This window comes from Hippopotamus amphibius, chromosome 12 (genome assembly GCF_030028045.1).
Source record: "Hippopotamus amphibius kiboko isolate mHipAmp2 chromosome 12, mHipAmp2.hap2, whole genome shotgun sequence".
Taxonomy (NCBI): Eukaryota; Metazoa; Chordata; class Mammalia; order Artiodactyla; family Hippopotamidae; genus Hippopotamus; species Hippopotamus amphibius.
Genome location: NC_080197.1, coordinates 87,126,092 through 87,195,698, shown reverse-complemented (window position 1 = coordinate 87,195,698; position 69,607 = coordinate 87,126,092). Strand labels below are relative to the sequence as shown.

The 69,607-nt window shown below is 48.9% G+C and overlaps 2 protein-coding genes across 3 annotated transcripts; both read left to right on the top strand.

Annotated features, from left to right (window-relative positions):
* The first annotated feature begins 45,542 nt into the window (after positions 1 to 45,542).
* Positions 45,543 to 66,485, top strand: LOC130832887 (aquaporin-2). 2 transcript variants are annotated; one of them, XM_057701918.1, is made up of 5 exons: positions 45,637 to 45,996; positions 49,114 to 49,278; positions 49,652 to 49,732; positions 50,350 to 50,588; positions 66,350 to 66,485. In XM_057701918.1, exons 1-4 carry the CDS (start codon positions 45,637 to 45,639, stop codon positions 50,557 to 50,559), a joined length of 816 nt encoding a protein of 271 aa, XP_057557901.1. In that variant the 3' UTR covers positions 50,560 to 50,588; positions 66,350 to 66,485. The 2 variants fall into 2 exon arrangements, with proteins under 2 accessions (XP_057557900.1, XP_057557901.1); XM_057701917.1 differs by lacking the exon at positions 66,350 to 66,485 and having other exon boundaries at positions 45,543 to 45,996; positions 50,350 to 51,053.
* AQP5 (aquaporin 5) lies at positions 64,097 to 68,455 on the top strand. The gene is made up of 4 exons (XM_057701916.1): positions 64,097 to 65,283; positions 66,350 to 66,514; positions 66,904 to 66,987; positions 67,733 to 68,455. Exons 1-4 carry the CDS (start codon positions 64,540 to 64,542, stop codon positions 67,916 to 67,918), a joined length of 1,179 nt encoding a protein of 392 aa, XP_057557899.1. The 5' UTR covers positions 64,097 to 64,539; the 3' UTR covers positions 67,919 to 68,455.
* Positions 68,456 to 69,607: the final 1,152 nt, after the last annotated feature.

The window sequence follows — 69,607 nt, the reverse complement described above, 5'->3', positions numbered from 1 at the left end:
GGGTCCGCGCGGGCGGTAGGAGGCACCGGGTCTCCGCGACAGCCGAGCAGCTGATGCTGCCTGTCTGTAACTGGATCTGGGTTTCAGGGCCTATCTCTCCACCATCTCTGCTGACAGGCTCCGTCGTTTCCCCTCCCCCTCTGGATGCGGCCCCGGTTTCTATCTCCATCTCCACCTCTCCTCTCATCATCTCTATTTCGTCATTCATGCCGGAGTGGGAAAAGTCTCCGATGTCTTGTCTACCCTACCTGGCTTCTAACAGGCCCCCTGGGCCCCAATTGCCTGTGGGCCTTTGGACAAGCCATGTGGGCACCTCTTCTTGACTCCCTTTCCTCACCTGTGAAATGGGAGCAAGAGGCCCCTCCCTACCTTGTCACAGAGACATGGGGTGTGGGAGGATACAGCTTCTATTTTTTTCAATCCTGCTGGGATGTGTACCCGATCTTTCTGGAGAGGCCTCTAGTGCTCCAACCCTTACACTGCTGCCTTTTTGCCTCCATTCTCAGCCTCCACCACCCCGTCTCCATCTCCTCTTCATCGCAGAGCAGGTGACACCCCCTTTCCCAGTCTCGTCCTCGGGACTCAGCCACCGCCAGGCCCTGTTTTCTGCAGTTGCTGCAGTGTCACTGTGGGAGCTGCAATCTCAGGAGCTGGGCTCCAGTCCCAGTTTAGTCACCCAGTGACCGTGTGACTTTGACAAAGCCTGAACCTCTCTGAACTGCAGCATCTCCTAGGGAACGGAGGATAACAGCAAATCTCTATCCATCCTAGATTTACTGTGAGACACAGGGGTTATGGTGGTGGAAGTACATTGAAGACCACAAAGGGCTGTGAGTATTTGAGTTATTATTATTTGAGGAATCTCCTTCCAGAGTGTCTGGAGCTGCCCCAGAGATCAGCCTAAAAGAAGGATCTGAACTTTGTAGGATGGGATGAGAAACCAAGATCTGGTGCAGGTGGGGGTGGCCCCCTACCTTCTGCTTCCCTGCCACCTCCCGGCTCAACCTACCTAATGACCGGTGAGATAGCAGGGCCCTGGGAAATTGCTGAAGTCTTCTTACCACCTCTACTCACCTGGTGTCTCCTACTCCATAACTACCAACTTCCCACACTTGCTTAAACCTGGGCCTCCCTGTCCAGGGGCTCTGTTGGTCCCCACAGACCCAAGCCCCTCCACACCCGCCTCCCTAGCCCATCCCTTTCCTCCCAAGCCCTTCTCCTGGACCCCTTCCTCCAGCAAGCTGCTCCCTGGCCCTGGCACTACTGCAGAAGCTCTGCGTGGCATTCCAGGTTCTGGCCTCCCTCCCCCTCCGCATGTGTGTTCTGGAGCATTTTCCTTCTCCTGTTTGGCAGCTCAAGTGCCATCTCCTCCAGGAAGCCTCCTTGGCCCCTAGTCTGGGTTAGATGAGCTCTTCTTTACTTTCATAGTGCCCTGACATAGTACCCATCACGTGGCACTGCGGAGTTTGTCTGTTTCCCTGTTAGACTCTAAGAGATCCTGTCTGTAGCATTTTTTGTGTTGGCAGAACTGTGCCAAGCATGTGGAATGCATGAATCCTATTACTGTTACCCAGGCTGCAGTGCTGCACAGAGCCTGAATTTGTGGAGGCCTTGGCGTTTTCCTGTGTTTGTGACTCTTATCTGCTCCTTCTCTCCCCATTCTGTCTGCTCCAGCCACGAGGCCTCTTGGCTGTTGCCAGACTAGGCCAAGCATAGCTCAGGGCCTTTGCACTTGCTGTGTCCTCTGCCTGGGATATCTGCATGTCGCTGCATGGCTCGCTTCCCCACTTACTTCACTGCTCTGCCCAGACATCACCTTATTGGGGGGTCTTCCTGATCCTATACAAGTAGCAATGCCACCAATGTACCCCCACCTAGCTCACTGGATGGTCCCTTTTTCCTGACTCAGCTTTATTTTTTCCCATGGCAATTATCACCTCTGACATATATTTGTTGTTTAGTTTTTTGGTCTCTCTCGCTCTCTCCACCCCCATCAACTATATGAGAGGACACATTTTTGCACTACACCCTTGGGTTAAAATAGTGCCTTGCATGGAAGTAGTAGGTGCTTAATAAATGTTTGGCTGAGTAAAGTGCAACATTGTGCATAATCCTTATACTCCTCAGACATTTTGACATTGTCAGTGCTATAATGTTTGTCAGATGTTGAACTCTATGATCTTGACATTGCTTATATGTCTGGTTCTGTAGTCTTCCAACATCACCCAGATGTTGGAATGTTTGTCTGGTGATCAAGAGCACGGACTTCAGAGTCAGGTAGCCTCAGTGCTGATGCCAGCTTCTCTACTTGAAGGCTGTATGACTCCAGACAAGTTAGTTCCCCTCTCATTCATTCGATTTCCTCACTTGTAAAATGGGGATGGTGATAGTACTGACTTCACAGGCCGGTAGAGTGGCTTAAATGATAATATAGGGACTTCCCTGGTGGTCCCGTGACTCAGACTCCATGCTTCTAATGCAGGGGGCCTGGGTTTGATCCTTAGTTGGGGAGCTAGATCCTGCCTGCTTCAACTAAGAGTCTGCATGCCACAACTAAGACCCCACACAGCCACAATAAATGAATAAAAATAAATAAATTTTTAAAAAATGATAATATGTGTAAAAGGCTTCACACAGTGCCCAGTACATAATAAGCCCTTAGTGTAAGTAAGCTATTAACCTTAAGGGTTCCACAAATGTTGTTTAATGAAATAATTAATTTCCACCCTCAAAAGCAGCTCAGTTCCACTGTTATTCGTTCATCATGTGTGTCGTGCCTACCTCTGTGTGACACACTGAGGTAGATGCTTTGGTGGTTCAAAGAGGAATCAGACCTGCAGCCTTGCCTCAAGGAAGAACGATCCATCACACACTCAGAACTCACCCCTGGGCAATGCCAGGGCCGGAGTTGATGCCGTCAGAGAGGTTAGAGGACAGGGTGCCTGAGGGGAGCCGGGAACAGTGAGGGGCTCCCAGGGGAGCTGGGAGATTGTTGGGGTCACATCCTTGATTCCCTAGCTCAGGGAATGGGCTTTATTCCGTTAGCTTGAAGTTAGGAAATGGGGCTGGGGGAGAGAGGCAGATTTCAAGGTCTTTTGAGCCAGGCATGTTCCAGAAAGACCACACTGCTGGAGTCATTTTTGTCATTAAAGTGTTTTATTAAAGAAGACGGGCAGAAGGATGCATCTGTGAGCAACACGTGGGAGGGACCGAATGAGGGAGACACTGGAGGCGTGGAGACAAGCAAGAAGACTTAGGGAGAGTCCTCGTGATGGGGGCTCAGAGCCCAGACTTGAGAGCAGGCTGCCTGGGCCCACGTCTGGGCCCTGGGCAAGAGGCTTCACTTCTCTGTGCCTTAGTTTCCTCTTCTATGAAATGAAGGTTGTGAGTTAGTATTGGTAAAGCACTCAGAACAGGGCCAGGTATGTAACAAATGCTCCTTACCTGCGGTAACTTTAAAGTGAGACAAATGATCCAGGGGCAGAAAAAACAGAGAGAGGCAGACGGCTCGGGGCAGGATTGACAGGACTTGGGAAGAGGCTGGACATAGATAAGGGGTGAGGGGGCATCAGAAGAGATGAGGGCTTGGAGGCTGAGTCCCTGGGCGAGTTGTGAGAAGGGAGGAAGGTGCTAATGTGCCCAGGTGGGGTCAGGTTGAGTTTGTGGTGCCCGTGGGACATCCAGATGGAGAAGTCCCATAGGCAGTCAGCTAGAGATCCAGGCAGGGCCTTACGTGGCTCATGGGGCACGAGGCATTGGATTCTAGGGGAACGCCAGTGCCCTGGGGCCTCACAGAGTCGAGCAGTGTGGTCGTCGGGGACTGGGTGGCCACTGGTCATTAGCGTGTGGACAGTGGCTGAATCACAGCGTATGTGAGGACATCCCTGGAGAGTAGGTCCTGGAGGGAAGGAGGGGGGCGAGCAGGCCTGGAGCAGCACCTGGGGGGCGGGGGAGATGGAAGGAAGTTCTTTCCCGCCTCCAGAATCCCCTCACCATCTTGAACCAGCAGGCTGAGGTGGGAGTGGAGAGATTCGAAGACCAGGCATTGGTGTCTTCAGGGCTGCTCCCGGGCAGGAGAGCTTATGGGCCCCAGCTGTTTCCTCTCCCCTCCTTTCAGGCTCACACTGTGGCAGCCCATCCCAATCCTTGTTCTACTTTGGTTGCCAGCCGGCTCCATGTGGCGCAGGTGCCACAGTGGGGAGGAGGCCGAAGGTGCGGACAGAGGCGTCCCTTCTCATTTAACAGCTGTAGAAGCAAAAGGCCAAAGAGGGTGAGTGACTAACGCAAAGTTACATGACACGTTGGGGGCCGAGCCGAGGTAGGAAGAGCGAATGTGACCCCAGCTCAGGAGCCATCAGCCTCGGAGTGATTCAGTGACAACACTTGGACTGGGTGTGGGAGACCAGTTGGGGGGTTCCTAGGTGGGCAGAATCAGAGCCATCCAGTCACCTCTCCCCAGATCCTCACCCATACCCCCCGTACGCTCAAGCCTGCACACCCAGCCTGCAGCAGCACCTGCCCCCAAGGGTGAAGAGAGAGCTGCAGAGGTAGGGTCCAGAGCCAGGGGGCTCACCGTAGGCAGATTTCAGGCTGGGCTGCAAGAGGAGATGGTCCAGGCCAGCTCTGGGGTACCAGTGCTCCCCCTGGGTATACCTGGGCCTCACCTGTGGCTGCCTCCCACAGATTTTGAAGCCTGTCGTTGCCCTGCAGGTCTCCGGCCCCCTATCCCTCTCACTGCTATCCTCACAGGCCCTTTCTACCCCATCCTATCCCCCACCCACCCACCCACGCCCTGCCCAGCAGCTCTACAGCAAAGAACCCGACACCATGTCCTGGCCAGTCATAGGCTGGTTGTACAACCCCTCTGTGCTGGGGTGTCCATTCCTGCCTCCCCCTCTCCTCACTCCAGGACACACTACCTCCCCAGACACGGTCTCCAAAGCACAGGGACACGAAGTCTTTGGCAAGCACCAACACCCTGAATCACCCTTCTTCGCAGCTGCGGGGGTTGCTTATGGTGTGAAACTGCATTCTTGCTGTTCTCGGCAGTGCCGGGGCCCTTGAGAAGTCATTTCCTTCCCCTGGGTCTTGGTGTGGGCACCTGCCCTGCCTGATTCCTGGGATGGTCACAGATTGTTACAATCACTTGTATTCTGTGTGCTGTACATGTGCATTTCTGCTTCTTCTCCAGATGGAAGTTAAAGGTAGGACAGTGTATCTTGATCCTTTCAGTCCCCGCCCCATCTCTTCCACCTGCTGGAGTTCAGTGGTGAAGAACACAGGTTTTGGATCCAGGTCCATCTGGGTGCAAATTTTGACCTTGCCACTTATTACATGAATGACCTTAGGCAAGTCATTAAACCTGAGTTTAGTAGTGGATATCTGTTAATTAATTCACTCATCCAACCAATATTTAGTGAGGGCTTACTACAGCTCAAGCACTGATGTATATATAGCAGTGAACACAAAAGATGCAGTTCTCAGCCCTGTTGGGTTTACTTCTTAGTGGGGAATATTAGTGCTTGTCCCATAGGGTGATTGTGAGGACTCGAGCTGCCCTATGGAAAAGGCTCAGCACAGTGCCTGACATGGTAGGCATGACACACAGGAGCTACTGTTGTGAACATCTGTTCAGGACCACCTGTCAAGAACTTACTAGGTGCCAGCTCTGTGCTGGGTATCAGGGAGACATAGGCGCAGAACACCCATCTATGCCGTCCAGGAACTCACAGTCTAACACACCTACTATATAACAATGGGCACCATCTCCATCATCCTTCAGAAGCCTGTTGCCAAGGACTAAAGGAAACAATCCGTGTAACCAGCACCAGCTTGTACTGCATACACAAAAAACCATAAATTTCTAGAATGTCAGGTATAGCAGAGACTGCCGTTTGTCCCCCAATATCCTTCAGACAAAGCTGTACATGATTGATGGTTATCAACACTATGGTGTCGGGAGGTTCAGAAAGAGGGGTGGTTATATTTGCTTGAGAGATCAGAAGGAATTGGGGGAGGTGGCTTTTGAACTGCATCTGGAACAAAAGAGTAAAATTTAACAGAGTTGATGGTGGCAGAAATAGGAACGGAGGTCCTTTGGCAGACGACAATGGCACACAAAGGCATGGAGAAAGGAAAATGTGAGGCACCAGTTTTGTGCTAACCCCAAAATGGCCTAGCCTAGCGTGAGGTTGGAGGCTGATCCAGGGGAGGCAGCTGTATTCACAGGCACAGGGACAAGTGCCCAAGAGGTAGGGTTTGGAGGACCCCTTTCCCAGCCCTCTACCCTTGGCCAAGACAACACCAGGATCGAGATTCCACCATTAGAAATCCATTTCTTTGGGTAAGCATTCAACCCCCAGGAGGTTGCTAGTAGGGGGCAAATCATCCCCACAGGAATAACATGGAAGGGTGGTTCTGGGCTATGAGAGGAATGGTAGGAAAAAGAGACCTGGGAACAGTGGAGAGCAGGGGGATGTGACTGGGGGAGTAGCGATCATATAATAGCTAACACTTACTGAGCGCTTAAAAGCTAGGCACTGAGCTAAGTGGGCTGCATGGATTGTTTCATTTAGTCCTTGACAACAGAGGTCGGTCCTCTTACCTCCATTTTACAGATGAAGAAACTGACTCTTGGAGAGGTGAAGTGACTTGCCCAACGTCTCCCACAGCTGGCAGTCAGACCGCAGAGACCAGCTCTCAACCACGTGGGGTCCTGCCTCAGAGACGGTTTTCTAACCAGTTAAATGGGGTTGATGGCAGCTCCTCCACTGAGCCGTGAGGCTTCAGTGATGAAAGTGAAAGTCCCTGAGTGGTGTGACATGCTATATAGGTCTTCATACGTACCATGTCTCTTCCTTTCTCCTGAGTGGAAAGCTCTGTTTCGTGAGCCAGGAGCCTCATAAATATTTCAGTGGTGTCTGTGTGGTCGAGGCTGTGCAGCCTGTTCTCTGCAGCACTGGTGACAGTGAGGTTTGGGAGATGTCCCAGGCTTGTTTGATCAGCCTCAGTTAAATTTAAAAAAAAAAAGACCTTTTCCTGGAACAGTTGACAATCAAACTAGCACAAGACAGATCTGCAGACTTTTTCTGGAGAGAGGCCAGAGCATGAGCTGGCCCAGGGTCCCGCTTCTAAGCAAGGCCACAGCCAAGCCCGACAGCCATCCATGGGATCCTCCTTCCAGCGCGGACACTGTGCTGAGGGCTCTGTCCCACCTGGGGCAAAGGCTGCAGGGAGCCCAGGAAAGAAAACAAGGGGCAGATCTGCGCCCCTACAGCAGGGGCGGAAGATAGCATTGAGGGTGGGTTGACCTGGGTTGGTACCTCTGGAGCATTTTGACTTTTTTTTTTTTTTTAAATGCTTTGTCGTGGTAAGAACAGTTAACATGACATCTACCTTCTTAACAAATGTTTAAGGGCACAATCCAGTGTTGTTAACTATAGGCACAATATTATATAGCAGATGCCTAGAGCTTATTCCTCTTGCATAACTGAAACTTGATACTCATTGGATAGCACCTCTCCACTTCCCCCTCCCCCCAGCTCCCAGCAGCCACTACTGGACTCTCTGCTTCCAAGAGTTTGACTTTTAGATACCTCACAAAAGGGACACATGGCATTTCTCCTTCTGTAATTGGCTTATTTCATTTAACACAATGTCCCCAAGTTTCATCCATGTTGTCACATATAGCAGAATTTCCTTCTTAAGGCTGAATAATGCTGTACCATATATATACACACACACATATTTTCTCTATCTATTCATGCACCGCTGGACATTTAGGTTGTTTCCACATCTTGGCTGTTGTGAATAATGCTGTAATGAATGTGGGAGTCTATCTCTTTGAGATCCTAATTTCAGTTCTTTTGGATGAACACCCAGAAGTGGGATTGCTGGATCATATGGTAGTTCTAGTTTTAATTTTTTGAGGAATTGCTATGCTGTTTCCATAGTGGCCGCACCATTTTACACTCCTCCCAGCCGTGTGCAAGGGTTCCAAGTTCTCAACATCCTCACTAACGTTTGTTATCGTTTTTTTTTTTAATAACAGCCCTCCTAACAGATGTGTTTTTGATTTGCATTTCCCTGATGATTAGTGCTGTTGAGTATGTTTTCATATACCTGTTGTCCATTTGTATGTCATCTTTGGAGAAATGTCTATTCAAGTCCTTTGTCTATTTAAAAAAAATTTTTATTGAAGTATAGTTGATTTACAATGTTGTGTTACTTTCTGCTGTACAGCAAAGTAAATCAGTTATACATACACATATATCCACTCTTTTTTAGATTCTTTTCCCATATAGGCCATTACAGAATACTGAGCAGAGTTCCCTGTGCTATACAGTAGGTCCTTATTAGTTACCTATTTTATATAGAGTAGTGTGTGTATGTCAATTCCAATCTCCCAATTTATCCCTCTCCCCTTTTCCTCCCTACTTTTGCCTACTTTTTAATCAAGGTTATCTGGGGCTTTTTTGCTATTGAGGCATTATGAAAAGTGAATGTAAAATCTTATTCATAAATTTCTATATTGACTACATGTTAAAGTGATAATATTTTGGGTATATTGGGTTAAATAAAAATTGAAGTTAATTCTACATGCTCTTTTTGCTTTTTTCATGTGGCTATTAAAACAATTTAAGTTACAAACGTGCATCTGTGCCACTTATTTCTTTCTATTGAACTGTGCTGATCTAGACAGAACCATTTCGCGCTGCCCACTCTCCTGACGGAAAACCCATGGGGAGATGTTATGGGGGAGACTCAGACGGAGAGGGATCGTGACATGCTGAGATAAGATCCATCCAGACTAGGCTGGAGATGGGGAGGGATGTGCTGGAGGATAGCTGTGCTGATTAGGCTCCGGGAAGAGGGGATTTCGGAGAAGGTATTTTCTCTTTCACACTCATATTTCTCTGTTCATATGTCTACTCCCTAGAAGACTATGAGCTCCCTGAGATCAACAGGACTTTGTTTCATTCGACTTGTATCCTCAGTGCCAAGCACATTGCCTGCCATAGAGTCAGCACTTGAAAACAGGCACTGCATTAAGGAATGAAGCAAGGGATAGGATGGGGAGAGGATCCAGACAGCAGAGGATGGTGCTGAGAGGCTGCCAGGCTCTCCTGGGTGGCTACAGCACTTGGAATATTTGGAGATTTTAATCCTCAAATATTTTAACTTATAATCTCCAGAGAACAGTCAGGCCGAACTCCTTGGGAGCTGAAGACAACTGGGAACAGGCAGGGAGGACACCCCGAGGTCATTGCATCCAGCCTCCTGCCCCTGGGCTCCCTTCAAAGGAGCAGATTCCTTCCCCTCCTTCAGTCAGCCCTCTAGCTCTGGCCTGGTCCTTCCCCAGGGATGCACACACATCTGGGCGAGAGATCGGCGGGTCTCCCCACACTCGGACCAGGGTGGCAAAGGCTGCTACTGCAGCCCGGGGAAGGTGGAAATGTTCGGCCACTCCTGCCTGGCACAGCGCTGCCTCCATTTCAAGCCAGGGCTCCACCCTTGGCCAATTCATCAGCAGTTCTCTGGAGCACTTTTCTCACACACCTCAAGTCTCGAGGTGCGGTCCAGCGCGAAGTTTCCCACAGTCCCCGTGCTCGGCGAGCTTCTTCTGCCCAGTAGCAGGCAAGGTAGGGAGGCAGCAGGATCAGTGAGGGCTTGAGGACACAGAAAGGACCCCAGAGGAGCTCAGAGGGATGGATGATTTCTGTGGTGTGTTGAGAGCTGCCTATGGTGGAATTTAAGCATCAGGGCTCTGAAGCTGGAACGCCTAGGTTTAAATCTCAGCTTCTCCGCTTGCTGTGTGTGACCTGGGACAAGTTAGCTAACCTCTTTCGATCTTAGCTTCCTCATCTCGAAAATGGGCACAATACAGGTCCCCTGCCCATAACGTGGTTCAGAGATTCCATGACTGAATAAAAATCAAGGACTTAGAACTGTGCCGGGCACATGGTTAACACTCAATGTTAGAAGTAGTCTAGCTCCCTCACTTCACATTAGGGGAAATGAGGCTCAAAGAGGAGTAATAACTAGGCACAGTTATCAAGACAAAATGGTTTTGTATCGTTCAGTTTTTTCTTTTAGTTTTTATTACGGAAATTTTTAACATACAAAAATGAAGGAGTAATACGATGAACCCATTATGAAGTAGGGTACTCATTACCCTATTTCAACGATTATCGGGCCCACTGAGTTTCATCTATACCCCCACCATACCCCTGTTTGTTGTTGTTGTTGTGCTGTGTTTCGGTTTGGCTTTTTTTGGCGCCCGTGCGCGGCATGCAGAATCTTAGTTCCCCAACCAGGGATCAAACCCGAGCCCCCTGCCGTGGAAGCGTGGAGTCTTTTTTTTTTTTTTTTTTTAATTTTATTTATTATTTTTGGGGGGTACACCAAGTTCAATCATCTGTTTTTATACACATATCCCCGTATTCCCTCCCTCCCTCGTGGGAGCGTGGAGTCTTAACCACTGGACCGCCAGGGAAGTCCACACCTGGGTTCTTCTGAAGCAAACCTTGGCCATTATATCTTTTCATCTGTAAATATTTCAGTACGTGTCTCTAAAAGAAAAGACCTTAAAAATAGCCATACTACCATTATTACTAAAATAGTAACAATAATATGTTAAGGTCATCAAATATCCAATTGTTGTTCAAATTCTCTAATTGTCTCGTGTCTAAAAAAGTTTGTTTAAATCAGAGTCCAAATAAAGTCTATATATAGCAAATGATCACTGTCTCTTTTAAACTAGAGTTTCCCCCCTTTTCTCTTTTTTTCCACCTCTTACCATACATTTGTTGGAGAAACCAGGACATTTGTTCTGTAGAGTTTCCCACAGTCTGGAATTTAGTTGCACCCCTCTGTCTAGAGCCTTGATATGATTCAGGTTCAACATATGAGACGATAACCCCACAGTGTGTTCTTCCATCAGCAGATACAACCTGAGCAGCTGCCGCTGGCCAATTCTTCGCTCCATTATTTCATTAGGGGTTACAGAAGAGTGATATTCCATCATTCCTCTGCATTTTAATAGCGAAAATTCTTTTACTAAGAGAAACTTGCCTCCCTCAACTCTTCAGTTAACCTGAGTTAACTTTTATAAACTATACAGGAAAAGCAGATCAGTGCTTGACTCTTTTCCCTTTATTTACAGTTTCCAAAATAATGAGTTATTTCCTTAGCATCCCAGAAGTGATCGATTTTTAAAAAAATCATGAACTCTTGAATTTAAATACATTTGAAGTGTTTCAAATCATTGCCAGTATAGTTAAAGATATATTTAAAAACTTGTCTTCTGGCTTAAATGTGCTGAACAAGGGTAATAAAAATTAAAGCAACCATGGGGAATCTGAGAGAACTCCGATTTTGGAATCAAACAACCCGTGGGTAGAATCCTGGCTTGATCACTTACAAGCTTGGTGACCTTTGTCGAGTTACTTAATTTCTCCTTCTTTCTATTTCCTCATGCCCCAAAGAGGGAAATGGTTAAGAATAACTAACACTTATTGAGTGTTTACCATATTCCAAGTGTTGTGCCAAATGCTTTAAAGACATAGTGACACGTAATCCTCATAAGAGCTTCGTGAGCTAGGAGCTATTATCACCCCCATTTTAGGGATGAGGAAGAAACTAAAATATGAACTGGTTGAGCAATTTGTCAAGGTTACACACCTAGGAAGAGGTGGGACAGGAACTTGAACCCAGGGCAGTCTGGCTCCAAAGTGCACACTCTTAGCCGATACCCTGTTTTCATGGTGCTGGCCTGTGGTTGGTGCCTAATTAGTGAGAATTGTTGGTGGCTGTAGAAGTAACCACCAGGGGAGTGAGAGACGGCGCGAGGAACTAACCAGGAAAAGGGCAGGCTCTGGCAGGTGGTAAAAGCAGGACAAGCAGGGCTATGGTTGGCCCTTAGCACTTTCGCTCAGAAGTGGAGGACAGTCAGGTCTGGCACGTGGGGGAGGGCGCAAAACTCCTGTTGCAGCTGTGCTCTTTTCCTCCCCAGGCTCCCCTCACCTCTTGCCTAAGGACGTGGCTGTTTCTGTTGGGTTCTACGTCCACTGCTGTTTTGGTTCTCATCCTCATTGCTTTGTTAATCAGTAAGGGTAGGAAAGTTCCCTCTGCTCCCCTAGAGAGGCCTGGGCGGCCCTCCAGTAGTCTTAGAGGACAGTCCAGGGCCTACCTGACTGGTGGGGAGGGCAGAGCTCCTGGGTGCAGCTGGGAGGAGGAGGGTATCGATAAGAACACCAAGAGCAGCATTTCCTGAGCACCTGCTGTGTGCCAGGCAGAGGCCACACCCTAAGTTACCTTCACAATGTCCAGAAAAGGTGTGTCTTTTTTTTTGTTTGTTTTTTTGGCTACATCACACAGCTTGTGGAATCTTAGTTCCCCTACCAGGGATCAAACCGGCGGCCCCTGCATTGGAAGCGCAGTGTCTTAACCACTGGACTGCCAGGCAAGCCCCAGGTAGGTCTAATTTTTTTTTTTTTTTGCAGACTATCTTCTTCTTCTTCTTTTTTTTTTATGGAAAGGCATTTTATTTTAAATATAGCAGCGTGTACATGTCCAGGTGGGTCTTCTTAATATCTCCATTTTGCAGCTGAGGAAACTGACGCTAGGAGAGGTTAAGCAACTTCGTCTGAGGCAGGTGGCGGATCCAGGAATCTAATCCAGGCTGTCCAACTCCACATTGGGTACAGATAGATGATGAAGCAGGGTATTGCAGAGGCTGGCGATGCTGAAGTTCTCCAGGTAGGAAGGGAGGGAGCAGGGCATTCCCAGCAGGAGGAAGGGTTTATGCAAAGGTGTGGAGGCCTGAAAGGGTATGGCCTATTCAGGCTGGTGATTAACTCTGTGGCTAGAGTGAAGGGTGTGTAGGGAGGAGTGGCAGCAAGTGGAGTGAGGGGGCTGCTGGGGCCAAAGTAGAAACCTCAGATCCTAGGCCAAGAAGCTGGAATTTTGTCCTTGGAGGTGGGGAAGGTGTGGGGCCATGGGAGGCATTAAGTAAGAAGACCGATGACAGGGTTACCTTGCGTTTGCATGGTGATCTGTGGTTAACAAGGAGCTTCTCAAGGTACGCTATCAGGTGGAAGCCTTGTGTCAATCCTAAGAGCTACCCATTCTGCAGATTAGCAAACAGACTCAAGAATAGTTATGAGACGTGCTCAGGCCACAAAGCAATTAGCAACTTCATACCAAGATTATGACAGCAAGTAGTAAGAACAAATATTCACTGAGCTCCAACTGTGTGCTAGGTTTGGGATATGTCACACAAAATATAAGTAAAATGTCCAGTGGAGGTGCTGTGGAGAAAGCCAGACAGAGGACAAAGGCAGTAGATACTCTCTCTAACAACGAATATTCTGAACGGAGGGTTCCCGGTGCTGGACTAGGAGGTACCCCAGATCTGCCTGAAGAAGAAAAAAAGGCCCCAGTAGGGGAGAGTTTGGGGATTGCTGGCTCAGACCCTGACTTTGCTGTGGCCTTGAGCAAGGCAGGCCCTCCGTAAACCCATTGCTAAGTGAGGGGACTGCACCGGAGAAGGGGTTTTCAAAGTCAGAAGCCTCGAGGAGCATTTGAAGCTGACTCAAGAGGTCCAGGGAAGGGAGTCTGGTTGGGGTATTTTAACAAGCCTCATGGGAAACTCTGAAAGCACACCTGATTAGAAACAACTAGATTATCAAGGTCCCTTCCAAATCCAGTTCAATAAATTCGATACGACACATGTTTATTGAGTACCCCCTATGCCAGGCACTGCCCTGCAGGTTTGAGATAAATCAGTGAGCTAAATACAAGATAAATAAGTAAAAGATTCTAGTGGTTAGAGCAGCACCAGCCAAGTATGATGAGGAGTGCTGGTTTGGGGAGAAGCTGGAGGATTCGGTAGTACGAGCAAGGTGACTTGAAGGAGGCGAGGCAGTTAGCTGAGTCCATATCTGGGGAAGATGCTCTGAGCAGTCAGCAGCTAGAGCAAAGGCCCTGGCACAGCAGTGGGCTTGCAAGGTGGCCACTGTGACGGGAGCCGAGTGGGCGAGAGTTAGGGGTGGGGTGAGAGGAAGGGGATGGCCATGGAATGTTGTTCCAGCGTGCTAAGACATATTCAGCACTTCCCTGAGTATCTTGACTCTGATCTTGACCCTGAACCTGCCTCTGCCCTGACCTCTCTCCCACTAAACTTTCATTTTAGGGACCACCCATCACCGTAAATGCCAGAACTGCTAACGCCAAAACAGTGTTACTTGTATAGGTACGCATTTTGTATTTTCCCTCCTTCATCCTAAGTGTCTGTAGCCTCGCCTAGTCTTCTGTCCCACCCAAGTATCTGTCCTTCCCTTCCTGACTGCTTCCAGGGTCCCCAGGTGTGTGTGGCCTGGAGCAAAGGGAACAGGGCAGGTGGAGAGCACGTGGCCGGTGTCATCCTCGTTGTCCCGGGGAAGCAGTGGCTTAGGGTGTAGCATCCAGGAAGGAGAGGACCCCCATGAATAACTGTCCCTGGAATTACTTGCTCTGAGCTTCTAGCTGGGAATCCCAAGGTAAATAAGACTGCACCTGCCTGGGGGTTCTAGCCTGAGGTGATGGGGTTGGAGGAGAGGAGCTGGGTAGGAAAGGAGACAAAGAGCTGCAGAAAATTCTAATGTATATACAATATGTTGTTTTAGATTCTCAAACAAGAGAGGTAAGTGACCCCCTCCCCCGGACACAGTGTTCAACCGGTCATTGTCTACCAGTGGGGGACCCTGTGTAAATCAGTTAACCTCTCCTCTCAGGCCTTGAAAAGTATCAGGCTCAATACATATTTTTAAATAAGTGTGCTTCAGTTTCCTTGCATGTACAATGGGAGTAATAATAATTTATCGTTGGCTGAGGGCTCCCCAGAGCCAGCCTCCACCCACTTCCAAGCTCATTCTCCGGTCTTGCCTCTGACCCTGCCCTCAGCAGCACTTGTACATCACTCCACTGAGGTGTCAAGTGTGCTACCAGGCCATATCTGTTGAGAGGAAGGTCATACCAACTCGTGGATTTGACCTTGACTGCAGAGGCCAGCACACAGCTGATGCAACAGTCATTAAAGTGTCCTACTGGCTGATCAATGGCGACGGCTGCCAACTTTAGCACTTAAAAGTCCAGGACACCCAGTTAAATTTGAATTTCAGATAAACAACGAACAAATCATTTTTTATTGTAGGTATGTCCCACACGTTATTTGGGACTGTAGGGGAGGCAAAAATTTACCTCTATCCTCTTAGAGTTTTTCGGCTGGGCCTGAGAATTAAACCGCCATTCGACAGATTAACAGGAGGAAAGCATACACATTTCTGTAAGTTCGATTTCTATAAGACCCAAAGAAATGGTGAAAACTACATGCTTTTATATTGGATTGAACAAAGAGGGACAATTGTGGAAAAGTAACCAAACTATATGGTGAGGCTAAAGGAAGATAAAAGTTACTTTAACAAGGTCTGTTTGTATAAAGAAGTCTCTTGGCTTTGACAAACCTTAGGAGAATGTTTCTTTTTTTCCTGGGACAGGGAGGGCGTCTTTCACAGGGGAGTTTTTATCTCCTGTTTTCAGCAAGAAAGGAGGAGATTAGAATGCCCTTCTTGAATCTGCTCTTCTTCAAGAGCCTTTAGCTCAAAATAATCTTTATGTCAAAATGGTCTATTTGGGGATGATGTATTCTGCCACCCTTCAGTACGTATTTATAATACAAAAATATTATTCATTGTTTATCTGAAATTCAAATTTATTTGTGCATCCTGAATTTTATCTGGAAACCTTATTGGTGACAGTTTATTGACTGGCTAGGATAACAGGGATGTGGGGCCAGGAAATGGCTCTGCAAAGACTTTCCAGAACTGAACTGAACTGAACTGAACTGAATGTGAGAACGAGCGTCAAGACGCCCACCGGGGCCGTGGAATTGTTGCTGTGTCATCGTCAGGCTTTATTTGTTAAAAATAAAGGCTGAGTCTCCCAGTCAGTCTCTCTTCCCTCCAGGTCTGGGCACCTTGTCCTCCCGGGACCTGCCTGGATGTGCCCTCAGTGAGCCTGGGAGCTACACTGTGTGATAATATTGATACACTTACTGCATGCCCACTGGGGGCCTGGAGCCATGCTGTGGGCTCTAGAGGTGTGAGCTCACAAAGCTGCGTGGCTGGCCTAACCCCCAAACCCAGCTTTCTTTACGTTGTGCCGTGCTACGATCTGTTCAAAGACTCAAGCATCCAGGATGGTGAGGGAAGGAACAGGAGTGGACATGGCATATCCTGAATTGGCCTCCCACTGTGTCCCAGGAACTGCTTTAGAACTCACTGAGTTGTCAGAAAAATCTTATAAAGTTCATTCTCTAGGAGACTCTGGTAGTTAAGTATCATGCCCAAGGTCACACAGATTAAGTGGTGGGACGGGGATTTGAACCCAGGTCTGCCTCATCTCAGAGCATAAGTAGTTGTGCCCTCCTTTGCGCATATGCGTTGTGGATGTGTGTGCGCGCGGATGCTCATCGTGGACGCTCCTAGTCACTTCCAACCTTCAGAGCAGGGCTTTCCAGTCCGCTCCTGGCCTGCCCCTCTTGGGAAGGTCTAGGCTCTTGGAGTGGGCCCCCAGGGTTGTTCGCCCAGGGCTGGCTTTCTCAGGAGTCTGTGCCCTCTGTCCTCCGATCTTCAATCAGCAGCTTCTCTTGCATCTTTGCCAGAGCCGGTGTCTCTCAGGATGGCAGGCAGTCGGTTCCCAAGCCCTTAGGCTTTGGGCAGAGCAGAGGGGGTGTGGACGGTGAGGGGGGTAGGGTTGGCTCTGGGGGACTGACGAGCACCGTGGACGCCTCCATCTCCGGTTCTGGCTCACTTTCTCACGCACACACTTTCTCTGTAATCTCCAGACTCAAACAGTATGAAAGCTGGATGGGTCCTTAGAAACCATCCAGTCTTAACTCCCCATCTTATAGAGAACGGAGGCCCATAAAGCAGGAGTGACTTAAGATCACTCATCAAAGTGATATTATATGGTATTTGTCTTTCTCTGTCTGACTTAGTTCACTCCGTATGACAATCTCTAGGTTCATCCATGTTGCTGCAAATGGCATTATTTCATTCTTTTTCTGTGGCTGAGTAATATTCCATTGTATACTTTTACCACATCTTTATCCATTCCTCCGTTGATGGACATTTGGGTTGCTTTCATATCTTGGCTATTGTAAATAAGGCTGCGATGACCATTGCGGGTGTATGCATCTATTTGAATTATGGCTTTCTCCAGATATACGCCCAGGAGTGGGATTACTGGATCATATGGTAGTACTCCAATAAAAATTTTTTAATTGAGAAAAAAAAAAGGTCACTTATCAGGTACAGGGTTTAGAACCCAGTTGCCTACCTCCTGACCAAGTGCCCGCCACTACTCCACATCCAAGCCTTATGTCCTCCAAGGGGTTGGCACCCATCCTGACGTGCTAGCACCAAAAGGAAACTTAGATTAGGGAAAGGGCTGGAAATGCTAGTGAAAGGTTTAAGAATGTTCACTCAAATCAACATGAAAATGAGAATATTCAATAAATGGTGTTGGGGTGCCTGGATTGTTTGGGGGATAATAAAGGTAGGGCCAAAACAAATTCTATTAAGATCATAGATTTAAGTGTAATAAATAAAACTGTAGAAGTTCTATAAGAAAGTACAGGTGAATTGACTTATAATTTTGGTGTGGGAAGGCTTTTTTAATCAGGATGGAAAACCCAGAAGTCATAAAGGAAAAGGTTGATACATTTGACCACACAACAATTTTTTAAAACAATTCTATATCTAAAACTACCATAAAAATGTTTTTACAATAATGAAAATCATACGATAAAGGAATTATTCCTTAATTTACAAGGAAACACATAAATTAATTTTAATTCTAATCATCATAAAAGCTAATACTTAATGATCATTTACTATGTACTAGACACTACTTTAAGCACATAGATTTTTTAATTTAAATCTCACAGTAAGTAGCCCTATCAGATTGATACTATTATTATCTCTGCTTTATAGATGAGGACATGGAAACAGTTTTTAAAAATAGTCAAAGAATATAGACAGACAGTTTATAGAACAAGAAACAATCAATAAACATGTAGATATATTTACTTAATATAAACAAAGCCAAAAAACATTTAGAAAGATGCATGATACTCATAATTGAAGAAATACAAAGTAAAACTAGAATTTATACATCACTTTTTCACTCTTCTGCTTGGCCAAAAAAAAAAAAAAAAAACCGTTTGTCAATACCCAAGCTGTGATCATGTGGGGAAACAACCTTCTCTATAACTATTCCTGTGCATATTCTGAGTTCTATCTTGGTGTCAGTTCATATCACCAGAAAACTATACATTTGAGCCACATTAGCTTAGCTCTCCATGCAGAAAGGCCTTCAGCCTAGTTCCATTTTAATGTTACATTCTTGGCATCTGTTAATGTTTGGCAGAAGAAATGACCACGTTAAAAACACTGTATTATTTTTGTCCCAGAAAAACTACTACTAAAGGGATTGTCTCCTCTGGTAATCTATGTTACTGGAAGGAAGGACCCACGTAGTAAATTATCTTTAGTATTTACCACCAGGAAAAAAATTCCCTCACCTAAAGACCTGATATGTTTTATTTTACCAGATAATGGTAACTATATGACCATTCTCTTTTTGCATTGGCTGCCAGGAAGCTCGGAGCCATATTTAATGGACTATTACAGCAACAACATAACTAGGATAACTGACATCTGACTTCTTAACCCAATTTGACTTCATTTTACCTCTCTTTTTCCCTCTCGCTTTCAATCGGTTTCTCTCCTTCCACTTGCTTTTTAATTTTCTAATTCTGGTTTAACAAAATTACTGTAAAGTGTGTTTAATTAGAAGTTATCTCAAAATCTTTTGGAAGCAGATTGGATATAAATAATAAATAGACAGTCAAGCCCCCTCATTTTATAAATGATAAAACTGAAGTCCTCTAGAGATTACACGACTTACTTCAATCACTGTTCATTAGCACTTACCTCTGTGCACAGGTGACTCTGATACTCTACTGTAAGCTCCTTAGAATCGTATTTGCCTCTGAGACCTGGTGGCCAGCTTTGAGTCAGGTATATGGTAGGAATTCAATAAATGCATATTGGTTGAAAACATTGTAGGTATTGTGAGGAAAAGAACCACTTTTGCATGGAACAAGATCTGGCCGGTAGTAGGTACTCATGAGAACTGAATTAGCAACAGGGCATGGCCTCAGTCTCTGGCCTCACCCTGTCACATGCTTGGGCCTCTATCACTTAGGACGCTAAGGGCTGGGGCCCAGAGTAATCAATCTGCCTCACATCTCCACTCTGCCTTTATCTCCACCCTTCCACCCGAGCCCTTCTGTCTGGTCCAATCAGCTCCCATATCTTTTGATTGCCATCCTGGGTGAAGACAGCCTTCCAGGTCTCCTGGCCCTGAGATGCCTGGGGGTAGGAAATGGCAGCACCTTTTGAACCCTGGGCAACACCTAATGTGAGCTGCTTCTCAGTGGCAACTGGTGATGTGCAGAAGGAGAAAGAGGTGATGTCTCTCTCTGTCCTTGTAACCCTCAACTGATTGTGTCCTCATACCCCTGGTTGAACAGAGAGAACATCAGAGGTTGACAGAGTTGCTCTTTCTCCACTTTACCATCCTTCCTTCCATGCCAAGAGGCAAAAGAGTGAGATGTAGACAGGGAGGTCAAGCTGGAGCACACAGATGAGGTGAGGGGATGGGGCTTCCTCTGCCTTGCCGCAGACACTGAGCTGGCTTCCCTTGGGCTGCCACCCCCTACCCTCACCCCCAGCTCCCCTCCTGGCTCTCTTCCTGAGAAGCCTCTGTGGAGATGCACAGAAAGAGAGCTGAGGTCTGGGCAAGGCCTTCTGACCCATTTTTCCTGGACTGACGGACAACCTGTCCCGAGAAATTGTGTCCAGGTGAGCTGAGCTTGAGTAGCCAGATCTGCCAAGCCACAGTGAACTCAAGCCTGGAGCCTTGAGACCCAGCCTCCTGCAAGGACCATCTTGCCCAAGGAGAGGCTCTGCCCTTCATTCTCACCCAGGACTTCAGACTCATCTTTGCAGCCCACGTGGGGGTGCTAGGGGATGGGAGGAGGGGGTCTTCCTGTCCTGGTCTCTGCCAAGAGGCTCCCCGTGGAGGACGCCGACTTTTCACATGGCTCAGGCAAGTTCAGGGCCATGACAAAGGCCGTGGGCACCATGATTCACGCTGAGGCAGGAGTCCATGTCTTCCACTCCCCTTTGGTAGCAGAACTATCAGCTCGAGTGAAAAGTGCTGATGTGGGATCTGAACATTCTGGAAATTCTTGCCCAGTTCTGTGAGAAATGATGACCCAGTCCACAGCACCAGACCTGCCCTTAACTTGTACAGGACCCAGGCAAGGTCCTCATACCACAGTCAAGCTAAGTGTCAAATAAAATAGGTCCTACCACCTGCCTTGATGACATACTCCCATAATTACAACATTTTATAAATGTGTAAAGCTATGGCTATTAATTGGCTAAAAGTTGACAAAACATCAAAAGATTAAATTTATTATTGCACTTGCTTGGGTGTACTGTTGATGGGTTGGCAATGCTTGGTTGAGTAATAAATGTATACATAATTATACATAATTCATAAATGATTACATGTTCATTCAATAAAATTTGTTTTTATTGTGTCTGTCATAGGAAAGTCACCAATTATATGGTTATAATAAAGACTTGCATGTAATAAAGATAAATGGAGTATAATCTTTAAAAATTGTGTATCACTATATTGTACACCTGAAACTTACATAGTATTGTAAATCAACTATACCTCAATTAAAAAAAATAAATAGAAAAAAGATTTTCACATAATTTGTGTTCTGTTGACAATCACACCAAATTAGACAGCCTTCCTTGAGCCATTATAGTTGTTAGTTTTTTATTGACTTCAATCTGGAGAAACTTCATGAGGCTGGAAATTATCAATATAATTCTCAAAGCAATACTTGGATTCTGAATGAAAGCACACATTTTACGTATCATGTACAAACAAAATAATGGGATGCCATATGGTACATTACCACTGTCACAAAAAATTGCAATATGTTTTTATTTCATCAGATAAATTGCTGTTCCTTATACCTTGAAAATTTCTTAAAGCACCATCTGGATCTGTAAAATAGCATTTCTCAAACACATTTATGTCAGAACTCCTTTACACTCTTAAAAATTATTGAGGAAAAAAATAAAAAAAATTAAAAAAAAATTATTGAGGACTCCAAAGAGCTCTTATTTATGTAAATTGTTAACTATCAACAGTTGTCATATTAGAAATTAACTTTGTTTAAAAATTTTTTCCTTTCATCACTTTATTTTACTTCATTTATTTATGTATTTATGTATTTATTTTTGGCTATGTCCGTTCTTAGTTGCGGCACGCGGGATATTGTGTTGCAGTGCGTGGGGTCTTTGCTGCGGCACTCGGGCTTCTCTCTAGTTGTGGAGTGCAGATTTTCTCTCTCCAGTTGCGGTGCGCGGGTTCCGGAGCATGTGGGCTCTGTAGTTTGCAGCACACAGGCTCTCTAATAGGGGCACGGCTCAGTATTTGAGGTCGCGCAGGCTTAATTGCCCTGTGGCATGACAGATCTTAGCTCCCCCACCAGGGATCGAACCCACGTCCCCTGCATTGGAAGGCGGATTCTATACCACTGGACCACCAGGGAAGTCCCTAAACTGATAACTTTTAAAACACAACACACAAGCACATGTTCCATTAGCTGTCAGAGTGATGATGACATCCACACAAAGCAGCCTCTGGAAAACACTGTACACGCGTGAGAGAATTAGCGTGAAAAAGGCAAAAAAAGTTTTGTGGGATCTTAGTTCCCTGGGCAGGGACTGAACCCAGGCCCTCAGCAGTCAAAGCTCGGAGTCCTAACCACTGCACCACCAGGGAATTCCTGTCCTCAGGCCACATTGTGAGAAGTGCTTCTGGGGAACAATGTAAAGAATTGGTATCATGCTCCCTACACACTACGCCTAGACTTATGAATATACAAGTAAGAGTTTTAAGAATTAGTCCTACAAAACATTCCTCGACTGCTGCATGCAACTTTTGTGAACACTGCGCTAATTCATGAGTCCATGCAGAACCACAAATTGGAACATGAAGAGAAGCAAGAAGTGGACCTGCTTCTATGTGCTTTGTCGTGTGTAAAACTCAGAAATGCCTCTCACCGTCTCAGAGCTTCAGTTTCTTCTTCTGTGGCATGAGGACGATACCCACCGGTGCTTCCACATCGATTCTGTGCATTGCTTGAGGGTGGGTCCTGCCCCAGTCCCCAGAGTGTCCCCAGCGCAGTCCCTGGCTCAGAGCAGATGCTCACTCAGCATCGTCAGGGTGACTACTCGCCTCACGGCTCTGCTGACCAAAGCTGCTGTTACGTGCACTTTGGAGTCAGGCAAGTTTGCTTGGAGGGCTTTTCTCCTAAGGTGGAAGGTCCACCACTTCCGAACCATGAAACCTGGGAAGGTTGCTAACCTCAAGGGCTCAGTTTCATCATCTATAAGAGGGAGTAACAACACTAGTAGCTACCTTGTGGGGGAGAGGTGTCAATGGGATAATCTATGTGGAGCACTTAGCACCTGACACATAGAAAGCGCTTGATAAATGTTAACTATTCACTCTATCAGGCAGGCAATTTCAATATGGGGCAGATAGGTTTATTATAAAGCAACTCCCAGCTTGGCGAGGGCAAGGACTGGGTCTCATGTACAGGTGAATTCTAGAACTTTGCCCCGTGCCAAATACACAGCAGGTGCTCACCTAACAGCTGAGTGAATGAACGAACGAAGGGATGAACATATGAACGGAAGTTCTTTCTTATGGCTAAAGGGTTATGCCTTCTGCCCACTGGCAGTGTGGAAGCGCCTAGCTCCTTTAACTGCTAAACACTGTGAATCACATTCTTGCCTTCATCCTCTGTCCTCTGAGCTCCCAGCTCCTCACTGTTGCTGAAAGTAAAGAGCAAATCACTTTTGAATCATTAGTTGCCTCACTGATATTGTCTCCTGCTGCCCCTGGGTTCACTGAATTCTCCCATGAATAATCAGAAAATTGGCAAAATAAGATTTTTCTCTCTACCACTTAATGTAAATTAATATTTATCTTTATTCTTTTGATTAGGTAATACATGCTCATCATAGAAAAATAATTTTTAAACAGAAAACACAAGACTAAGAAAGTCAAGCTAATTCCACCAAACAGAGAACTACTAGTAGGATTTTAGTCTATCTGTCTCCATTCATATGTAAAGAGGTGGGTTATGAGTAAGTTTTTTTTTTTTAACAAAACCAAGCTCTTATTGTGAGTGCTTTTTTTTTTTTCACTTAAGGTATCTTGAACATCTTTCCATGTGACATTCTCTCCCGCAACTACAGGGACACTAGTGCTGGACACTTGTGTGGTTTCCATTTTCTCTCCACTGTAAATAACACTGCCGTCCTCATTTGTTGGTTACTATACACTGTGAACACTTGCAGGTTGATGGTAAATGAAATGAACACATTTTCAGTATTTGGTGGGATGGTGATCATTAGTGGAAACTACTTCTTGCCCAGATTCTTTCATGGCCTCCTAACTGGGGCCAGTCTGGTCTCCCCAGAACTCTTCCTGGCTCCTCCTTGTCCTGCATGTGGTCTAAACTGGCATTCGGGCCCTCTGAAGGTCTGCACCAGTCACCCTGGCCACTGGCTACACTCACCCCTCTCTTTCCCACCTCCTTTGCTGATGGGTCCTCCAGCCTGTGACAGTCTCCAGGTGAGAGTTTGGGGGACACTTTTTCTTCTTTTTTAAAATATTTGTTTCCACACTTACTATGATAAACATGAACTACTTTTTAAATTAGCATATAATTCATATAACATAAAATTGACTCTTTTAAAAAAACGTACAATTCAGTAGTTTTTAGTATATTCGCAAGCCTGTACCACCATCACCACCATCTAACTATAGAACACTTTCATCACCCCCAAAAGAAATCCCATACCCATGAGCAGTCACTCCCCATTCTCTCTCTCCCTGGCCCCAGCAACCACTAATCTACTTACTATCTCTGTGGATTTGCCTATTCAGGATATTTCATACATGTGGAACCATAAAATAGGTGGCATTTTGTGATTGCCTTATTTCACTTAGCATAAAGACTTCAAGGTTCATTCATGTTGTAGCATGTGTCAGAATTTCCTGACTCTTTTTTTTTGTAAACTTATTTATTTATTGGATTTATTTATTTATTTTCATTGGCTGTGTTGGGTCTTCGTTGCTGCACATGGGCTTTCTCAAGTTGCGGTGAGCGGGGGCTACTCTTCATTGTGGTATGTGGGCTCCTCATTGCGGTGGCTTCTCTTCTTAATGGAGCACGGGCTCTAGATACGTGGGCTTCAGTAGTTGTGGTGCATGGGCTCAATAGTTGTGGCTCACGGGCTCTAGAGCGCAGGCTCAACAGTTGTAGCTCACAGGCTTAGTTGCTCTGCAGCATGTGGTATCTTCCTGGGGCAGGGCTCGAACCTGTGTCCCCTGCATTGGCAGGTGGATTCGTAACCACTGCGCCACCTAGGAAGTCCCTCCTGCCTTTTTAAGGCTGAAAAGTATTTCATTGTATGGATATACCACACTGTGTTTATCTATTCATCTGTTGATAGACACTTTGGTTGTTTGCACCTTTTGGCTCTTGTGTATAATGCTGCTATGACCCTTGGTGTACAATTACCTGTTTGGGTTCTGGTTTTCAATTCTTTTGGGTATGGAGTGAAATTGCTAGATCTATAGTAATTCTACGTTTAACTTTTTGAGGACACCACACTGTTTTCTACAGCAACTGCAACAACTTGTATTCCCACAGGCTATGTATGAGGGTTTCAATTTCTTCACAGCACTCTCAACGCTTGTTATTGTCTGTGTATTTTATTATAGTCGTCCCAGTGGCTGTGAAGTAGCATCCTATTGTGGCTTTAATTTTCATTTTCCTAATGACTAATGATGTTGAGCGCCTTTTCAACTGCTTTTGGCCATTTTCTATATATTCGTAAAGAAGTAACTATTCTCTCTCACTCTCTCTTTCTCTCTCTCCATATTTTTTAGAGGAATATCTATTCAAATCCTTTTCCCATTTTTAAACTGTCTTCTTATTGTTGCGTCCCAAGTATTCTTTACATAAATATTTTGGATACCAGACTCTTACCAGATACATGATTTGCAAATATTGTTTCCCATTGTATCAGTTGTTTTTTCAGTTTTTTGATAGTGTCCTTTGAAGCCCAAAAGTTTTTAATTTTGATGACATCTAATTTATTATAATTTTTTTGGTTGCTTATGCTTTATATGTCACAGCTAAGAAGCCATCACCGAATCCAAGGTCAGAGACTTACCCTTATGTTTTCTTCTGATGGTTTTATAGTTTTCTTCTTACATTTAGGTCTTTGATCATTTTGACTGAATTTTAGTATGGGGCTCCAAATTCATTCTTTTGCATGTAGATATCCAGTTATCCCAACGTCATTGATTGAAAAGATAATTATTTCCTCACTGAATTTCCTGGCACCTTTGCTGAAAATCAATTGTCCATAAATATATGGGTTTATTTCTGGACTGTCAAGTCTATTCCATTGATCTATTATACCTTCCTTATGCCAGCCCTACACAGCCTTGATACTTGATACAGAGTGCCACAGCAGCTTTGTAGTGAGTTTAAATCAGGAAGTATGACTCCTCCAAGTTTGTTCTTCTTTTTCATAGAAGAAAAAAAAAAGTATATATATGTGTGTGTGCGCGCACGTGTGTGTGCGTGTGTGTGTGTATAAAACTATTAACAAAATCCTACATATTCAATTCATTCCAGCCCAAAAGCCACCTCCTCCAGGGAACTTTTCCCAGACTCTCCACTCAGGATTTGCCTTCCTCTGGATGTTTCCTTAGTACTTGTCTTACAGCATCTTGTACTCTCGTGAGGTTGCTGGGATCACCAATCTCACTGGAAGAAGAGCTCGTTGAAGGCAGGGGTTGTGTCTGATTTACTTGAAAATATTCCCCACACCCCCTGGCATGGAGCCTAGGACTATGGTAGGGCTGAGTACATGCTGAGTGAATGAATGAATAAGCACATAAATAAATGAATGCTATTGAGTCACCCATATAGTTCATATTCTGATCAGAACCTGCGCAAACATCCTTCACAAAGGAAGGCTTAGGAAAGGCATTCATTAAATTCATAGTTACACCTCTATTGACAAGTACAGTCATGTGTTGTTTCACATGAGGTTTCCTTGGTTTATTATAGTCATTATAATGGTTATCCACAAGAGAAAAGTGTGCCTGAATTTGTGAAGGAATTATGTGTGAACTGCACACTTAGGCATTTAACAGCCAGGCCCAACCTCAATCGATACTGTAGCACAATGACAGTTCTTAAAGCATCACAACTTGCTTAAACTAAAAGATTACTAGCGTTTGAATTAGCACTCCAAACAGCTCTCTTAATTAATCTGCTAATGATTTTCTTTGTTTAGAGGGATTAGCCCTAATTGATTCTAATATACGCTCCCAGAGCTACATGCACACATTCGTCCCTTAAACAGTTCAGCGGAGATCTGGGGTTGAGCCTCTGCCCTCCGTTGAGGTATGGAGACAGCACACATGTGACTCTCCTGAGTCAGGGGGCCAAGTGCTGGCTCACACAATAGGCCCAGAGCAGCTGGGGGAGGCAGGGAGGCATCAGGCCGCCTCAGACCTTTGAACCGAGCCTGGAATCCTGCCTAGGATTCTGTCAAGTAGAGACAAGGACTAAAGGATTTCAGGCAGGGTAGACAAGGTGTTCCAGGCAGATGCAAAAGCTAGAGCAAAAGTGTGTTCACAGACACACACTGTAACTACACACACATGTACACTCAAAAGTATCCTTCTCCAAGAACTGGGCCCGTAAGAAACTGTTTGAAAGACGTCTTTGTGTCCACCTGAGTCAGCCAACAGCCCAAAGTCCCACCAGGCTCTGGGTTCCGGCTGTCCTTTCCTCCAGAGGGCATTGAATGTCCACCATCCCCGACTTTCCTTCCCATCAGTGCAGGCCCTCCCTCTGTCACCAGGCTGGGCGTTCCCCCCGGGGTACTTACTCACTGCAAACTCTGGCACTAATTCCTGGAGGCCCAGCATGAACTGGGCCAGAGGTTCTTGGTCCTGATTGAAGCCCAAGTGTCAAAAGATGCAGACTTTTCCATCTGTCCCTGCTGGGGCCTTTGGCTGCCTGACAGAGCCGTGGAGGCAGGGAGAGCCTCCACAGCACTGTGGATGGCTGATGGGGGTGTAGCTTTGTCCAATATTTGAAAGTGCTTAGAAACAGTCCCAATGTTCTTTCTTTTATCAATGACATTTATTAATTGATATACTTTTATTGATATTTATTGATCACATACCTTTTAAATTTCATAACTGACATATTACAAACATATTAAGATGCACGTGTCATAAGTATATAGCCTGATGCATTTTCACCGACGGAACATACCTGTGTAACCAGAACCTGGATCAAGAGACACAACGTGACCAGCACCGCAGGACTCCTTCCGTTCCCCTCCCAGTCACCACCCCTCCAAGGATAACCAGTGTCCTGGATTGTGACAGCAGAGATCAGTTTTGTCTGATTTTGTACTTTACACAGGTGGAACTATGGACTCTCTTGGCACTTCCGCTTGAACAAACAGATTGGTCAAAGATTTGAAGAGGAAAAGCAAGAGGGTGTTTGAAAGACTAGTCTTCATGAGGAATAGGGTGGAAGTCTCACGTAGGGGGGTCCCTGCAGTCCGTGTGAGGGTGGTGAGGGCAGGTGGCCTGATGGAAAATGCTCTGATTTAGGAGTCGGAGACTTGCGTTCGAATCTGATATCCATCTCCAGTTCTCTGTTCAACCTTGGAAAATCTTTCCCTCTCTGGACCTCAGCTGAAGGTTTGCAGGGGAGAATCGTTTCCTACCTTTTCCCCACCGAAGACATCTTGTGTTATCTATCGCCACCGCCAACACTGCCATGGAGGACATGCTTTGAAAAATGTTGCTGACTGAGCAGACCACGTGTAAGTAATGATTAATTTGTTTCCCCACTTCTTGTTAACAGAAGACGTATGGCGCAGACTCAGATCTACAGCAGATAGCAAGCATGCCAACCAGGGTTGGTAGAATTCCAGAAATAAGCAGAGGCTCTTTATGGCTGAGTTACTTGATTGCGGTCTCACGTCAGGGAAATGTTCAGAGCCTGATGCACCCATTGGATTATAGCGAATTACTTGAGAACCCGCATCCCAGCCTTCATGCAGGTCTGGGCCCAGGAACCACTGACAAGACAAGCAGTCACTAACTTCCCTTCCAGCTCTGATAAGCCAAGGGTCTGGGTGTTGGCCAGCTTCCCCCGAAATGACCACAGAATTGTGGAGTGTGGACCCTTCCCCTGAAGAGGGCTTCCTTCTCCACCTGACCTCAGCCTCCAACCCCACTCTGTGCCCTTTACCCCAGCAGGCCCCCTGCCCAGCCTATGTTAGACAAGTCCTCCCGGGCCCAGGGTTGTCTCTCGTTGTTTTGGGGAGCTATTTGGAAACCGCCGATGGAACTTGAATTCCTGGAGCACTGTGATAATTGCCCTCTGCAGCTCCAGGCAGCCCCCACTACATGGGGAGAGAACGCCAATATTCTCTTCAGGAACGTGGCTTGCGGCCGCCTTCACGGTCTGCCTCCTCCTCCAGTCCTGGTTGCTCAGAGCTTGGGCTCTGGGGCCTCATTCCCCTTGATGCACCCCAAAGAACTCTCTAATTTCCAGCCCTGTCCCCATTTCTGTCCATGACCAAGGATGGGGTGACATCTGCTTAAGGAAAGGAATTGTGCTCCCTGTTGGGGAGCAGAACCACACCCAGAAGAAGTCAGAATCCATTTAGAGCTGAGGGCAGGGAGGGAGTGAGCTTGGGTGGGGAGGAAGGATTTGGTCAAAGAGAGCTTCTTGGTAAAGGGGACTCCTGCACGGATGTGGGGGGGAGGGGGCAGAGCTACATGGAATGAGGTGTGCTGGGGGGGATGGCGCATTGCAGACTGGACAGTCTCCTTACAGAGAGATGGTCTCCATGCATGCTCATATTCTGGGCAGTATGAGGGTGTGCAGGGCTCCCAAGGGATCACCTCTAGGGGGATGATGTAACTATAAATTCTCTAGGGTAATGAGTTGGGGAGGGCAGAGGGATGCACCTAGGTGTGTGTGGGGGGGTGTGCAATGAGTCTGCTGAGAGCTTGGAACCTGATATGAAGACATCTAGAAGCCTTGGTTGGACATTTGGATGTGCCTGGGGCAGATAACTAGACGGCCCACGTAAACAGCCCATCAATCCAGCATACAACCCATCTTCACTGCCTTCAAGATGAGGCGCTGAGCCTTTGTACCGTGAGGTGTAGAGGGAATTGAGGGGTAAGGCCTGAGGCGTCACCTGGGCATAAAGAAGTACTTGCCTGCTAGTGCACCTGGGTAGGCTTCTTTGAAGAGCGATAATTTCTGGAACAGCATGACAGATTCTCTGGTTACAGGAAACACCATCTAAGTACGTGCTACGGGCTGGTGCAGCTCTAGGAAATAGGGGGGATAGTTATAACCCCTGCCCTCAGGGAGCCGACATTGTTGTAGAGAAGGCAGATCATGGAAAACTCAACCCAGGAAAGAGGTGCAGTTTGAGAAAGGCTCTGATGGGGGTGGGAGAGTGTCTAGGGTCAGCTGTGTCTGAATTGCATTTTGACAGATGAACAGTTCTCCAAGAGGTGAAGCAGGCACATATTCAGAGACTCAGAACATCCTGTGAGAATCTGATGAAAGTTATGGACCTTCTGTCAGAAACACACACACACATGCTTCATGGGTCTTGGAGTCCGAACCCCCAGAAAAGGCCCTGAGGCCAACCAGAGCGCGGCAATGATCAAGGACATTGATCTCTGGGGCAAAGAGGAATCCCAAGGAGAAGGACCCCAGCCAAGACATAGCCTGCCCTAGGGTGGTGGATGCAAAGGCATGATTCCGGTACCATGGCCAGACCGCTGGCGCGAGAGGGAGCTGGGCTCCTGCAGGAGCTGGTTCCCTGAGACCGAGCTGTGCTGAGGGTATGGCTGAGGTGGCTCTGGGGTGAGGGGCTGGGTGAGAGGGTGACGGTGATGAACACCTGAGAGGGTAGCTGGTAGTTTTTCAGGTCATGAAGGTGAGGGTCATGGTTAGGGCGGTGTGGCGTGGAAATCAAGAGCAGCGGTTTCAGAGTCTAGCACACCTTGGTTTGAATCCCACAGATGGTTATCACCTCAAAGAGAACCTGGAACTCAGCCTTCAACTGTGGTCTCTAGAGGGCTGGGAGATGTGGAGGGCCAGCAGTACCCAGGGAGTTTTCTCAGAAGAATTGAGTGTCTGTGCCGCACCGCCCCCATTCCCACCCAGACATAATTCAAACAATATGACCTCCAGGAAGGTTGGCAATGGTAGTGTGAAAAGCTTTCCAGGTGATTCTGATCCATCCCTGACACTTTGTATTTATCCCCCAGAAAAACGACCCAGAAAGGTCACTGAAAATAGAACATGACCCTGTTCCTCTGAACTAATTAGACCAGCAGCAGCCCAGCCCAGCTCAATTCAACCAACTAGCCCATTCATTCAACATGTGTTTATTGAGCTTCTGCGCTTTTTTTTCTCAATTAAAAAAAAAAATTTATTGGAGTACTACCATATGATCCAGCAGTCCCACTCCTGGGAATATATCTGGAGAAAACCATAATTTAAAAAGATACATGCACCCCTGTGTTCATAGCAGCATTACTTACAACAGCCAAAACGTGGAAACAATCTAAATGTCGATCAAAAGATGGATGGATGAAGAAAATATGGTACATATAGACAGTGGAATATTAGCCATTAAAAGGAATGAAATAATGCCATTTGCAGCAATATGGATGGACCTAGAGATTGCCATACTGAGTAAACTAAGTCAAAGGCATATATCATGTAATATCACTTACATGTGGAATATAAAAAAATAGATACAAATGAACCTATTTACAAGACAGAAACAGACTCACAGACCTAGAGAACGAATTTATGGTTACCAGAGGGGAAGGGTGGGGGAAAGGAATGATAAGGGATTTGGGGATTGACATGTACACACTACTGTATTTATCATTTATTTTTTGACTCGTGAATATTATTTTTTATTAGAGTATAATTGCTTTACAATGTTGTGTTAGTTTCTGCTGTACAATGAAGTGAATCAGCTGTGTGTGTACCTATACCCCCTCCCTCTTGGACCTTCCTCCCACCCCGCCCCCATCCCACCCATCTAGGGCATCACAGAGCACTGAGCTGAGCTTCCCGTACTTTATAGCATGTTCCCGCTAGCTATCTATTTTACACATGGTAGAGTATATGTGTCAATCCTAACCTCTCAATTTGTCCCATCTCTCCTCTACCCCCCATGTCCACATGTCCATTCTCTACGTCTGTGTCTCTATTCCTGCCCTGGAAGTAGGTTCATCTGTGCCATTTTTCTAGATTCCACATATATGCGTTAATATATGATATTTGTTCTTCCCTTTCTGACTTACTTCACTCTGCGTGACAGACTCTAGGTCCAACCACATCTCTACAAATGACCCAATTTCATTCCTTTCTATGGCTGAGTAATATTCCATTGTATATATGTACCACTTCTTCTTTATCCATTCCTCCATTGTTGGACATTTAGGTTGCTTCCATGGCCTGGCTATTGTAAATAGTGTTGCAGTGGACATTGGGGTCTATGTGTCCCTTTGAGTTATTGTTTTCTCAGGGTATATGCCTGGTAGTGGGATTGCTGGGTCAGATGGTAGTTCTATTTTTAGTCTTTTAAGGACACTACATACTGCTCTCCACAGTGGCTGTATCAATCTCAAATAAACAATCTAAACTTATACCTAAAGAAACTAGAGAAAGAAGAACAAAGAAAACCCGAAGTCAGTAGAAGGAAAGAATCATAAAGATCAGAGCAGAAATAAATGAAATAGAAATGAAGACAACAATAGCAAAGATCAATAAAACTAAAAGCTGGTTCTTTGAGAAGATAAAGAAAATTGATAAACCTTTAGCCAGACTCACCAACCAAAAAAAGGGAGAGGACTCAAATCAATAAAATTAGAAAAGTAAAAGGAGAAATTACAACTGACACTGCAGAAATACGGAGGATCATAAGAGACTACTACAAGCAACTATATGCCAATAAAATGGACAACATGGAAGAAATGGACAAATTCTTGGAAAGGTACAACTTTCCAAGACTGAATCAGGAAAAATTAGCAAATATAAGCAGACCAGTCACAAGTAATGAAATTGAAACTATAATTAAAACTTCCGACAAACAAAAGTCCAGGACCAGATGGCTTCAGAGGCAAATTCTATCAAACATATAGAGAAGAGCTAATACTCATCTTTCTCAAACTCTTCTAAAAAATTGCAGAGGGAGGAACACTCCCAAATTCGTTCTGTAAGGCCACCATCACCCTGATACCAAAACCAGAGATATCACAAAAAAAGAAAATTACAGACCAATATCACTGATGAACACAGATGCAAAAATCCTCAGCAAAATACTAGCAAACAGAACCCAACAACACGTTAAATGCAAAGATTCTTCAATATATGCAGATAACCTCAATAGATGCAGAAAAAGCTTTTGACAAAATTCAACACGCATTTATGATTAAAAAAAAAAACTCTCCAGAAAGTGGGCATAGGGGGAACCTACCATAACATAATAAAGGCCATATATGACAAACCCACATCAAACATCATTCTCAATGATGAAAAACTGAAAGCATTTCTTCTAAGATCAGGAACAAGACAAGGATGTCCACTCTCGCCACTCTAATTCAACATAGTTTTGGAAGTCCTAGCCATGGCAATCAGAGAAGAAAAAGAAATAAAAGGAATACAAATTGGAAAAGAAGTAAAACTGTCCCTGTTTGCAGATGACATGATACTATACATAGAAAATCCTAAAGATGCCACCAGAAAACTACTAGAGCTAATCAATGAATCTGGTAAAGTTGCAGGATACAAAATTAATGCACAGAAATCTCTTACATTCCTATACACTCACAACGAAAGATCAGAAAGAGGAATTAAGGAAGCAATCCCATTTACCATCACAACAAAAAGAATAAAATAATGCCTAGGAATCAACCTACCTAAGGAGGCAAAAGACCTATACTCAGAAAACTAAAACACTGATGAAGGAAATCAAAGATGAAACAAACAGGTGGAGAAATATACCATGTTCTTGGATTGGAAGAATCAATATCGTGAAAATGACCATACTACCCAAAGCAATCTACAGATTCAATGCAATCCCTACCAAATTACCAATGGTACACTAATATATTTAAAATGGATAACCAACAAGGACCTACTGTATAGCACAGGGAAGACTGCTCAATACTACATAGCAACCTAAATGGGAAAAGAATTTGAAAAAGAATGAGGAAAAAAAGAAAAAAGAAAAAAATGAATACATGTATATGTATAACTGAACCACTTTGCTGTACACCTAAAACTAACAAAGCATTGTTAATCAACTATGCCCCAGTATAAAATTTAAAAAGAAAAAGAGGGACCTCCCTGGTGGCACAGTGGTTAAGAATCCACCTGCCAATGCAGGGGACATGGGTTCCATCCCTGGTCCAAGAGGAACCCCCATGCCATGGAGCAGCTAGGCCCATGCGCCACAACTGCTGAGCCCAGCTCAATTCAACCAACTAGCCCATTCATTCAACATGTGTTTTTTCAGCTTCCACACTGGGCCAGGTGTTGGAGACCCAAGACCCAGCTCTTGTACCATCCATGGTGGGGAAGGCAGGCCAGAGCAGAGACATCACAGTGTTGTGACAGCTCTGCGATAAGGAAAGTCCCGAGTACTCTAGGAACACCCAGGAGGGGCAGTCTTGGGTCACCAGGGAAGGCTTCCTGGAGGCATGTAGGCCAGGGCCAGGAGCCAGCCAGGAGGGTAGAGAAGAAACCGCCTGTGCACAGCCTAGAGGCAAGAGAGAACAGAGGTGTTCAAGGAAGTGCAAGTAATCCCAGTTTGGCCCTTGGAGTGAGAGAGGAGGCCAGAGCCACCAGGGGTTGGAGTTGATCCTGCCGGCAATGGGGAGGTGGGCAGTGCCCTGAGGGAGACTTCAGGGGCCACGGTCACCCTGGAGAATTGATGGGCCTAGAGAGAGAGGTCCCTGGGGTCAGGGGTGGATCTGTTGTCTGCTCTGAGAATCTCAGCAAGAGATGCTGAAGACCTGACTGAAGAGCGTCCACGGGGCCAGAGCTGGAGTCTGCAGAGACGCTACCCGCTCCGTGGCTGACCCCTCCTGAGAGGCACGTGATTCCCCCTCAGCCCCACCCCGTGCTCCAGGGGGCTGCAGAGGGGATGGTTTTGGAAACCTTGTGTCTGGCCTCACCATTCCAGCTGTGAGTCCGTGTGGCCATCCAGCCTTCCCCTGCTCTGCTTCCTCTTCCCTCCCTCCCTCTCCAGTCTTTCCAGAATCCTCTGACAAGCCTTACTATTTCCTCGGCATTGTCCCTAACCCTTCCACCTCCTGGAAGCCCAGCTCTCCTCCCGCGTAGGGACGTCCACATCTGTTCTCTTCATGAAGCGCCTCCGTTCCAAAGGCCTTCCCATCCCCATTGCTGTCAATCCCTCCCACAGCCACACCCTGGAGCGTGTCTTTCCTAAAACATCAGCACTTCTCAAAGCTTAAAGTGAACCCTCCACTTGCTGGCCACAGCCCTCTGTGCTTCCGGTGACTCCCTCTCCTCCAGACTGCCTGTCCCAGGGTCTCACCCACCCAGACCTCCAGCCCCCTGCCCCACCTCCACCTTCCCCACACATCCAAAACCCTCTGGCCTCCACACCCTGCCTGCCAACCCCCCCCACCCAGCTGCCCCTCGCACCCACCCAGCACCCCACGGGCCGGTAGAGCTGGCTGCCTTCCTGGCTGCTGCACCCACTGGAGAACAGCAAACTACTATGGAGGCCGTGGCCTCCTACTTCAGACAAGCTCTGTACACTGCCCACACCGGCCTTCTGTCTGCTCTCCAGTGCAGCTCTTTCAAACCTGCTCCAGTTCCCTGTTGCCTCCACCTCTCCCAGTCTCCTCATTCACAGCTGACCTTCCTCCTCATTCACAGAGAAAGCAGAGGCCCAAAATGGGAATTCCTTCGAGTTCCTGCCACCCAGCTTCCCACTGCAACAACACACATACCCCACCGTACTTCCTCCTGAAGCATGGACCTCCCCACTCCTGACTAGGACCAGCCTGGGGTCTGGGGCCCAGCTCCACCCTTCTCCTTGGGCATGGCGGTCCCTGTCATCCCCTCCCTCGTCCCTCTCTCTAGCTGTGCATTTTCCCCCAGCTCCTCCCGTAATCATGGAAACCCCCTCTGCCCTCCCCTCCTGCCTCACCTCCCCTTCAGTCCCCCCACTGCCTCTGGCTTACGTAGTTCTCCAGAACCTTCTCTTAGCCATCCCAGAAGCACCTCAACATCAGAACCCATCTCATTTCTCCCCAACCTGCTCTCCTCCAGTTCTCCCCATCTTGGTAAAGGGCAGCAGGGCCCAACGACACACCCAGAGTAGTTCTGTACCCCTCCCTCCCTCGAGCCCACATTCCAGCAGCCACGGAGTCCCCTCCCAGCTCCTCTTTAATATCCCCAGAATCCATCATTATGCTTCTACGATGTGCCAGGCTCCTATCCTGCAAGTGCTTGGCACATTAATTCACTCAGGTATTTGTTTAATATGCATTTCTTGGAAAGCCCATCCTGTGCTTGTGATTCCAACTCAGATAGTCGTCCTGCCTGGCACCTGATTTCTCTCAACCCAATACTAGTAATTGACCTGAGCTTCACCCTTATTGACCAACTCTGTCTCACCTCCTGAGCTGCCTGGGAGTTTGGCTGCTCCTCCTCGTCCTGCCACCCTGTTTCGGTTGGCCTCGTCCTGCCACCCTGTCAAGTGGCAATTAGGATGAGGAGTCGTAGCTATGAAGGCTCGGTGGTGGCAGTGTCAGTGATGGGGAAACCATCTGTGATGGGGCTGGTGGGGACAGTGACTCTGTTAGAGGTCCCTTTATGCACTCAATTAGAATTCATTGATGCACTCAATAAATATCTATTGAGCATCTACAGCATGCCAGACACTGAGCTAGGTCCTAGGGATACAGCAAGGAGCAAAAACACACTGGTTCTCCCCTCTCTCCAGGACCTTACAGTTTAGTGAGGGAGACATTCATCTTATAAATGTTATGATTATGACCATGACAGGTGCGTCACCAGGGTGACACATGGTTCTCAAGTATGTGATGGGGGCTAGGTCTTCTCTGAGGAAGTGATGGTGAAGCTGAGATCTGAAGGATGAAGATGTGTTAACTAGGAGAAGAGAAAAGGGACAAGGAACCCAGTAGAAGGACTAGCATGTGCAAAGGCCCCGGGGGGAAGCAGAGGCAATGCATGGGACAGGAAGTCCCACAATCGTAAAATAACACAAAATAACAGCATTCAACTGTCTCAAAGTGTACAACTGAGCAGTGTTTAGTAAATTCACGATGTTGTGCAACTACCACTCTCCTGTTCCAGACCATTTCATCACCCCTGAAGGAAACTCTGTACCCATTAAGCAGCTACTCCCATTCTTTTTTCCCCCCACTCCCAGATCCCTGGCAACCACTCTTCTACTTTCTGTCTCTACAGTTTTGCCTATTCTGGACATTTCATATAAATGGAATCACATAATTTATGGCCACTTGTGCCTGGCTTCTTTCACTCAGCGTAACGTGTACAAGGTTCATCCGTGCTGCAGCATGTATCAGTGCTGCATTCCTTTCTGTACTTGAATCATGGTCCATTGTACGGATGTACTGCAGTTTGTTCATCCATTCATCAAATGGCTGATAGCCATTTGAGTTGTTTCCACCTTTGGGCTTTTGTGGATCACACGGCTATGAACATGTGTGTACAAGTTTTTGTTTGAACACCTGACTTCAGCTCTTTTGGGTCTACACTCAGGTGTGGAGCTTTGGGGCCATATGGTAACGGTGTTCAACTTCTTGAGGAAAGCACGCACTCTTTATTGCATTCATCTGACGACTTAAACTCAAGCTGTGGTGATCAAACAGGGATGAAAGTGACATGGGAGAGTAACTGTTATTTTACAATATTGACAGCTTCTTTTCATCTCTTTTCAGGTTGTTTAAAGTGGAGAACAGGTGGACAGGTGCTGTCTAATTTACTACCCATACAGTCAGCCACGCCAGGTTAAGGATCCTTGTTTTTTTTCCCTGACGTATCTCAAAGTGCATGGCACATGACTGGTGCTCAATAACTATTTGTTGCATGAATAAATAAACATAATGAACTGCTTCAAGTGCCCTAAAATCCTGAGAAAACAGATATTCATCAGCTAGAACCAGGGAGGATGAGCCCACATTGCAGCCCAAGGTGGGTGGTTGGGTGGGAAGGGGTTCTCCAGAGCCATAAGCCCTCAGCCCCTGGGGAAACCTCAGCTGGTATTTTTGAACACTCACCATGTGCAGATACTTTTACCTTTGTTCACCCGGAAGCTTGGAGAGCCTGAGTGGCTTTGGATTCCACAGCCAGGCAGCCTAGGAAGTGGACCGGAATCCACCACAGGCTGGACATCCAGGTCTTGCTCCCTTGGTGGGGACAGTGGTCCCTCCATCCCAAGGCCGATGCTCAGCCCTGAGCAGGCCCAGGGCTGTGGTCAGCTGGAGGGACGCCCAAGGGTTCCCCAGACGCGCCATGGAGAGTTCTCAGCTCTCCCTTCCCCCAGCGGAGGCCGGAGGGAGGCGGGCAGGACGGCAGCAGGGCGTGCAAATGAGAGGCTGATATTGAATTGCAGCAAAATGAGCAGAGGATTAGGTGCCCCACCTGGACCCACCCGGGGGAATACCAAAGCCTGAGCCAGCTCTCACGGGAAGTTGGCAGGCCCAGCACCAGGTGCAATAGTGGCTGGACAAGCAGGGGTCGTGAGGCAGGTGGCTGGGCCCACGGGCCAGAAGAAACTATTGGTTTGGCTGAGGCCTTCCTCTTCCGGGCCCCTCACCTCCAGGCTGGGCATCCCACATTCACACGGTTCTTCCTGAGTTCTGGGGGCAGAGCTGGGGTTTCAGAGCCGGGCTGAGATGCTATCCTAGGGCCCTGCCTTCAGGGAGAGCGGGGAGAAGGGAAACACCCAGGATTCTGGGGAGTAGGGTGGAGAAGCTGACTTGACCAAGCCAGGGAAGGCTTCCTGGCGGAGGATGAAGGGTGTGGGACTGGGTTGGGATCTGGGAAGATGTGAGTTTGAATTATGGCTTAGCTACTTCCTAGCTGTTTGACCTTGGGCAAACAGTTCATTCTACAAACATTTTTATGAGCGTCTACACCATGCCAATTACGTCCTAAGTGTTGGGACTGCAAAGACGAACTCAATACAGTTCCTGTCCTCAGCGCTTGACCAAATCATCCTGGACAGCGTGATCCGTGATGTCACAGAGGTGAAGCAGAGCACTATGGAGCGGGGACAGAGCAAGTGGTAGCCAGCTTGATGTCCTTGAGCCTCCCTTACCCGAATTCGTGCAATAGGGTTGGTGCCCGCTTGCCCACATAGCTGAGGTGACGTCAAGAGAAGTTGTGTGAGCCTAGCTCGGTGCCTCGCACACCGGATGGGCAGGGCAAGCCTCGAGGAGAGGCATGAGGCTGACAGAGGCCAAGGCCTGGGAGGGACACAAGGGGGTGTGATGCCAGGGTAGGAGGAAGGCAGGCATGATGACGTGTTTGGGGGCAGAGGGGCCCTGCCCAGAGCCTGAACAGGGTCCTGCAGATCACCCAATCGCTGGAGCCACAGATGCTGCAGGCAGGCACCGTGAAGCCAGGGCGGCTCAGCTGCAGCTATTCTGAGTGGGGAGTCAAACAGGTTTGGGAGACCTTTGCAAGCAAGGTCATGGGGCACTGCCCACAACCCTTTCAGCTCGTTACCACTCCCTGATCTGGCAATGACGCTGGCAGAGCCTGACCCTGGCAGAGCCTGACCCTGGCATTGGCAGCTCCTTGCTCTCCCTGTAGGGCAGAGACACCCGCTCTCCTGGGTCAGCTGGCAAATACTCCCCCCTCTGCCGTCAAACCCTGCAGGGAGGAGCCTTCCCCCCCTCCCCTCCCCATCCCCCACCACACAGCTGGGAGGATACCACCAAGGCACCCTTGGCTCTTTGGGGCCTTCAGCCTGGCGGCCAGCCTCCAGCAGATGTGATGGGGGAGGAAGCCAGGGACTGGGAGGAGTTCAGTCGAGGGAGGAGCAGTATGTCCGCTTCCTGATTGGTCGCCCCTCCTGCTAGTGCCCACAATGGCTCCCAGCTGCCCACCTGTACAAAGGCTTTATTAACCTGTATGCCGGGCTTCTCCATGCTGCAGAGCTATATGCGATCCCATTCATCAGCTTGTCCAGCCCTCATCCTGGTGCACAAACTCCTGCCACAGCTTCCCCAGTGTTTGCTCAGCCTTTGTCGGACTCCTCCAAAAGCCCGGGAACTCACTACCTCATCAGGCGGGGTTGGTAGAAAGGTCTCCCTGCCCCAAGCCCCTTACTCACACCTAATCTTTTCCAAATGAGAACAAGCTTGCTCGTGACCCCTCCTCACCCCACCAATGCGCAAATGCACACTGCCTCTCTCCGCCCAGGCTCTGAGAATCAACTTCTCTCCCGATCAGGTCCCCGAGGAGGGCCCTGTGGCTGCAACACAGAGCGGGCAGGGCAGGGCGCAGGTGGGCTTGGGGGGATCAGAGCTGGCAGGTTTGCTCGCTTATTCACTTGACAAACATTTACTGAGCACCTGTAAGCTGCCAGGCCCGATGCTAGGCACTGAGGGTGCAATGGCGAGCAAATCCAGATACGGACCCTGCCCTCTGGGAGTTCACGGTCCAGAGGGGGAGCCAGGCACCGAAGAGAGGACAACAAGCCTCTGAGGGACACGAAAGGCACATCATTGGCTGATAATCCTGATGCGTTATTAGGGCACCAGCCCTCATCCTGGTGCACAGGCTCCTGCCACAGCTTCCCCAGTGTTTGCTCAGCCTTCCTTGAACTCCTTCAAGAACCCAGGAAATCACTACCTCCCAAGGCAGGGTTAATATTAGACAGGTCTCCCTGCCCCGAGCCCTTAACTCACACCTAATCCTCTTCAAATGAGAACAAGCTTGCTCCTGACCCCTCCTGAGCTCACCGATGCTCTCTTCCCCACTGAGAAAGTGATTTTTCAAACTGTGGGTGACAACCCATCAGCGTGTCATGAAGTCAATTTAGTAGTCGTGACCTAAGTGAGTTTTTTAGTGAAACGGAGGAATTTCAAACATCACATTTAGGAAAACTGCATTGTGAAATGCTAGTTTTAGTTATATCACTCTATCTATTGAGATAATGTTTATAGGTTAGGATATTACATGTGTTTCTTCCTGCAGGTCTCCATTAAAAAGGTTTGAAAGTCACTGGCCTGGAGTTTGAGGAAGTGTCATCCATGAGAAAATAGTGGCGACGCATGTCCCAGGCAGAGAGAACAACACGTATGAGGGCCCCAAAGTGAAGGGGTTGGTCTGGTCTTGTCCTAAGGGCCGTGGAAGCTGTGGGAGAGCAGGAGAGGTCCCATCTTCTTCATGACTGGGCCTCACCCCATGGCCGGAGTGAGACTGAAGGAAGCTGTCTTTGTGTCTCCCCTGGAGCCTGATACTGACACCTTCCTGCCTCTACCTGCTCCTCGGCTGTCAGGACTGCCTGGCCTTTGAGGACGAAGTCAGCCAACCACAGGGGCAAAAGTGTGAATTTTTGAATCAGACAGAACTGTATTCATAGCTTGTCTCAACTATGTACCAGCCTTGTGATCTTAGACAACTTTTGTAACCTCTCTGTGCCTCAATTTCCTCCTATGTCAAATGAAACTAATAAGACTCATCCTCAAAAGTCCTTGTGAGAATTCAGTTTGAAACCCAGATGTCCCCAGGCCTTCAGTCCTCTGGGTTCCCTCTTTGCTTTCACATAGAATAGTCAGATTTAGCAAACAAAAATACAGGATACTCAGTTCAATTTCAATTTCAAATAGTGAGTAAGTCTTCAGTATAAGTATGTCCCAAATATTGCTTCGAATATACTTATGCTAAACAATTTGTTATTGCTCTGAAGGCATACTTGGGTGGGACTTCCTTGGTGGTGCAGTGGTTGAGAATCTGTCTGCCAATGCAGGGGACATGGCTTCGATCCCTGGTGCAGGGAGATCCCATATGCCACGGAGCAACTAACCCCATGCGCCACAACTACTGCGCCTGTGTGTCGCAACTACTGAATCCCACGCACGCGTGTAGAGCCTGTGCTCCGCAACAAGAGAAAGCACCACAATGAGAAGCCTGCGCACCAAAACGAAGAGTAGCCCCCACTCTCAGCAACTAGAGAAAGCGCTCTTGCAGCAATTAAGACCCAACGCAGCCAAAAAAAAAAAAAAGAACCCTGGCATCCTGTGTTTTATCTGGCAACCCTACAGAGAAATCCAAAGGCCCACGCTCCATCCCAGAATTGTGTGGCTCCGACACCCTACACCCTTGTCAGGCTTCCCGAGGGGGCTGGCAAGTGAAGGGAGGTTCCCTCCCTCCCACCGGCTGCTGCCTGGGGCTGCTCTTTTCTCTCTGCCCCACTTTGCCCGACTGCAGATCTGCCCTGTCCCTTCTCCCTCCTTCCCCAAAGTCCCAGCCTCATGGCCTGGAGTGTGCGACCCACTTTTACAGGCCCTGTGGGGAGAATGGAAGGCACTTGCAGCTCAGCTCGGAGCAGGAAACACACCTCACGTCATCTGTCAGAAAGCACTGGTCCTGAGTTCTGTCACTGTGCTCCCACGTGGGGCACCCTCTCTGGCCCAGCTCCCCACAGACACCCTCCTCCTACCTCTGCTTTTCCAGAGCCTTGGCCCCCTCCTTCAAGTCACCAGCAAACAACACACAAATCCCCACTTCTTCAGTATTCAGAGTCCTTATTCTTCTTTCTCACTTCTTTCCTATCTTATTTCACAGGGTGGCTATGAGGCAGGGATTCACTTTCACAACTAAAAAAATCCTCTTAGAGTCAGACTCCTGGGACTTCCCTTGCCTTCCAGTGGTTAGGACTCCGAGCTTCCACTGCAGGGGCACAGGTTTGATCCCTGGTCAGGGAACTAAGATCCTGCCAGCCACATGGCGCAGCCAAAAAAAAAAAGCAAACAAACCAACAAGCAAACAACCAAACAACAAAAAACAACAACAAAACCCCCACAAAACCAAAAACAAACAAAAAATACCAGACTCCTGGGATTCTAATTCTGCCTCCCCATTTACTAGCTGTGTGATCTCAGGAAAGTTACTTAACCTCTCTGTCTCACTTTTCTCATCTTGTAAAAAGTGAGATATAATTTTAACTCATAGGATTGCTGTGAAGAGCATTGATACATGTAGGAATGTCTAAAGCAGTTCATGAGAGAGTGAGCCCTAACTGCGTGTTTAATAGTATAACTGCTATATTTCATTAGTTCTAAGGTGTATCTTTCCCCCCTCGTTCTGTCTTAACAATCACGGCGTCTTACAGCAGCTGGGGGCGGTTGTCATCACCTGTGCGTACTTAAACTTGGTCAGGTGAGTTTCATGCCTTCTCATCCCTACATCTGTTCAGTTTAATCGCTATTTAAAATGTCTTCAAAAAGTTACACTGTGGTTTAGCAGCTAAACAAAGTTGTTTGTGTACAGGACATGGAAACAGAGCAGCCTGGCAAGAATTTGACATTAGTGAAGCAAATAATTGTCATCGAAGAATGACCACAAGTCTGTATTTTCTTGTAGAACAATTGCCAAGTGTTTTATGGGACCTAAGAAAGGAAGAGTCCCACAAGTAGATGACATTGTTGTCTTACTACTGAGAAAAGGGCAAAATGACTGCCAGTCACATATGAAGCAAGGAAACACCTGCCGTAAAGCTTACAGAAGGCGTATCAGAGGCTTGGAAAGAAATTCTGGAAACATAGCAAACAACCTTGTAAGAAATGGTGGATCCCTACACTCCTGATGGCACAGAGGGTGGTACTGTGTAGAGAAATATCAAGGACTCGACTCAGAATCAAAAAGGGATTTAGGGGAGTCAGACTCTGAATGTGAAGAAATTTTGGAACTGTTTTAGCCAATTTGTTTTGCTTATAATTCCCTTTTCCTATGTGTGCGTAAGAATGACTTTTGACTAAAAGCTGATGTCTTCATAAATCAAAAGACTTCTTTCAATATGTACAAAACAAAAATTGGTAGGAAAGCATTTTGGGGGTTGTTTTGCTTCACTGACTTCTAAAAATTATTTTCAACATAACGTAAAACCTACCATCCTAACCATTTGTAGGTGCGTGGTTCAGTGGTATCAGGTACATACACAGTGTCAGGCAACCATCTCACCATCCATCTTCAAGAAAGCATTTTTGTCTCACTCTAATTAGTAGCGCATAACACAACTGATGGCACCTTGCTCATCATAAGACAGTGTGATGGTCACTGTAAACAAAATGCAGCCCTCCTCTGGTGGAACTCCTTGCTGGCCAGGAACCACGGTTGGAACCCTCCAGCTTCTCAGGAACACTTTCCATTCCAGCTCAAAAGGAAAACACAGCCTGAGTAGGGGCTCAGTCATGGTTGGCGCCCTCCCCTCCTTCCAGACCTGGGTCCAGATCAGAACATAGGCAAGTCACAATCTCTCTGCACTTCATGTCGTAATCTGTGAAATGGAATCCATAGGCCAGATGACCTCAAAGATCCCACTAAGTTCTAAACTTATGACCGTGTGACTGAATGACCAACACACACATACACAAATTTGGGTTGGGGATTAATGGGCTACACAGCAAAGCCGTGACACCCCTTTTGGGTTTATTGGGACGTAAGAGATTCTTCACTTGTCTACATTAGGGGAGATCCTGCCCAGAATCACGGGTCAGTGGACCACTCTCCTCTCTCTCAAGATCGTGAACACGTTGATCAAAGAGGAAAGACCAGAAAGGGTGTGTGGCCCATCCGAGGGCACACAACAACACAAGGGGCTCCACTCTGCAGTCTCCAATCACTCTCAGATTTCAGTTCCCGGGACTGTGACTTGCCCAGGGACCTGCTGGACAGCAGGTAGAGCAGGGTCCAGAAGCCAGTCCTTTTAATCACACTCTGAGCCTGATCCTAGCTTTGGGTTCCCAGGAGAGGGAGCAGGGCTGGAGGGATTAGAGAAGTGCGACGGAATGGGGCCTAAAGTCTCCTAGATGCTGGGCCAGATGGGCATTGATGGAAGGAGGTGGTATTGCCCAGAGGCTGGGCTGAGTGGGCACTGAGGCCAGAGAGTCACTTATCGCAGCCTCCCTGAGCCTGCACAGCTCACTGCCCCCCAGAAATGCCCTCCCCCTGTGGCCTGGGTGGCTCCACGCTCCAGGGGGTGCCTAGAGCCTGTCACAGCTTCCGAGACCCTGACATGCAAGTTTGGGGAGTCATGGGCTCCTCCTTGGAGTATAAATAATGCTATTAATAACAGGTGATATCAATTGACAGCTTGCTGCAGGCCAGGCACAACTCCAAGCACTTTCCATACATTAGTTCATTTAATACAAACCCCAAGCCCATGTAGGTTCATTATTCCCTTTTTAAGTCACAGAGATGGACCATGGAATGGAAGCCCGCAGCTTCCTCAGTCAACCCGAGGTTGACTCCCTCACCCAAGGCCGGGGTCCCAATGCCTCTGAAACCACCTCCGGCCTCCAGGCTGTGGGAGCTGCTATTTGGCTGGGGTTCCAGGGAGCAAGTGAAGCTTAATGACTTATGGGTGATTGACTGCAAGAAAGTGAGGATAGAGGAGACACAAAACCTTTATGCCTTGGAAGATTCATGTCACATCCACCAGTTGTTTTCCATCCCCTGCAAGAAGGAATCATTGGAGGTCAGACAGCAGGAAGAACCTCCCAATCGCCAGAAGGGGTAGTGCTGACACCCTGTCTTATGGTCAGTTTTGTAAGGTGTTGCCCCTGCCTTGGCCAACAGTTTGAATCAGAGAGAGGGGTGTGTGGCATAACCCCCTACAGAATCCCCATGGGACGGGTGGGGGCGGGGGAGGCCCTGGGGCAGCGGAACAAACACGGAAAACTAGGTGACGTCAGTCCTTATCTGGAGCTCATTAATGGGGAACATTATTCAGCTGTGAAGTCCAAGATGAGGTGATAGGCATGTTGCGGGCTGGGGTGGGAGTGGGGGCAGGAGGCAGGCAGAGGGGAGAGGAGGTAGTGGCCCAAACTCCACCTGCATCTCACGTGTCCAAATCCAGGCTGGAAGGACCCTATAAATGCCCATGATCAGCCTCCGCAGAGACCCTGAGAGAGAGAGAGAGAGAGAGGCTGAGAGAGAGAGAGCGCCACAAAATTCCCGTCCCTGAGACCACTGGAGCAGCCCACGGAAGGCACCGCAGCATGTGGGAACTCCGGTCCATAGCCTTCTCCAGGGCGGTGTTAGCAGAGTTCCTGGCCACGCTTCTCTTCGTCTTCTTTGGCCTCGGCTCGGCCCTCAACTGGCCACAGGCCCTGCCATCTGTGCTGCAGGTCGCCATGGCCTTTGGCCTGGCTATCGGCACCCTGGTGCAGGCTCTGGGCCACGTCAGTGGGGCCCACGTCAACCCTGCCGTGACCGTGGCCTGCCTGGTGGGCTGCCACGTCTCCTTTCTCCGAGCTGCCTTCTATGTGGCTGCCCAGCTGCTGGGGGCCGTGGCTGGGGCCGCTCTGCTCCATGAGATCACACCACCAGACATCCGAGGGGACCTGGCAGTCAATGCTGTGAGTAGCCCGAACTTTGTCCTTTCCACAAGGGCAGGTCCTGGGGAGGCCTTTGTAAAGGATGAGATGGGAGGGACCAGATATGGGTGAGGGTCTGGACGGGGAGAGAGAGAGGGACAGAAAGAGAGGGAGGGTGGGCGGGTGTGGGTGGGGGGAGCAGAAACGCTAGAGCCAGGGACACAGCTGCCGTAGGGGAGTCAGGGCAGAAGGAGCAGTAACGTCAGAGCAGAGGCTGGATACACTCGGGTCTGCTGGTACCTTCTGCCCTGAGTCTCTCGGAGGAAGAGCAGCATCAAGGTTTCTGTTGACTTGGTACCCGCATTACAGTGAGGGCTGCACAAGGACTTGGCAGAGGACAGGGCCCCAGAGCAGACATGCTTTCCGAGCTGGAAGGAACCGTAGAGGGCTAGTCCCCAGCGTCTTCTCGAGGGAAGAGGACCCAACATTTCTTCAGCATCTTCTGTGTGCATGCCTCACGGCAGGGGCCCCTCGTGAGCCACAGGTTGATACCTCACAACAGCCTGCAAGGGAGGGATGAGAAGATCCATTTCTTAAAGACGCAGAAGCTGAGGCTCAGCAAGGGAAGTACCAGAGCCAGCCTTCGAACCCAGGCTTGGCTACAAAACCCATGATCTTTCCACCTCACCAGTGTCCCCTCCCTGAGCCACCATCTAAGCCTTGTTTCGCAAACAAAGAAACTGGGGCTCAGAGAAGGGAAGCAACAGGCGAAAAGTCCCACAGTTTGTCAGTACCAGAGAAAGCACCAGAACCCAGGGCAAAGCTGAAGGGGCAAGGTCTCTCCAGACCTTCGAGAAGGTCCCCAGAGCCCATGAGCTAATTGCTGATCACAGGAACAGGCTAATCAGGAGCCTCGGGCACTTTGGGAGCTGAGGGTGACAGTGTGGCCCCCTTCCCCCCCACATCCCCGCCCTCCCCCTCTCCTGGGTCTGTGAAAGGCCTGGGCACCTGAGGGCATGGGTAGGAAGGGACAGACTGTGTCCCCTCAACACATCTCTTGCTCCATCCCTCATCCCAAGCCAGGAAGACTAGTGCCTCTTCTCCTGCATTTCTTGGCCTTCTCTATCCCTGGGCCACTGGATAAGAGCTCCGACGTCTCTGAAGAGTCCTGCACAGTCTCTGTGGCCATCCCCTCCTCTGCACAGGTGGCTTTCTTCATGCAAGGGGCAGGGGTGTCCTAATTAGGGAACTTCTCTCTTCTTCAAAATGGAAAATATAATTAGGCTGGGGGCTCAAGGTTAAGAAAAAGGCGAGAGTGGCCATGGTGGTGGACAGACTGAGAAATCTGATCATTTCCACTGAGAATGAAATTAATTCAGTTTGTAGCAAGATGAGGTCTAGTTAGACTGAAAGAGGAACCTCATGAGAGTATGGCCAAGAGAGTCTCAAGAATGTGTAGCCGGGGAATCTCCTCTAATAGCAGGGCAATGGGAGTGCTGAGGGGCCGTGAGGACATGGCCTCCTGCTCCTCCATCATCTCACAGTTGACTGGGACCCTCAAAAGGGGAGGGTCTGGGGATGCTCGCCATAGTTACTGCTCAGCTTGTACCATCTTGAGGAACTGGGGAGAACCTTCCTGGCTGGAATGGGGCAGCAGTGGGACTGCTTATGAGAGCTAGTTGACCCCCATGGCTGTCCCAAGTGTCCTCTGAGGTCACTGGAAAAGCCAGTCTGTCCACCAAGAAGTTACCATTTATGGGCGCATCTATTTCGTGCTAGGCCAGATTTCATCTCATTCCAGGTACAACACTGTAAGGTAAATTCTGTGATTCTCTACCTTGACTGGTAAATTGAAGTTCAGCATTTAATTGACTCAAATCACAGAACCAGTGTCAGCACCTGGAAATAGACCCAGAGCTGTCTGACACCAAACCTGCATCCACAGTGTCTCCCTTAGATCCACTGTTCACCAGTGGGAATGGGGCTGGAGTTCTGCCCTTGTCATTTCCATTCCTCATACGGTCCTCCAGGATCCATTCTGTTATCCCCATTTTACAGAAAGACAAACTGAGGCTGAAATAAGTAGGGCCCCGCAGCACATCAAAGGCTCCAAAGTATCTGCCTTCAAAGCTCTTCACTGTCCCACACTGTAGGCTCTGACATTGGAAGATGGAGGGGGTGGTTTGAGGTTAGACTCTAGAGAGACCCAAGGGTGCCAGCCTGATGGCTAGGACCCAGGGTGGGGGTTCAGGGCCTGGAGAAGGAGTGTGGGAGCTCAGAGCTATCGCAGCTTCACCCAATACAGTGCCCAGACCCAGAAGGCAGGGTGTAGGGCACAAGATGACAAAACCCAGAGAGAAATCCAGTATTGGGTGTGGCCCAGTTATGAAATCATCTCTTTGCTCGGCCCCACGTTCTCTCAGTACCCAAGGCAAGGTCTGCTGGGACGATGGGCACCCCACATGGGTGTAGAGGCACCACAGTACAGGGCTCCAGCACCCCCACCTCAACCTCTGTAGGATGTACAGGGAGTAAATCCACAGGGCAAAATTGAGGCCTGAAATGCAGTATGGAACAGGCAAGGTCAAAGGGAACAGGCAAAGGTTAGAGGAAAGAGTGGAACCTGGCACTCACAGAGGGCGAGTACACACCAGCACCACCCCCTGCGCCAAGTCCCTAGATCCTATTCCTGGGAGCCCTTTGACCACAGGAGGAAAGACCACAGGCCTCTCATTACACCAGGATCTTATAGCTTAAACAGAGAGGAAGTTCTTCCTATTATCTGGCCTAAAGCTCCCTGCTGCAATCAAAACCTCTCTCCTCCTTGTTATTCAGGAAGCAGAAATTCTGGATCTCAGTATCCTTTTCCTCTCACGTTGCAGGCACACAACCCCAGCTCCCAAACCTAACGGGCAATGGAGTCAGTTTTCCTCCCTCTGGCCTGGGGACCACAAGCAGTTGTACGGTCCATCCCCCTGTCTTTGCGCCATGGCGCAGGAAGAAGTCATCAGTAGTTTGGACTAAGGTGGCTGGGGAGCCCTGGTGCTCTGGATTGCAGCCCAGAAGCCTATCTGGAGCCTTGCTGCAGGTGGGCAGGAAGACGGCACCAGTGTGGGGAGCATGCTGTGTGTCCGCCCCTCACCCCCTCTCTCTCCCCAGCTCAGCAACAACTCGACAGCTGGCCAGGCCATTACTGTGGAGCTTTTCCTGACACTGCAGCTGGTGCTCTGCATCTTCGCCTCCACCGACGAGCGCCGTGGAGACAACCTGGGCACCCCTGCCCTCTCCATTGGTTTCTCTGTGGCCCTGGGCCACCTCCTCGGGGTAGGTCATGGCCACTGGTTTCAGCCTCCCTAGAGGGACAGAACTTCCCCAGGGAAACAGACCCACAGACCACTCTAAAGACAGACACACAGAAGCCCCAAAAGTGACAGCCACAACGACCCCCAGAGGGATAGATACACAGAACTCCCAAGAAAGACAGATACGCAGACATACCCCAGAGGGTTTGACTCTCAGATACCACAATGGGACAGATATCACTCCAGCTTCAAATGAAGCCCTGTAAATATAACACGAACTTAATTGGCCTTCGCATGCATTCCCTTTAGGTTGAGGTCAAGCACTGGAGAGGCACAAAGACTCCCAGCCCCACCCTCAACCCTCTTGCCTCCCTGACCCCTGCCTCCCATTGCAGATCCACTACACTGGCTGCTCCATGAATCCTGCCCGATCCCTGGCTCCAGCTGTCGTCACCGGCAAGTTTGATGACCACTGGGTAATGGCTGAAACCTCCTTGCTCCCCTCCCCCATCTGGGCTGGAAGAGCGTGGGGTGGGATCAGCAAACCCTCCACAGTCCTCCTCCTGGGGCCCCGGGAGCCTTGGGTCCACCCTTCAGGTCTGACGCCAAAGACTCCGTTTCCATATCTGTAAATGAGGATAAGGGCAGCTTGTTGCTTTGGTTTTTGGGAAAAATTAAGTGAGGTTACTGGTGTGAAACAGATGACGCAGTGCCTTAGAACTCGATAAATGGTAATATTTATACTAGGTAACATTTCAATTATTTAGCACTTATCTAGTGCTTGGTATTTGCCAGGACTCATTCTGAGTACTTTGCAAATATTGACTCATTTACTTTTCAGAAGAACCCTAGGAAGTAGGTCTTATGGTGAGGGAACGGGCACAGAGAGGGTAAGTAACTTGTCCAAGTTCACCCAGGCAGTCCTGCTCCAATTCGCATCATTAGTCCCCAGCAATACAAGCCTTCCCAATTGCTCACTCGTCCTTACCAATTGCTTGGAAACGCGTTTGACTACATTCACCGCCTGAGGCCCCCTTCCTACCGGAAGCGGGAGAGGAGCACCCCCGCGAGCCGCCCTCTCGCTCGCCCCCAGGTCTTCTGGATCGGACCCTTGGTCGGCGCCATCCTGGCCTCCCTCCTCTACAACTACATCCTGTTCCCGCCCGCCAAGAGCCTGTCGGAGCGCCTGGCTGTGCTGAAGGGGCTGGAGCCGGACACTGACTGGGAGGAGCGCGAGGTGCGGCGCAGGCAGTCGGTGGAGCTGCATTCGCCGCAGAGCCTGCCGCGGGGCAGCAAGGCCTGAGCGCCCGGGCCGGGCTCGGGGGAGCTCGGGTGACCGTCCGCCACCCCCGCCGGACCCCCTCTCCCCAGGTCCGAAGCCGGCCCCCAGTGCAGAGTAGCTGCTTCCAGGACGTGCCGAGGCCAGGGCTGCGGGGATCGCGGTGAGCCTGTTAGATCCCCAGTCCTGAGGCTGTGGGGCAGCGAGTAGCCGACCCCGCGGGCGCCTTGCAGGGAGCTGGGCACTTGGGCACCGAGCTGGGGCGGGAGGGGAGGCTCTGGAGAGCCGAAGCAGTGCCCCGGGTGTCGGGGGTGGGGTGGGGACGGGGTCTGGGAATGGCGCGTCAGGCTTTGAGCGTTCATTCCCCAGTGCCTCTCTGTCCCCAAGGGCAGGGTTGTGCGTGCTCCTGAGTGTGAGCAGGTGTGCCTGTGGTGATGCAAGTGTGCAATGGCTGGCCGCCTCTCACTGCCCTCTTGACCCCTCCCTCCCCCACCTGCAATACATCCACTTCCTCTGCAGTGGATGAGTCCTTGCGGCCAGGCATCCACAGGAGCTCTGTGTGCCTCCCAGGAGAAGGGAAGAGGAGGGTGGAGGCCACTTTGAGGGGGATGATTTCCAATGCCCACCCTGCCCCTTCTGGAAATTTTCCCCACCCTGCAGCACTGGGTCCTAAAACTTGCCAGGACCCACTGCCAGAGGTAGTGAGGTATCAAACAGAGAACAGGTCCCCTGGAAGTGGCATCTGGGCGGGATGCGGAGGGGGGTGGAGGGTAGGGAGAGTTGAGTGGCCAAGGAGGACCTCCTTCCTGCCCTAAGAGAGGACCTCACCGGAGGAGGAAGCAGCCATTTGTGCGTGCGCTCCGCAGGAGTGTACATGCGACCTCATATCCAGGGGGGGCCTCCGGACTCAGAGATTAGCCTCCTACTGTGGCAGAGAAAACAAAAGGGCTTTGTGGGCCCCTGGCCTTTGTCTTGGGAGAGGGGGAGCTTTGCAACTAGACACTTCTTGAAAGGAGACACTCAGTTTCGCAAGGGAGCCCTCTCACCCAGCACACATCTATGGCTGACTGGGCAAGGCGCTCAGGCACGCAACCACAGGCACCAGTCAACACGCCTCCGTCACCCATCCCACCTCTGGCCCCCCTCCCCAGGCAGCAGCTCTTCTTCCCCTCTCTCCCTTCCACCCCCCAGCCCTAGTGCTCCCTACCTTCTAGGAGGGAGCAGCCTAGCGCTCTCAGGACGCTCTCAGGACCAAAGAAGGGACGTGACTCATTCAGGCAGAGGCAAGACTGTGTCTAGAGCTTGGCTTCTGAATTTCCAAGCCAATGCAATTGTTCTTAAATGAGATTACTGGGATTAATGGAGACGATGCATGTAAAGATCCTGTGTGAACGGTGATTCCTCATACCATTATCACACATTATTGGGATCATTTCATTATTTCTGATTCCTGGGGGGAGAATGCAGAAGGGGCCTGACCTTTGGCCTCCTGTACCTCCTTTAGTTGGTGATCAAAGCAAAGGAGAGCCCTGGGGCCCCAAGGTGCGGGTAGGAGATGGGCTTGAAGCTGGCCCCATCCTTGTCCAGCCTCTTAACCTCTCCCAACCCTAAGTGCACTCTGGCTGTTCTCCCCTCCCATCCCCCCCTCACCCACATGGTGCATTCTACCCTCTCTCTCCAGCCTGCTGCATGGCGAACAGAAGAACCACACCTTGAGCCCGCTTCTCCATGCTCTGTTGCCTCCATGCTTTCAAGGCTTTTATCTGTGTCTGTCCCACACTGCCCCAAGCACCACTGTGTACCAGAGTTTCCAGCCCCTCGGGCCCTGCACTCGCTTCAGAGACAGACTGTGTCTGAGCAACACAGCTCTGTAATTATGCCTACTGCCTCCTCTGTGCTCTTCTCTGTCTTCCTTGACCAAACCTCCCTTTGGGTTAGAAGGTCATGGGCGCTATGGAGGTGATCATCCCAGACAGCTGATGACAGTCACCTGGCCTCGCTACCGGGGGGAGGGGAGGGGTTGAGTCAGAGACCAAAGTGACGTCCAGGGCTGTACTCCTAGCAGCTGAGTGTCCTTGCTCTGGAAGTTCACAGGCTGCAAGACACTGAGCTGTGAGCCAAGCCTGGATGTGTCTCAGGTATTTCATCTCCACCTTACCTCTCCCCAACAGATCCGTCTGGAAGTTGCCAAGCATTTCTCTCTGTGTCTGTGCCTCTTCCAAGAGTACATCTCCCCCACCCACCAGAAAAAAAAAAAAAAAAAAGCTATATGTGAAATTCCCCACCACTTCCAGCCCCAATTGCCCAGACTGGAGTCACTGAGGTCAGAGGTCAAAGCAGAATTCAAGTGATGGGGGTGGAAGGGAACTGACACCCATTAAGCACCTCTTGTGTCCCAGTTTCTGTGCTGGGTACTTTACATGCATTAGCTCATCTAATCCTTCTAAAACTTCAGGCAGGTTCGGGAAGGACAGCAGCCTGCAGCCATGCTGAGTTTTACTTTTTCCAAAGTACTCGCTTATCATCTCCTGTAATTATCTCCCAACCCCTCAAGACAGGCCGAGCAAATACTGTCCTTCCTATTTTAGGCTGAGGCTAAAAGACTGATCAAAGTAGAGCTAAGAATTGAACTCAGGCCTTTTATGCAAAATCCCATGATCTTTCCACTCAGAAGTCAGAGGCGACAAGGTCTGTGCTGAGGCCAGTCTTGGGCCCCTCCTGGGAGCCCCTGGAAGAAACCAGAGCACACAACCTGCCCCGTCCAGCCCAGCCTGCTGCCTTGTGATGGACATGGGGCCTTGGGGCGGGCTGTGGCCAGGGAGGGTGACAATGACAAAGAACACGGGCTGGTTTCTGCCCTTGAAGAGCACCCAGTCTGGAGGAGGGTGGATGTCAAACACACGTCAAACCAGACAGAGGCGGGGAAGCCTGGTGGCAGATAGACAGACCTTCGGGTCCCCAGACTGGAGACCGAGAAGATTCTGAGCTGAGGGGAGGAGCGGCTGACCACTGGGTCCCAGCTGCCCCCACCTCCGCAACTCTCACTTTGTGCCAGATGACTTTGCACCTGCACAAGTTACTTCGATATTGTTTTGTGTCTTTAAACTGTGATTCTGTATCTAGGCAGTGCCTCCCAGCTAGACTGTGAGCCCTCTGGGGGCAGGGCTCCTTCCAGTTCTTGGCTGGCACCCTCCTCTCTATCTCCCCACATCCGCCTTGTCTAGCATAGTGCTCCGCACATAGAAAACACTCAATAAATGCTCATGTATCAATAAACGCTGTTCCTTTCATAACTGAGAGATGGTCCGTGCAGTCCAAGGTACCAGAAGACAGACTGGGGTCTGTGGCATGTCATGAGCTTCCCAGAGCTGCTGCTAGGGATGGTGCAGAGGGGATTTTGATGCTGAATAAGCTCAGCTAGGAGGCCTCTGGTGGCCAGTTCCCACTGTCAACCTGGCCAAAATGGGCATGCTGGGCTCTGTCACCCAGGTGGCACCGCAGGGAGACCCAGGACATGGGCCAGCTGTGTGGCCTCCAGAGAAAGCGAAGGGCAGCCTCTTTCAGTCCCCTCGTGCTGGCTGTAGCACCATGTTGGGAAGTCGGGGCAGGGACCCTGGGGTCTGGGACAACGCCTAACATTAGACACGTCCCAAACCGCCTAACACTCTTCTCCCTGAACCTGCTTCTGCCACAGTCCTCCCCTCCCTCAGCTGATGACAGCTCCATCTTTCCGACTGCTCAGGCCAAAAGGCTTGAGTCATCTTTGACTTCTCATCCTCACACCCAACCCTGACTCCATCAGGGAATCTTCAGTTCTACCTTCAACGGATGCAGATCCCATAGCTCTCATCTTCGGTACCCCCACTCAGGGCCAGGCCGCTGTCTTCCTGCTTCCATTCCTGCCCCTCCCATCTCTTCTCAACACAGCAACAGAGGTGTGGTATTAAAACTTGGTCAGCCCACACTAGTCTCAGTGACTCCCTCACTCTCTCGAGTGAAGCCTGCGGGTCCTCAGGTGACACAGGAGGTCTGCCCACCTCCACCATTCCCTGCCCCCTTGCTCCCTCTGCTCCAGCAGCACGGGCTGCTCCCTGTGCCTGGAATGCTCTTCCCCAGATACACACATAGCTCTTTACCTCTCCTCTCGAAACCAAGAAGGACCCTGTGGGGCTCCTGGGCACAAAAACCTTTCTGTGTCCCCTTCTCTGAGTTCCAAAGGGCAGGTTCAAGCAGTTGCTAATCAAGGAAGGGAGAGGATACAGAGACAAGGGAAGAGCGGATAAGAAACAGTAGTACAGCCTTGGGGGCAGGGGCCTGGTTCCCCCTCAAGGGATATATATAATACCATCTTTGAGCTCTTCTGCAGGACTAAAACTCCCACCAAATGGAAGACTTGATGAAGCACTCTTCATTCCAGAATTTGCCCATCATAACCTGACATCAGATGATTTCTGGATTGAAGAAATGCAGACCCCGCACCCACTATAATCCTTATCAACAATTCTGTCCCTGGACTATAAGACTCCTCACAGCCCACCCACCCCGCCCCCAGGGTGAGATACACAGTTTTGAGGGCATTAGCCAACTGTGGCCCTCTTTGTGTGGCAAAGCAATAGAGCTATTCTTTTCTACTTCACCCAAAATTCTATCTCCAAGATTTAACTTAGTGTTGAGGTAGAGGCTGGATTCGGCTTCAAAATTTTGGTGCCCAAGGTGGGGCTGACTCAGGGATTGGCCCCACAGGGATCCCCTGGCTGGATTGGATGCTCTGAGGTTTTCTCCATGCCAGCCTCTTTCAAGAGAGTGGAGGGTTGAGGAATTCCTTTAGAGGCCAGATCACCTGGGACTCTTGCCTGGAAAGGCCGAGCCCTGATCACACCTGGCCCTCCGCCCTGCCAGTCCTGATCACCCCTGGTCCTCCGCCCTGCCAGTCGGATCTCTAAGGAGGGAATAGACTGTGTAGGAGGGACTGCCTAGCAACCGCCAAGGCCACCTTCACCTTGAGGACATTTTTCTCTTCCTCCTGCCCGTGCCAGACCAAACTTCCTATTCCGAGGAATTATTTTGGGGAAGGAGAAAAATAGCATTTGGGATGCCGCGACACCTCAGGCAACATTTGTGTAAGTCCCCAGCGTGCACTCCAAGGCCCCTTTGACCCTGTCCATTTGGGGGAAGCTTGGTTCCCATTTGGGGGGTTTTGAAAGTGAGAAGGACCTTGTGGGGCTCCTCAGCACTGAAGCCTTTCTGTCCCCCTCCAGCCTCCATGACCTCCCCTGAGCTCCAAAGGGCAGATTCCTGAACACTTGCTAATCCACAAAGGGAAGGGATGTAAAGATAAGGGTGGGGCAGCCAAGAAACAATAGTGCAGCCTTGGGGCAGGGTCCTGGTGCACCTCAAGGGATACACATAACAATGTCTTTAAGCCCTTTATAGAATTAAAACCCATATAATGGAAGATGTCTACATTCTTCATACCAAAGAAGACCACCTGAGGCCAGAATAAAGGAACCGGAAGAGCTCATCAAGATTACCCAAGACTAGACTAGATTAAAGGAATATAGGTCCTGCGCACACATGTGCACACGTACGCGCGCGCACACACACACAAATCTTATTAGCAACACTACTCTTGAACTGTTGCCATAAAACTCCTCACCAAACTACCCTGCTCCCCTGGGTTGGGACACATAGTTTTTCAGGGCAGGAGCCCATTGTGTCCCAGTTTGCCTGGCAAAGCAATAAAGCTATTCTCTTCTACTTCACCCAAAACTCTGTCTCTGAGATTCCATTCAGCACCCGTGTACAGAGACTGAGATTTTGGCAACAGTTTTCCACTCTGGGAAATCCCATTTGGAAGGTGCCCTGCTTGGGCAGAGGTCATGGGCTAAGCGGGACTTGGAAGCTGATTTGAGCCTTGTGCTCTTTAGTGTTTGGTTTTTGGTTCCTGTTTGGCTTTTGGTTTGAGGCTTCTGTTGCTGGTGAGGATTTTGGTTTGTTATTGGTCTGCAATTGAATGTTCTATTGATCAAACATGGGAAGTGCTTCTTCTTCAATTCCATCTGATAGCCCCCTGGGGAAAATCCTGGCAGACTGGTCAACCTATAGCTGTGAACCTATGACTAAAAAGAAATGAGATTCTATTGTAATTCTGTTCGGGCAAGGTACATTGTTAAAAGTGAGGAGAGGTGGCCTTTGTATGGTAACCTAAATTATTATTCTATTCTTCATCTAGAATTGTTTTATCACAGGAATGGAAAGGGTGGGAATTCTCTCCACTCCATCTGGGCTAGCTACTCTGGGCTCCTCCAGAGCCAATTCTGGGTTTGCTCTCTTTCAAGAACTGAGTCAATCTGTTTGGAATCCTCAGTCAGGGAGCAGAGGTGAAATTTTTAGACTATACCTCCTCTGATTTTCTGTCTGTGTGACCATAGCTTATCTGTCATTTGTGTTTTTGTGCATATGGTTTTGGGGTGAGCCACTCTGGCTTGTGCAGGATGGGAAAATTCTACCTGCTTATTGTGAGCCACTTTGGGCTCTCTGTCTGGGAGTGGAAATGGAATCTTTGGGCTACACTTTGTCTGATCTTTTGTTTGTGGGACCATGTTTGTTGATGTGTGTGTGTCAGTACTTGCACTGACTTGTTGAGACATCTTTGGTAAATAACATGGCTCATGTGTGATGACTCCAATGTATCCTTCTCTGATGCGTTGGGCTTCGCCTATGGCAGAGCATTGGTTGGAATGTCTGCTTTTAAACTAGCCTTGTTATGGGTGACCAGAGCTCTGTTCCATCTTGTAGTCCCCTTAGGGTATTTTTATAAAACTGGGAGGTCTTCAGCTGTGTTCCCATAAAAAGGAATTGGTATTTCTCTCCCCCTGTGCCTTGAGATGTAAATGTTCTACCTGGGCTCCCAAGAACACTTATCTAGACCATCTTTAGTTCCCGAGATTGAAGAAAGAGAAAAAAAAGTGGGGGGGGGGGGCTTTTTAAACTCAAATGGAAAAACTGTAAGATCTGATTCTTTGTGTAAAAGTTAACTGGTAAATGAGATTTATTTAACTGTCTTAAAAGTTAGCACTTACAAATTAAATATTTAGAAAATTGGCCAAGATGAATTTCAAGACCACACAATCTGAGAAATATTCAATACTTAATTGATATCTACTACTGAAGGTGGCTTAAGCTTGTTGGTTTGATCAATATAGACATGTCTTTAGAGTCATCAATATTAAGTGTAATACTTCTGTTTTACCTAGGTTTAACAGAAATCAAATAAGACCTTATTATGTCTGTTCCACATTTGTCAAAGAAAGTAACTCAATAGGAAATGTAAATGTAAATGATAAAAGCTTTTAGATAAACTGTATAGGAATAATTATGTTTTAGAAATGTTTACTTGAGGATGATCTCTCCAGATATTTGGTAATGTGAAATTCTAGAGCTGTGTCAAATTAAGTTAAATGATGGAAGTTTGTTGAATAGCTGGGTCACTTCCAAACAAAATAAGATACTGAGACATCAATTACTAAACAGAGAAATTAAAGGTATTTAGGACTATTAATGAATCTATTTGGTTCCACCCTGAGATGTTCTCTATAAGAAAGCAAACATTTTTAGAAATTATCACTGGTGTTTATGTTCACCAATCTACAGAATGCTAATGTAAAAGAGTTCATGATTGCTTACTTCTCAGCTTTCACTAGAAATTAAGGTTTTTAAGAGTTTAGGACTCTAATTTAAACATGTACTTACAGCTAATAAAAATAATAAAGGAAACATTTCAGTATACCATAGGAAAGTAGGATATGTGTTTTCAGTTAAGAAGTGTGAGGAATGGAATTACATTTTATTTAGGAAAAAGAAAGTGAGTCTGTCTTGGAGCTAGTTGTTTTTGGATAGAAAAGTGAGTGGCAGGCTAATGTAGATGCAGAAAGTGATGGAAGGTTTGTGGGAAGTGGGTGCTGAGAAGGGTTTTGTGCATGGTCAGGACTGGCTGAGTTTGGAATGAATTTAATTGAGTAAATGAATTTTAAAAGTAAGCTGGTGTAAAACTTTAATTTGGTTTTTATCTTCATTAAGAAGACAAGTTTTCTTAAAATGTGAAGCTAGCTCTGATAACAGATTTTAAGTTTCTTTGCCTTTTAAGTGATCTGTTCTATATTTGCCTTTGAAATCTTTTATTGTCACTTTGGCTAAGTGAGTTACTATTGTCTCACAAGTAACCTATGATCTTACATACCCAAATGTTTTGAAACTTTTTGACAAGCTTCCCAAATATCAATTTTTAATTATGGTTCTTTTGACCTCCAGCTAACTTTGAGATGCTTTAGAAGGCTCATGAGGCATCTGAGAGAGAAATATTTAATTAGTATGTTAAATTACATGGAGAGCATTATTACATGAGTGATAAACCTTTTTAGAATGTACTATATGGATAAACATCATTAATATGAGTATTCTAGAAATTATGTGGAATTCATGAACATCTAGTATGTCCTAGTAAAATGTCATCAGTCATAAATATAATTATTTTAAAATGCTGCATGTCACAGCAACAATTGCTTCGTTTGTCAATTATATTGTGATCAAAGGTTTAACCATAACTTTTTTAGTCTCTCTGTGATTTATAGACAGTTGTTGTATTCTGATAATTTTCAGATTATACTGGGGAACTTGGTAAGAAATGAAAATATTAAGGGAAAACCTGATGGCTTCATGAAAAGTTAGCAAGAGGATTGGTTACTGAGTGAACTGGTGAATATGGTTATGGTTATAATTTTTATGTTTTTTGTTTTTTGTTTTTTTGGGGGGTTTTGTCTGGAGTAGTGCTAGTTTTGATCTGTGTCTTCCAGATATAGGGAAGCCTTTCCCCTCAAGTTACCAATGACATAATTTGGTAAATTACATCTCTGTGAGTAGAATTGAGATATTTTTCTTTTCTCTCCACCTGATCCCCACCCCCCACCCCCACTCCAAGAGATTGGAAACTCTTACATTCCCAGTAGCTTTATCAAATAAATTAGAAAGGTCACCCCCTAACATGTGCAGGACTCTAAAGGTATTTGGTGGACCTCAAAAAGGGAGGAATTCACCTAAATCTGTAAGGTGAAATCTGTGACAAGCCCTCGATGTGGCTTTCCTGGCCTTGAGAGGCCTTTTATCAATTAATCAGACTTAACCTGTGGACAAATTAACTTTGATTTGGCTATACTTTATAAAAATGATGGTAATTTTAGAGAGAAAGAGATGTTTCAATGGACATCAAAATCTAGTTCTGTTAATTGAGGTCTGTATTCCCTAAGACCCATTTCCCAGATAGTTCCTTGCCATTATGTTATATTGTTGCAAAGTTTAACTGAATTATTAAAGGAACACTCTAAGTTTGTTTCTGAAGCTTAACTCAGTAATCTATTTTTGGATGAAGATCAGATGCTCCATGATCCACAACCAAGAGATTAACACCAGGTTATTGTCATTTAAATTTAAAGGCTCACTTATATTGGGGACAATTAAACCATACTAGGGTTAACCAGCCTAGTAATACTAGGAAATTGGGCTGGGTGCTTTATGGAAAATGCCAATATATAATGTTCCTTAAAATAAGGATTCATACAGAACAGACTAAGTCAGATGATCTGGGATATACTAGGCTGCACCTAATGGAAATTCTTGACAAATTCTTACTTATGACCTTACTAATACTGCTAGCTATATTATTTTTTTATATTGCCTGTTTTATAAAATTGTTGTTTCTTTCATTACCAAATGTGTGACTGAGCCTCTGATAAAATGATGATATGAGATCAATGACTGTAATCGTGTAACTCTAGATATGGGAAGAAACAACAAGAGGGAATATTTTCCTGGGCCATAAGAGACTAGTAAGACAGGTGATCCAGAGACTTTTGGCTACTGTTTAATAAGGCCTAGTCCAGTAATCACACACTGAGTGGCCTATCATTGAAATCTTCACCAGACCTGGGAATAAGCTTTCCTAGTACCATGGGACAAAATGGTCATGAAATGCCCCCATAAACCATGGTCAAATTCATGACCCTGAAGGGGCTCTGCCAACTGGAAATTGGCTCTTGCCATCTGCCTCTACAAAGATTAGGTCAATTGCCACTGCAGCCACTGAGCTTCAACACACCCTGTAAGGAGTTCAGGGTGGAGATCAGGAATGAGGTACTCTGTGCTCTGGAAAAAAACCTGGCAGAACAGGCCTTCAGATAGTTAGATATTTTCAGGAGAAGATTTTATGAGCCCAAATTCTTGCATCTTCTTACATCTAGAAAAGCACTGAAATCATTAATGGTGACATCTGCTTTGGCCATGAGGACAGAAATACATTTAAAAGTCAAAATGAAGAAGCTGTGGTTCAGACATCCAAGGTAAAACTAGGTGGATTTTGGACACATTCCTGTATTGTTGAGAACTCAAATTTTCTGAGCTGTGTCAGACTTGGGATGCTACTCAAAGCAATGTCTGCTGGCAGCTGGTAGATGCAGCCTTATGGTTTTAAGGTATCCTCTTGTAACTATTAAGTTTTTAGACAATAAAACTCCTTTAGATCAGATGTTAACAAAAAAGGAGATATGTATAGTAGCTGATAGCTCCTGTTACGTACATGTTAATGCTGTTAAAACCTACTTAGGTAAAATTAGACTGGCTACAATGAGTTTCCTCAAAGTGCCAGTTCCAGACTGGGTTTCAGGTTTATTCTCCTGAATTCCTCAGGGAATGGGTTCTATTTTTGTCTATTAAAGTTCCACTTGTCACTCTTCCAACTACTTCTAATTGGATCTGTTGAATCAAATGGTGGACCAGGGGATTGAGATCTTAATCATACTAAACTTGGATACAGGATTTGGAACTCAGGAATATTTCCAACTCAGTATCCATTCCCCATTCAGCAGGAAGTAGCCAGAGAAGTTGCCACCCTATTCCCTGAAAAGATTTGGGGAAGGTTAAAAAGAAAAGGGGGGGATTGAAACAAAGTCCCCCTTAAAACAAGTTCCTCTGATGAGTTCATGATTAATATCTCTATCCAAAACAATTATTCCCTTTCTTGTCCAATACCTGTTCTCCCCAAGATTGAGGAGTATCAAAGAAAAGAAGGGATTGAAAGCAAGAAGGACCCTGTGGGGCTCCTGGGCACAAAAATCTTTCTGTGTCCCCTTCTCTGAGTTCCAAAGGGCAGGTTCAAACAGTTGCTAAGCAGGGAAGAGAAGGGATACAAAGACAAGGGAGGAGCCATCAAGAAACAGTAGCACAGCCTTGGGGGCAGGGGCCTGGTTCCCCCTCAAGGGATATACATAATGCTATCTTTGAGCTCTTCTGCAGAACTAAAACCCCCACCAAATGGAAGACCTGATGAAGCACTCTTCATTCCAGAGAAGGTCACAGTTCACCCATCATAACTTGACACCAGATGATATCTGGATTGAAGGAATGTGGGCCCTGCATGCACCCTGATCCTTATCAGCAACCCTGCTCCTGGACTATAAGACTCCTCACAGGCTTCCCTGGGGTGGGACACAGTTTTGAGGGCATTAGCCTGCTGTGGCCCCCTTTGCCTGGCAAAGCAATAGAGCTATTCTTTTCTACTTCACCCAAACCCTGTCTCTGAGATATAATTTGGTGTTGGGGTACAGAGGCTAGATTCAGCTTTACTCTTCAAGTCTTTGCTCAGATGTCACCTTCTCAATAAGGCCCACACTGACAACCATTTAAAATTGCAAAGAATCAGTCTCCCTTAACATATTCTATTTTTCCACAGTGCTTAACCAGATTCTATTGTACTATATAATTTCCATATGTCCATTGCTTATTGTCTGCCTCCTTTCACTAGAATATTAGCTCCCCAAGCAGAGACATTGTCTGCTGGCTCATGAACATATCCCCAGTGCCTAGAACAGTGTCTGGTACATAACAAGTGCTCAATAAACCTTTGTGGAATGAATAAATTACTCTTCCCCATACCTGGGGAAATACAGAGTCCTGGCAGCATCACCTGCTGCCAGTTACCCTACCATTTCTACCCTCAGCCTGAAACTGCTCCCAAAGAACCAAAGGGGCCCAATATCAGGATAGGAAGAAGGAATTCTCCCTGAGAGATTCTAACTGTCCCTGCCACACATGGGGATATCCATCTCCCAGCCCAGAGAGGTCCCGGGGAAGCATTCCTCTGGGGCTGGCAAGAAAGTGTCCAAGTGCTCAAGGCAGAGATAATTCCAGCATATAGGTGCTCTCATGACAACCTAAGGACAGACTGACCCTGACGGTTAGAGAGATGTGGAAGGGCCTCAAGCACAGGCCAAGGAAGTGTAACCAGCTGCCCCCATTTGAGGAATCCGGACAGATAGGGTCTCCTTCAGCCACACTAAGCCACTTCTGGTGACCCTGTGGGTCCCATCGCAGGTCATGTGTGACCCTGGGCAAGGCAGAATGTCTGAGTCTGATTTTCCTCGCAGGTAGCTCGGAATGTAATCACATAGTTGAGGCCAAAGCCATTTGTTAGCTGTAAAGGATTGTTCTCAAATCCCCAAGTAGGAGCTTTCTTCCCCTGGTGACACTGCTGAGTCCTTCCCACTCCAAGATGATGGAGTTTGAAATCTGTGGATTTATGACAACAGTGCCTGAAGGGAGAGGATGAAAAAGAAGGTGGAAGGGGGCAGTCTGGAGGCAAGTTCAGCAGGAAAGGGCTTAGTCCCCAAAGGCCTCTGGGGTCATGAGGGTCACTGCTCTAGTCTGTACCAGGCCCACAGAGCCCTGAGTCCTTAGCCCAGATGAAGATCCTTAATACAGCTGCCATGCTTTACTGGGGACAGGGTCCCAGGACCCATGGCAGAAGGGACAGACGCGCCTCCTGCCTTAAGAGGAGAGACCTGGGGGAGGAGCTGCTCCAGGAGGAAACAGGGGCAGAGCAGGAACAATAGCAAGGTTTCTTTCCTCCCTGTTTTCTTTGGCCTCTTAGGTGCCACAGAGCCCAGATCCCGCTCCTCCAGGTCCTTGGCTTTCCTCCGGCCCCTCCCCTTAGCCCTCTGACAGAGGAGCACCTGTTCTCTCCCTCTGCTGCACCCTCCCGCTTCCCCCCAGCACAGAGCCCTCCAGGGTTTTAAAATTACAGTTACAACTTGAGGAAACTTTACTGAGCCTTACTCTGTGCCAAGCACTGTGCTGAGTGCTTCCCAAAGACACGTCATGGTAATGGTGGTAGAGTCTTTAGCGCAGCTCCACTCCTGGGATCCTGGGGGTGGGTCCTTGCCCCTCTTCCAAGCCCTTGAGGGCCCTCCAGCCTCATTCCCCACATTCCTAACCTGAGATGGGTGGAGAGCAGCTGGGAGCTCAGAGGGAAGGGGCAAGAATGGGGAGGTGGGGGGTGGGGGCGAGGTGGGGGCGAGGCACGGGACTTGGAAGGAAGTGTCACCGAGTCCCGGGGTGGGAGGACTTGACTTTGGGGGAACTAAAAAAGACCATATATAAGAGAGAGAGACATGGAAAAGGATGTAGAGACAGACAGAAACAAAGTCACAGAGAGTAAAAGAGATAAGGAAAGGTGAAATAGAGAGTAGATACGATTGCTGAGTCCAGGGCAGGCTGGCACAGTACCCATTATCCCAGAACGCTCCCGCTCCAACCCAGGAGGCCTACCCGACCCGAGTCGGGGAGAGGCCAACGATGACCGGACCGCCCCAAACGGCTCTGCTCGGCCTCCCGCCTCCGCCACCGGGCAGCAGGGAGCTGGGTGGCGGCGGCGGCGTCCTCAAGGAAGCGCATCATTCCAACCCTGCCTGGCGATTGGGTCGGGATGACCGGGTCGCAGGAGGAAAAGGAGGGGTTGGACCCAGCGCCCGAAGAGAAGAAAAGGGAAGACCACCGCCGTAGATAAAGGCCCAGCGGAGGCAGACGGCCGGCGGTCGGCAGGACGCGAGAGCTCGAATCCGACAGTCTCCCAGGGAGCCCGACACGGACAGCGCGGAGTACGGCGCCCCGGAGAGCACCATGCGCGGGTCCCAGGCCGCGCGGCCCGTCTACATCGCCGGCCGGGTCACGTGGCCCCAGCGGGCGGGCCCCTGCCTCGGCGGGGGAGGGGGGGCCGCGGGGGGCGGGGGGCAGCAGCGAGAAGGCGGCGGCGCCGAGGTTCCCTCCCAGCGCGCAGTGCTGGCGCTCGGGAGCTGGAGCCGCCCACTGCCGCCCCGCGCCTCCCGCCCCGCGCCGCGGGTGGCCGGCCTGGTATATAGCGCGCCCCCGCAGGGCCCGCGCCAGGCTGCGAGGCACGCCGCCGTGGGCGCAGGACAGCGTGCGGCTCCCGGGAGCCAGCCCCACGCCCTCTGTGCCGCCGCTCCGTCGGGCGACCCCTGCGGGGCCTGCTGCCTCCAGACCATGAAGAAGGAGGTGTGCTCCGTGGCCTTCTTTAAGGCAGTCTTCTCCGAGTTCCTGGCCACCCTCATCTTCGTCTTCTTCGGCCTTGGCTCAGCCCTCAAGTGGCCGTCGGCGCTGCCCACCATCCTGCAGATCGCGCTGGCCTTCGGCCTGGCCATAGGCACCATGGCCCAGGCCCTGGGGCCCGTGAGTGGTGGCCACATGAACCCCGCCATCACGCTGGCCTTCCTACTGGGCAACCAGATCTCCCTGCTCCGGGCAGCCTTCTACGTGGTGGCCCAGCTGGTGGGCGCCATTGCCGGGGCTGCCATCCTCTATGGGGTGGCACCGCACAATGCCCGAGGCACTCTGGCCGTCAACGCGGTGAGAGCCCAAGGGGCTGGTTGGGGGGCAGGGGCCCTGGGGTGGGCTCTGGACCTGGCCCCCAAACCCATCTCCAGAATGGGTGCCACAGAGCAGACCAGTGCACACCTTTGCCAGGAAGGCCACAGCCTCCTAAGGCCAGGAAGATGGATCTCCAGGGTGGTGTGTGCCCCTCGGCCCACTCCTCTGGTTTCTACCCACCTCCTCTGCCTGCCCCCTTCGTGCTGCCCCCTCCCGGCCTCTCTCCTGGTGCCTACTGCCCCTCTTTCCTTATCCAGAACCTCTCTCTCTTCTGTCTTACCTCTGAGCTCTTCTGTCCTCTTGGACGCGTCTTTGCTCCTGTTGCACCTGCTGGAGTGGTCTCACGGAACCATCAGAGAGAAATGGGTTGTGATGCTGTCTTCGGTGATCCTGGCCTCTCTGGGTCTCATTTTTCTCATGCACGTTAGGTGGGAATGGGCATAACCTCTGTAACAGCGGGAGGCAGGGGGTTACGTTGAGAAACTGTGCTTGTGAACTCCCTACTGCGGTGCCAGTGCACACGGCCTCTGATGAATACTGGTTCCTGCTCCTGGCCCCCTGCCACCTCCCCCTCACGCAGCCCCAGATTCAGCCCCCATGTCCCATGCAAACTGGGTTCATTAATCAAACACAGAGGAGGATTTTCTCGGCCATTGTCAAGCTGTGAGTCAGCCCCACCGGAGAGACGGGTTTGAGGTTGAAACTGGCAGCGGGTCAGGCACGGGCGGGAGGCGGGCTTGGGGGGGGGTGCAGTAAGCAAACTGGGCAGCTGCCCATAGGAGGAAGGGTAAATGCCAGCTTGTAGGGTTTGGGGACAGGGCAGAACAAGGGACAGCCCTGTGTCCAGGAAGAGCTCCCCTCACACTTGCCCTTTGTGTGCACTGTGAAGTATGTAGTCTCTTCAGCAAATGACCTCCCTGATGTGACAGGGCTTGGCTTCCAGGTGCTCGGGCTCTAGGTGTCCCTGGAGACCAAAAGCCCATCTCCCCAAGTCCCTGGCCATAGACCCAGAAGGCAAGGTTCCTAACACACCCTTCCCTTGCAGCTCAACAGCAGCACGAGTCCGGGCCAGGCCGTGGTGGTGGAAATAATTCTGACCTTCCAGCTGGCACTCTGCATCTTCTCCTCCGTGGACTCCCGCCGCACCAGCCCTTTGGGCTCCCCAGCCCTGTCTATTGGCCTGTCCGTCACACTGGGCCACCTAGTGGGGGTGAGCAGCGCTGCCACTTGGCCCTTCAGGGCAAATAATGGGGCCCTAGAGCAGCACCTCCTGGACCAGCAAGCCCTGTGGTTAAGGCCCGGAGTGGGGCTGCTATACTCTGGCCCAGACGTGATCCCCTCAAACCTTCTCCCATCTGAGGAAAGATGGGAGTGAGTGGGAGTCAGGATGGGGGCAGGAAACCAAGCCCAAGCTCAGGATAGAGATGAGAGGAGGGGTCCAAAGGGACCTGTGGAAGGAGAGGTCACTAGCCTAGAAATTGGGAGATAGTTGGAGACCTGGCGGAGCCCCTGAACTGCTGGGGTACCTGGGGAGAGTCCGGGCCTTGTAGGAGTGGACGAGCACGCTGCCCTCCTCACCGCCTCCCTCTCTCTGTCCAGATCTACTTCACTGGCTGCTCCATGAACCCGGCCCGATCTTTCGGCCCCGCAGTGGTCATGAATCGGTTCAGCCCCGCGCACTGGGTGAGTCTGGGCCCTCCCCTGGCTCCCTGGCACTGAGGGCCTAGAAACCCGGCCTTAACAGCTGACAGCCAACAGGACTTTCTGGATTATGGGGGCCCAGAGCTTGGGGGTGGCTGGAGAGAGAAGGGGATGCAGCCAGAACAAGGGCAGGGGACCTTGGTTTGCGGGGAGGGACTATGTGTCTGTCCCGCTAGGGATGACAGGAAAGGATCTGTACTTCAGAGTTGATCGCTGAGGATTTTGTTTGCCTCTTTCTGGGTGGCAGGGGGCCCGTGTGTCTGTCCTCTCTGATGTTTTATTTATCTGTCTATGTTGGGGGAGTGGGGAGAGTCTTCCTTCCTCTGGGTCTGTCCCTCTGGAAAATCTGTCTGTCATCTCCTTTGAGAGCTTTCCAGAGTCTGTCTCTATCCTGGTGTGGAAGGGAGAGGAGTTCTGTTCATCTCTCTGAGGATCTCCATGTCTGTTCCCTCTGAAGGTTCATTTGTGTCTCTTTAGGGTGGGGTCGGGGGCCCTGTCCCTCTGGGGATGTCTGTCTCCTTTGCGGACCTGGGAGTCTGTGGTCCGTTGGGAAGCGAGGTGTCAGGATATCTGTCCCTGAAGTGGGGAGATGTCTTTCCTTCGGGAGGTCTGGAAGTCTCTATGTCTGTCTCCTTGGAGAGGCCCATGCATGTGTCCTCTGGAGGGGGGAGGTCTTGCCCTCTGAGGCCTGGGGCTCAGCCCCCTGACACTGCCCTGTCTCCACCAGGTGTTCTGGGTGGGGCCCATCATGGGGGCTGCCTTGGCTGCCATCCTCTACTTCTACCTGTTCTTCCCTAACTCCCTGAACCTGAGTGAGCGTGCGGCCATCTTCAAGGGCACGTATGAGCCCGAGGAGGACTGGGAGGAGCACCGAGAGGGGCGGAAGAAGACCATGGAGCTGACTGTGCACTGACCAGCATTGCGCAGGGGCCAGCCTCTCAGCCCCTGAACCGCAGGAGGAAGGAAGAGAAATATACGAGAGCAAAGCTTCCTTCCCCGTAACTGGGTCCTCTGGACTGGGGAGGAGGTGCTGGCTTCCCAAGCTGCACAGCTAGAGTTGGGAGCAGGAACACAGGACGGGACTCTTGGGGGGCGGGGGGGGGCAGGGGCTGGGGGCTGGTGGGGAGGGGTCTTTCTGGCACAGGGCAGACTGCCACAGTGAGGTCAGACCTCAGGGATTGTGAGCACGGTGCCAAGCTTGCAGGCTGCCTGGGGCCCGGCCAGGAAGGGGTAGCTAGCAGTCTGCATCCTTTCTCCCTCCCTAGCCCCTCTTCAAGAGCCAGGGGGATCCCAGTCCCTGGGAAGACAGAGGCTGACCCTCCCCAGAGCTCCTTAGGAGGGAGGCAGACTGGTTCATTATATGCCGCTTTATTTATTTCTGCTCAAGGATGCATGGGGCAGGGCTGTTGGTGTTTGGGGTGGAGGCTTCCCAATAAACCACTGACATTCATGTTTGGCCTCGTCCCTCTCCAGAAACCTCACCTTGGGATACTCTGGCTCATCGCCCCTCCTCCTCATCATCCCACACCCTCCTCCACAATTTCCACAATCCTCTGCAGAAGGACAGGGAAGCTGAGGCCAGGGGAGGTTTAGAGAGTCAGAAGATGGGGTTGGGAGGAGAGAGAGGGAGACCAAATGTAGAAACAGAGCTAGAGGTCAGGAGGGGCAGTGGGAGCAGAGAAGGAGGGCTCCTTACCGCGTTGTCTGTCTGCGCGCCCCTCCCTCCTCAGCTATGTCAAGTCCCCGCCACTTGAGGAGAGCCTGGCACCAGTGCCGGGGTGTGCTAGGCAGGAGAAGAGAACTGCGGCAGCCCCTTGAGATGCCAAGGGGGTGACCAGCCAGGTCTCTCATTTGGCAGGAGGCACAGTCCCGGACTCCCCTCTCTGCCCCACGATGTTCCAAAAAGGTGCCATGTTGGGAGCCTGTGCTCAGAGGAATAAGCCCCCTGCCCCCACCCAGAAGCCATACGCGGCCCCGCTCTTTTCCGGGTCTGCCTCCAGCAACCAGGGTTCCCACCGACTTCCCCCTGGGCCTGCAGCTCTGCCCTTACCTGCTCTTGTCCCCTTGCCACTGACACTCCTTAGGAAACCCCCCTTAAACTCACTGAGCCTCAATCTCTTAAGCTATAAAGTGAGGATAAAAAATGCTTCCATCACAGGGTTGTTGTGGGGGCAGATGAAGGGAGAGAGTGAGACTCCTGGGCCTGGGCTGCTCTCTGTGGGGAAAGGGGCAGACGACAGCTCAGGACACAGCTCCACACCAGGGTTACTCTGGCATTGAGTCCAAATCTGGTTGTGCAACTTTGGATAACACAACCTGTCTGCGTTTTAATTACCTCATCTGTAGAATGGGGATACTTGTACCCATTTCATGGATTGTTGTGAGGATAAATTGAGACAATGGATAGAAGGGAAACACTTGTGCAAACAGGGACAGGCACCTCAGATCAAGTGCTCGATTTGATAGTGTAAAAGAAAAACCAGCACGTCCACAGCTGGGCCCCCAGGCACACCCCAGATCTGGGCCTCTGCTCTCCTGAGAGTGTTTAAACCTGAGCTCCCACTTCTCCCTGGTGTGGGAACCTCTCCCCCGTGCGGTTCAG

Coding starts and splice junctions, on each gene's coding strand:
- AQP5 (XM_057701916.1), top strand. CDS start 64,540: ATGCGCGGGTCCCAGGCCGCGCGGCCCGTCTACATCGCCGGCCGGGTC. Junction 65,284..66,349: donor GCACTCTGGCCGTCAACGCG/GTGAGAGCCCAA, acceptor CTTCCCTTGCAG/CTCAACAGCAGCACGAGTCC. Junction 66,988..67,732: donor GGTTCAGCCCCGCGCACTGG/GTGAGTCTGGGC, acceptor TGTCTCCACCAG/GTGTTCTGGGTGGGGCCCAT.
- LOC130832887 (XM_057701918.1), top strand. CDS start 45,637: ATGTGGGAACTCCGGTCCATAGCCTTCTCCAGGGCGGTGTTAGCAGAG. Junction 45,997..49,113: donor GGGACCTGGCAGTCAATGCT/GTGAGTAGCCCG, acceptor CTCTCTCCCCAG/CTCAGCAACAACTCGACAGC. Junction 49,279..49,651: donor CCCTGGGCCACCTCCTCGGG/GTAGGTCATGGC, acceptor CTCCCATTGCAG/ATCCACTACACTGGCTGCTC.